The sequence below is a fragment of the Propithecus coquereli genome, unplaced genomic scaffold (assembly GCF_000956105.1).
Source record: "Propithecus coquereli isolate 6110/MARCELLA unplaced genomic scaffold, Pcoq_1.0 Scaffold126, whole genome shotgun sequence".
In the NCBI taxonomy this organism is placed as follows: Eukaryota; Metazoa; Chordata; class Mammalia; order Primates; family Indriidae; genus Propithecus; species Propithecus coquereli.
This window is the reverse complement of record NW_012136747.1, coordinates 5035532-5092580: the sequence shown is the minus strand read 5'-3', so window position 1 is coordinate 5092580 and position 57049 is coordinate 5035532. Positions and strand designations below refer to the sequence as shown.

The following is a 57049-nucleotide window of genomic DNA, read 5'->3' as shown; positions in this document are numbered from 1 at the left end:
CATCCTGTGCCCAACGGGACAATCCCAGAGCCTCCTCTCCCAACAGAACTGCTCAACGGGACAACTCCAGAACTTCTTGTATCCAAAAGAACACCCCCAGATCCTCTTCTACCCAACGAAACAACCCTAAAACCTCTTATACCAAGTGGGATAACCTCAGAACCGCTTGTACCCAATGGGACAACCCACATGCCTCTTCCTTTAAACTAGACAATCCTAGAACCTCCTCCCCTCAATGCCGCACCCAAAAGGACAATCCCAGACCATCATCTCCCCACCGCTCTGCTCAACGAAACAATCCCAGGCCTTCCTCTCCCCACCGTACTAACAAAGACATCCCCTGGGCCTCCTTCCCGCTCCGGCCAACTCAGAGTGATGGCCCTCGAACCTCTTCCCTATCTCGCTCTAAGCAAAGCGAGGTTCCCTGGGCATCCATTGCCCTCCGGCCAACCCAAGGTGACAGGCCTCAGACATCTCCCACTAGACCAGCCTGGTGTGACCCACCCCAGTCCTCTGGCCCCACTCAGCACAACTCGCTGTCCCGGGCCACCTCTTCCTCCCACAACCCAGGCCAGCAGAGTGCCTCCCGGACTTCCTCACCTCTGCACCCTGCTCCCAGGGCTGCTCCCCAGACCTCTCCTGAGCCCTCCCAGCCTCCATGTGCTGTGTGCATTGGGCACCGGGATGCCCCTCGAGCCTCTTCGCCTCCTCGTTATTTGCAACACGACCCCTTCCCCTTCTTCCCAGAACCTCGTGCACCCGAGAGTGAATCACCCCACCATGATGCCCCCTATGTACCACCTGCTGTGTGCATTGGATACCGGGATGCCCCCCGGGCATCCTCACCCCCCCGCCACACCCAGTTTGACCCCTTCCCCTTCCTCCCAGACACGTCAGATGCCTCTGAGAACCATTCCCCCCAGCATGAACCTCCCCAGTTCCCCCCACCTGTGTGCATCGGGTACCGAGATGCACCCCGGGCCTCCTCACCCCCACGCCAGGCCCCAGAGCCCTCCCTTCTGTTCCAGGATCTCCCCAGGGCCAGCACAGAGAGCCTGGTCCCTTCCACGGACTCTCTACACGAGTCCCCCCACATCCCAACCCCTGTGTGCATTGGGCACCGGGATGCACCCTCCTTCTCGTCCCCACCACGCCAGGCTCCTGAGCCCTCCCTCTTCTTCCAGGAACCCCCTGGGAATAGTATGGAGAGCCTGGCCCCCTCCACGGACTCTCTGCATGGCTCCCCGGTGCTGATCCCCCAAGTGTGCATCGGGCACCGGGATGCACCCCGAGCCTCCTCCCCGCCCCGCCACCCGTCCAGCGACCTAGTGCTCCTGGCACCCTCACCTCCACCAGGGAGCTCTGGGGGCTCCCGGAGCTCAGCGCCCCCCTGGGAGACCAGACACAACTTGGAAAGGGAGGAGTACACTGTGCTGGCCGACCTGCCGCCACCCAGGAGGCTGGCCCAGAGGGAGCTGGGGCCCCAGGCGCAGTGCAGCAACGGGGGCCGCACCCGCAGCCCAGGCCGTGCAGAGGTGGAGCGCCTCTTCGGGCAAGAGCGCAGGTGAGCCCAGGGCGGGGTCACCCAGGTGGGCTGGGGAGGAGGCTTGGCTCAGAATTAGGTTGCCAGAAGAAAAGGGTTCAAATTCCCCTGCCCCCTGAGCAAGTCACTACACTTCTCTGTTTCTGCATATTAGCAGTTTTGTTTTTTTTTTTTGAGGATTAAATGATGCTATGTGTAGCTTAGTGGTTAAGAGCCAAGACTGGAGTCTGGCAGGCTGAGTTCAAATCCTGGGTAAAAGCCACTTCCCAACCTGTGTGACCTGGTAAAGTGATTTACCCTAACTGAGCCTCAGTTGCCTCATCTGTAAAATGGGGGAGAACCTTACCACATTAATTTAAATGAAGCTGAACTCTCAAACTCTTTGTTTGATCCAGACTCATAGGTTTATTTTGTTTTTCTTTCTTCCTTGCACGAGGGAGAAGAATATGCCCACGATTCTTTTCTGCATTAGCAAAGAAAACTCATGGGTCCCTGCATGGTTCAGAAAACAGAGATGTTGATTTAAAATGTATGGCCAGAGCCACATATTTTAAATAGAACTCACAGAATTACAGACTTTTTAGAGGTTAAATGTTACTTTCTGGGGACACAATGACAACGCCTGAAGGCCAGTTGTCATATGAGTCTCCTTAGTTAGCAATACACACCACTGAAGGGGAAACGTCTTCTCCTGATCGCCTGAGATTTCTTTCCCCAGCAGTTCCAGCCTGGAGTTTTCAAGGATCAGACCTAGAATTCCATTAATCAGGGTCAAGAGAACAACAAAAAGTGGTCTGGAAGTCTCAAAACTTTCAGTGTATAATGCAATGAATTTTAGTATATTTACCAAGCTGCACAACCATCACCATGATCTCATTTTCCAATATTTCCATCACCCTGAAGGGGTATGTAGTATTTAGTATCTAAAATTCTTCTCTTTGCAACTTTTCTCTTAGATTTGAATCTGCCTGAGAAACTTTATCTCTTTTCTTCAAGTTTCCTTTTCCAGTAAGCTTGATCTATTTAATATTCAGGTGCCAACCATGTAGTTCCAGCGTTAATGTAATTCTTTCTTTGGACTTTATAAAAATACACCTTTTTTTGAGAGCAATCTTATATTCACAGCAAAATTGAGCAGAAAACAGAGTTCCACGCCCACCCTCTGCCACTATCAATATCCCACGCTAGAGTGGTACATCTGTTACAGTGCAGGAACCTACGCTGACAAATCACCCAAACCCAGAGTCCACGGCTGACATTAGGGTTCGTTCTTGGTGTTGTACGTGCTGTGGGTTTGAATGAATGTGTGACAAGTATCCACCGCTGTAGTATCATAGGGAGTAGTGTCACTGTCCTATAAGTCCTCCGTGTCTTTTACTTTTTTTTTTTTTTTTAACAATTTAAAGAGGTTTATTCCGAGCCAAATTTGAGGACCATGGCCAGGAACCACGCCCAAGAGGTCTTGAGCGAGTGGACTCCTCAACATTTTAATGGTTATTCTTTTCAGCCTGATGTCAGTTTGCATACCTTTGTCTAAACTGATCACTCAGCAGGGACACTAAAGTTTTTAAACTAAAGTTAATTGTTTTTCTTTTTATCTCCCCGCCAGGATAACTTTTAGACAAGATTGGGCATGTTCAGGGTGTATGACCGTAGACAATAAGTTTTAGAGAGATAAAGTGTTTATAATAGAAATCAGGAATATGTTTATACTTTTATGAACCATTTAATTGTTTACATCTCTATATTTTATTCTACTGTCTTTGAAGTAGATTATTTACCTTTTAATCGAGGTTTTATAACTCCACTAATTAAATTTTTCCTCTTACATGGCATTTTTCCAAGTAGAAAACCCTTTGTCCTCTAAAGATGAAATGTTTAAAGCTATTAAAATATCTGTATAAGGGACAGACTGGAATTTGCTATCCTTGGGGACTGGTGGGTGGCTTTTCTCCCATTTATTCTTCTGAGATGTATTTATTGAGCATCTACTTTGTCCGAGCATTGTTCTGAACCTGGAAAATTTTTCTTAAAGGGCTATCACATCAAAGCATTAGGAGTTTTAGCTTGATGTCTCAATTTTTTTTCCTTAGATGTCTTTGGAATCTCTTATCTTAGCATCATACAAACCATCCGTGGTCTCTTGAATTCAAAACAAAGCCGTCTTTGGACTTGCTAGACTTGATGGCTTTGGTCCTTTAATTCTCTCTGGAGGTTGAAGAACCCATCTAAGCTTCCATAGGAAACATGTTTCCTTTGTCATCCCCGAGGCAGCCACATCAACCCTCAGGAACAGGTGGCCCGAGGAGACACTGTTGTTTCAGCATCAGAAAAGCGGGGTCTCCGTTGGGGTCTCAGGATGTTCCTGAGTCCCTTGCTCCTATCTCTCAATTCCGCATGGGGGAGAAAAGGAAGGAGGATTCTTAGCAGGCATGCTCACCAAGCAAGCTGGAGTTTGTAAGGAAAACGCTTCCATTCGAAAGAGACGCCCACGTGCCTTGCCGCACTGCACCATTCTCCTCCCACCCTCCCCAGTAGGGAGGAGCTTCCCACCCAGTCATGTCTGGGGCTTCTGCTTCACGAGGCTCCTACACCCCAGTTCTGGGGGAAACTCACTCTAAGGCCTCAGCTCTCACAGAGCAAGGAAACTCCCCCATCTCAAGTTCCGTTAAAAACCGAACCTGCTCAGGGAGCCCTCAAGCTTAGAAACACTCCAGGGAAATTTGGTTCCTCTCTGAATCAGCTGCTAAGAACTGCTAAAAACTCGAATTACCTTACCATTTTATGGATCTGATTCTAGTGACACTGGCAAAAGCCATAAGATGATGCATAGTCATCATAAGATGCATAGTCATCATAAGATGACTTTTTACTCTTCAAAGCCTCTGCGTGGTCCCAACACGGTTCCTTAGCTGCAAGGCAGACCGCAGAGCGCGGGTCCCGCCCGTGGAGGCCTGTGCAGCGCTTCCTCTTACCTCGGCTTTGGCCGGCTCTCTGGGCTCCCCACTGGGTCCGGGGTAGTCTTTTTCAAGCTTCTCCTCCCGATTTGGTTCGGCCACCAGAGACACGGCTCCACTTGCCAATTGAGCTGAAGTCAGACTCGCAAACTCCATGGAAATAAATGCTCAGGAGCAGTTGGGTCTTTTGTTGTGACCCCCTTACTTATGGGAGGGGAGACTCTGTTTAGTCTTCCCACCTTGCAACGGAGATGTCATGCTAAATATTAATTACTGTGGCTCCCAATGGTTAAGCAGGACGACTACCTGGGACTAGAGACTCTACATAGGTTAGAGATCATCTTCGTCAGATGTGGCAACAATGCCTGAAGTCCGGGTGTCTTAGAAATGACATTTGCCTGGACGGCTTGTGTTGGCCTTTCTGGAGTTGTCAGGGAGGAGAGAATGTTTCTTCCTTCTGATCTTGCTGAGAGCTCTTTTGCCAACTGCTAGGATGGCCTGGAGTTTCAAAGGCCAAGTGCTGGAATTCTGTTAGTTAGCACCAAGGGGGAAAAAAGGCAGAGAAATGCAAAACATACAATATGGACAGGAAAAGGGCAGAAAGAATGGATGGTGAGGGCACGTGACATTCTGCCGCTCTCGTCCCCACCGTCTGGGTTGTGTGAGATGGGGTGAGATCATGTACGCAACAGCGTGGCGCCTGGAGCATAGGAAGTGCTCAATAAACATTTGCTGTAATGATGATGTGTGCACTGTGCCTGGTACACAGTAGGTGCTCAATAAATCATAATTCCCACAAGGATCAGTCTAACCTTTTTCTGGGCTGCTTGGGGTGGTGGTAACAGGAAGTACTGAATGAGACAGGAGGCAGCCGTGGCAGCCAAGGCCAGGCCCCCCACCACCACCTTTACTCACCCTTTTTCTCAGACCGTCTTCACAACAGCCTCAGGAGGCAGAGTAGAGCAGTGTTGACCATCCCCCATTTTTCAGAAGGGGAAACTGAGGCCAGCCCTTGCTAAGGGCACTTCAATGAGCTTGCAGTGGGTCCCTGGATCTCCTACATCTCCTGCCGGGGGTGGCAGGAGTGGAGGGGCTCGGGTGCTGGGAGTGGGACAGTCCCAAAGGCCCTCAGAGGAGTGGCTGCATTTGCTCATAGGAAGTCCGAGGCACCGGGGGCCTTCCAGGCCCGGGACGAGGGACGGTTGCAGCGGCCCAGCCAAGGTCAGAGCCAACTTCTCCGAAGACAGTCCAGCCCTGCCCCCAGCAGGCAGGTGAGCACTGCCACACAGCCCCAACATCCCAAGGGGCGGCCACTGCTTCTCCCCTCCCCCTAGGTGCCAGGCAAGGGTCCTGGGCAGGGAGGTCCTCCGTGAATGTGTCAGAGCCCCAGACATGGGTGTCCAGCTCTCCAGCTCACTCCTCTTCCCAAGGGCCAGTAGCTCTTGGCAAAATACAAAGGACCCCAAATTAGTCCTTTGAAGACAGCCCCCCATGCTGTCTACTTCGTTCATTAGGTACCTGCTATTTTGAGAAGATTTGGGGGAAAACCTCAGCTTCATCAATCTGGTCCTAAAGGCTCTCTCTCTGGGGGCGGAGGAGGGGATTTGTGTCTCTAAGGAAACTTAGAGGGCAAGGCCCACCACAGAGGAATGGGGTAGCGGTGGTGGAAATTCTAGCACCTGATACCCCAGGTTGGAATCAATATCTTAGGGGGAGGGGAAAGCCAGGAAAGTGAGCAGTTCTTTGCAGATCTTTCTGGAACTGAGAAAAGCGGGTGAGAAGGAAGAGCTGACCCCCCCAGAGCGAACTCAGGGACACTATGTACTTCCAGCCTGCTTTGATCCAGGCTGCTGTGTGGACAGCCTTGCCTCTCCTGGGCCGGGCTAAGACATGCAGAGGCCACCCAGCTGGCCCGGAGCCTCACCTTACCCCCTCACCTCATCCTCAGGTGACCAAGCCCCCTGCCAAACAGGCAGAACCAGCCCGGCGGAGCCGAGCGGAGCCCCCTCATCCCAGGAGTCCTGAGAGGCAGTCTGAGGGGGACCGGCGGCTCCAGGGGTCCTTGCTGTCCCCCAGGATATCAGCTAGGACCCCTGAGAGGAAGCCGCGGACAGAGAGACCTCCAGAGAGTGGCCGAGCAGGCACAAGACAGCCTCTGGGGGGCTGGCGGAGTCAGGAGGAACTGTCAGGGTCCCAGTGCCCTCACAGGCCCAGGGAAAGGAGCTGGAGTGGCCAGGAGGGCCTGGGCCCTGGAGGCTGGCGAGGATGTGGGGAGCCCAGCCAGGGGGCTGCCAGAGCCTCAGAAGACACATGGAGGGCCCCTCCCAGGGAGTATAGGGAGAGCTGGGGGCAGTCAGAGGCCTGGGGGGAGCCCCCTGAGAAGCCAGCCTGGAGGGCCTGGGGCAGCCTGCAGGAGCTGTCCAGTTCCCACCAGCCTGTGAGCCCCCCAGAGAACTCCTGGGTAGGCCCGGCAGAGTTCTCGCACCCCCGGCAGCCTGAGACAGCCACTGCCATGGGCTGGGGGGCTGAGGGAGCGTGCCCACATGGCCCTGAGACGCAACTCGAGCTCGACTGGACTGACCTGCTGGGCCTTCTCCGGGCACCTGGAGAAGGCGCCTGGGCCCGTCTCCCGAGGCTAGACTGGGAAGGCCTCCTCGAGCTCCTGCAGGCCCGGCTGCCCCACAAGGACCCTGCTGGACGCCAGGGTGACCCGGCCAAGGCTTCAGGGCCAGAGCCAGGTACCCCAGGCACAAAGGGTGCCCTGGAGCAAGACCAACACAGCCAGCCTGAAGATGGGGCCGAGGCCACCACAGTCAATGGACACAGCCCCGGGCAGTGGCCCCAGAGCCCGGCCGAGCCGCCCAGCCCTGCCTACACCTCCACCCAGTGGCCAAAGACCAAAGTGACAAGTGGACCAGAGACCTCAACTGTGGCCAGCCCCAGACACCCCAGCTTGCCCGAGCCGGAGGTAAGTCAGTCTCACCTCCGAGAGGTAGCCAGAAAGTCAGTCCATCCCAGACAAGGCCCCTTCGAAAGGCCTCCCCTTTGAGCAGCCTCGGCTCCCGCACGCCCTTCAGGCCCAGCCCTCATCCTCCCTGCTGACCGAGACCCGCCCCCACCACCAAACTGGCCCCACAGTGGTAATGACCGACATGTGGTAATGACCAAGCATTTACTACATGCCAAGCCCTAGTCTTGTATGTACTGTCCCCATTTGGTCTCCATAGCAACTTTATGAGAAAGACGCCATTTATTTATGTATTAGGACACTGAGACACAGAGGTAAGCCACTTGCCCAAGATCACGCAGCTAGTGCCGGGCGGGGGCATGGAACCCAGGTCTGGTGGGTGTAGACCACCTGAGGCCTCAAGCAAGATGCTCTGGCCAGGGCCTGCTCCCCTCCTGGCCCCACCACACCTGGTTCATGTTGTGTCTGGTGGCTCGGACCTGCCCCTGCCTGGGTAGCCACTGTGGTCATGTCCCCTCTGCTCCCCCGCTGCTGTACCCCAAGTTCCTGAATCCAGGGAAGCCTCCCTGACCCTTCTCTGGCCCCTACAGCTCCTTTCAGACACAGAGAAGAGGCCGCATAAGTGCTTATTGGGTTGAGTTGGCTGCCAAGGCAGGCTGCTTAAATGAGGGCCGTGTGCAAAGCAGGCCGAGTGCTCGACACATAGTAGGCAGGCGCTCACCCTTCCCTGCCTCAGTGGTACTTTGGTGCTGCCTCAAAGCCCAGGGCATTTATCTGAAGATGGGGGAGGGTATGCGGGGAGGGTCCTGGAGCCCAGAGCCCGCAGCCTGGCATCAGCTCAAGAGGATGGCACGTGGTTTTGGACACCAGCCTCTCTTGGCCTCAGTCTCCTTCTGTAAAATGGGACCAACTGCTTCTCTAACAGGCACCACTGGGTGATGCGGAGACTCCTGCTTGTCCCTCCAAACTCTCCCATCTCCTCAATGCACAGTCTGAGGCTGCCTCCTCCCTGGATGTTCAGAGTTTCCAGGCAGCATGGTGTGTCCTGTGTCAGGCCCTGGGCGCTATGTCTCAGGTGGATATGAGGCAGCAGCCACTGTCCCCATGTTATAGTTGAGGAAAATGAGGCTCAGATTCGTCAGGCATTTGCCACGGGTCACACATGCATAAGTCGTGAGAAACAAGATCAGTGTCCACTCCAAAGAATGTGCTTTAACCACCACATTGTGAAGCCCCTGAGCTCATGGGAGGACTGGGGACACCCTACCCCCCGTACTTCCCTGTGGCTTTTATCAGTTGATCGTCTCATCAATTCAGCACACAGACACCAGAAATGCAGGAATGAGCCAGCTTGGTCCTGCCCTCAAGCGGCTGTTAGACCGGCTGGGGAGGCAAGCAGACCACGGGCAGCTCAGGGAGGACAAGCTGCTCTGTCCCGGTGGACACTGGGGTGCTGCAGGCTGGCCTGGTCCGAAGGGAGGCGGGGGTTGGAAAGACTCTTGCGTTGGAGTTTGTCCAGTGAGGCTTGGGTGTTCTGGGAGGCCAGGAGATGTTGACTGGGGAGGTCGGGAGTACCAGGTGCTCCCCTCTACGAAAACCCTTGGCATGGCATTCAAGGCCTTCTTCCCTTCCTTCCAGCCCAGATTTGCCTCTAGTTGTGCTAAGCTGACTGCAGGGCACACACATCCCTGCCTTTGCACATGCCTGTTCTCATTGCCTAGCGTGTTCTTCCCTTCCCTCTCCACCCTCCAAGCGCTTGTTCATTGTTCAAGTCCTAGGTCAGGTGCCCTGACCTGAGAAGCTTTCCTGAATACTCGACCCAGCCCCAGACTGGTGATAGTCCCCCTCTGGGCTTACCAGTTTTGTTTCCCTCCATCTGTCATACTGGTTGTCATTTCCACAAGAAACATGAGCTCCATGGGGGCAGGAGCTGGGCCTACTTTAGCTCTGTACCTCTGGCCCCAGGCCAGGGCCTGACATAAAGGAGGGGCCCAGCTCGGTGGATACACGGATGCTTGAGTGCATGCAAGACAGACGATGGAGGGGTCGGTGGGTAGATGATGGGTGAATGACGGATGATGACCGTGTGGATGGGTGATGGGTAGATGATGTATGTTAGACGAATGATAAATAGACAAGTGTTGGATGGATGACAGATGGATGGATGATGGATGGATAGCTGGGTGATGAATGGATGATGGACAGATGATGGATACTGCTTAGGTGATGCATGGGTACATAGTGATGAATGGATGGATGCGTGTTGGGTGGAACGTGGATTGACGGGTGCTGCGTGGATGGATAAATGTCAGATGTTGGATGGTGAATGAATGTTGGCGGGTAGATGGACGATGGGTGGATGGAGGAAAGATACATGGGTGTTTGGTGGGTGGTTATGATGGATCAATAGAGGATGGATACATGAATGGGTGGCAGACCGTCGATGTTGGATAGATGAGAGGGTGGGCGATGTGAGGGTGGGCACATGGAATGGCTGGTTGGACCGATACATGGATCTACCATTGCTGGATGCTGGGTGGATGCTGGATGGATAGACAATAAATGGATAGATGAAGTGAATAGATGATGGATCCTGGGGAATGAGCCAGTCTAAGCTGTGTCCTTGCCTTTCTCCAGTTCCAGCCAGAGGAGCCCGAGGAGTCAGAACCAAGCAGAAGCCAAGACTCCCTGACTGAGCAGAAGCAGGCAGACTCGGTAGTTGGGTCATGGGCATGGGTACATAGGGAGGGGAGGGGTAGGGAAGGAAAACCTGGTGGTGGTGGTGGGCTGAGTTCCTTGGAAGAGCTCTGGGTCATCCAGACGGAGGCTGGCTCTGCATGCATGGGGGTCCTTGAGAGGGGGTTCTGGAGGAGCTGGTCATGAGTCACCTCTGGCTCAGGGACCTGGGTAGGTGGATGATCCTGGGGTCAGAAGCCCAGGGATGTTCTTCCAACTTGCTGGACTTCCCTGAAAAGGTCACTGCCTTTCCCCAGGAAATTGGTGGTTTGGCCCTGATGGTTTCTGATGACAAGGTCCTCCTGGTTCTAGTGGGCTGGGCCAGGCTGAGAGAACGAGCAGGGCTTCAGGAGCTGGGGTCAGAGGGCTGAGGAGGTACCACAGTCAGCTGGTCCTGGGGGGACCCAGGGTCCAGGAGGCGGGCCAGATGTGTGCAGGGGGCGGGACCCACCAAGGCTGCTCTGAGGCCTGGCTGCAGCTGGCGGCACAGCTCTGCCCCGCCCTCCCCGCGACCTGCCAAACAGACTGTTCTCATCACCCTCAGCCTCCAGAGAGGTGAGGTCAGAGCTGAGGGCCCTGGGAGGCTGGGGACAATGAGACAGACTATTTGGGGCTGTGCTTTCCTGTCCTGCTGTTCCCCGTGCTGCTGCCTGAAAAGCCAGGTGTGACAGGGAGCATTTGTCTGGCAGCCTGGAGCCCCCGATCCTGGCTCTGCTGCTAATCAGAGCTGGGGGGATTCTGCCCAGCCCCTCACTGTGCGGACGAGGAAACAGAGGCAGGGGAGTCGTGCCAGGTCACACAGCCAGCCAGTGGGCGGACTCAAACCCCCAGGGCTCAAGACCCCGTCCTCGCCACACTGCTGCCCGGCTCTGCCCTCATTTCCTGCGTGGCCTCGCTCAGCAGTGCTATGACTGCTAGAGGGACAGGTCTTCCAGTCTGTGACATGGGGAGGGATGGGGACCCTGATCAGTAAAGGTGCTCCCAGCCCTCGTGGAGGCTCTGACCACTTTGCTCTTCCTCTTTCTGGGTTATTTCTTCACACTTCCTGGAAGCAGTTTGTGCACAAAGAAGAAAGGGTAATACCAGGGCCCCCTCTAGTCTCCTGTAATGGGGCTGTCCCAGCAACATGGAAAATCTCTCAACCCTCCTCTCGGCAGCCTCGACTGGACAGCATTGATAGCTGCCTCATTCATTCCCTCACATACACGCACATACACTTAGCACCTTCTGTATGCCTGTGTGCGGGTCAGAGGTGAGTGAGAGTGCCGCCAAGGGGCTCAGTCTGATGAGACAGTTGCATGGTGGTGGTCGGGACTGTGACCAGGGGATGGTAGCAGGGTGGGGCTCTGTTTTCCCAAAGCCCTCCTGGAACTGTGCTTTGATGCTTCAAGTTCCACTTCCAGAGAACCTGCAGATTCTGGAGAGTTGGGACACTTGGGCTCTGTCCTACCTTTGCTACGTGACTCTGGGCAAGTCCTCTGCTTTGCTGGGGCCTCGGTTTCCCCAACGAGGAGGACTCCAAAGGGGGAGTATTTTGGAGCTCTGCCGGGGGTGTCTGTAGAAGTCTGCGACTCATTCCTTTCACTCAAGCTCGGGTCACAACCTAATGCCCCGAAGGCCAGACAGCTAACAAAGGCGAGAAGGTGGGCCTGGGGGCACTTGTGTGGCCCTTGGCTCCAGATGGTTGCTCGAGGAGAAGACGGGCCCAGACTGCCCACATCTTTAGATATTTCAAGAGGAACTGGAAATACATGTTTATACATCAACTCTCTTAATTATTTAACCTTGGAACCTAATGAAAAATAATCTGAAAACACATGTGGGTGGAACACACACCTGTGGTCTGCATTCCCCTCCTGCTAGCAGCCGTGGTTTGACTGTCTGGGGTGTGGTGCACAGCCACGGTGCTGAGCCCGGGAGCCCTGTCAATCAGACGCAGCGTAGTGAGAAGCAGTTAACCAGCTCTTCCTCGGCAGCTCTGGGAGGGGAGAAAGATGAGAACCCTGGGTCTTTGCCCTGGGCATGGCAGAATGGGCAGGGGAGGCTACAGCCAGGGATGCCCCCATCCCGCCAAAGGGACCTGGGGCCAACACTGGACCCTGTTTGACAGGCAGACAAGAGGCCAGCAGAGGGCAAGGCTGGGAGTCCACTCAAGGGTCGACTGGTGACCTCATGGCGGATGCCCGGGGACCGGCCCACGCTGTTCAATCCGTTCCTGCTGTCTCTGGGGGTCCTCAGGTGGCAAAGGGTAGGCTGGCTCCAGCGGGGGCTGGAGGGGCGAGGGTGGATAGAGAGGGCGAGGGGAGGGAGGAGGTTGGCATTAGGCAAAGAAGAGAGAGCGGGGTCCAAGAAGGAGGGATGTGGCGCCCCCACGTGAAAGGAGAGGTGAAGCAGAGCTCTCAAGCTCCCCAGTCTCTGCAAGTGAGCGGGTCCCCACCTCCAGTGCAGGGCTGGGGGTGTTGGCTTTTCGGGTGAGGGGTGATGGAATAATCACACAGCTGAAAGCTTCCAATCAGCAGCCCTGGGCCAAGAGGAGCAGGTGGGGGAGGGGGAAACGGAGGGCGGGCCTTCAGGGGGCTCTGGGATTGAAAAGTGAGTCTCAGACCTGGGCCTGAGCCAGTTGCACAAACATCTGGTGTTACGTAACCCTCCCCTACCCAGAGAGGCTGTAAACACTAAGGCCTCCGGTTGGGGTTTCCTCAAGGGCAGGGCTGGTAGGTGGCTGTGACTGGCTACCCCCCCACCCCCTTCACATCTGCAGGGCCACAGGCTGGCTCGTGGGGTCTTTTCTCTCGGTGACAGGCTGACTCTCTTACTCACTACTGTAGGCTCCAGGTCCAGCACTAGGCCGGAGATGCACAGAGAGTGGGCCCGTTCTACAGATGAAGGGGCTGAGGCTCAGAGAGGTCACCTGACCTGCCTGAGGCTGCACAGCTAGGATGTACAGGAGCTGAATTCTTCATTCCTGGATAAGAGAAGGGTTGCAGCCAAACTCTCACCTGTGAGCCTCGGTTGCCACATTTGTCTGTTGGAGGAGAAAAATCTACAGAGACCCTCAGGGGTGCAGGGAGGGCTCGGGGAGACCAGGATGCACAGAGGTCGGTGAGGGCGGAGGTTGTCCAAACACTAACTTTCCCATCCACTCTATAATTTCCTTTCTGCTGCTCTTTGGGGGTTTAGGCACCCATCTGGTGCCTTCAAGCCATGGGCGGGCATTCCCTTATCAGACTAACTAAAGGTCACCAACACACAGCATGTCTGGCAGGCAGGGCCAGTTAAGTCCTCTCCTCGGCAGAGAGAAGGGAGAGAGAAGTGGGGGAAAGCACTCTGGGATAATAATGGTGATGTAACCAGCAATTATTGTGCACCTACTATATGCCCAGCTCCGAGCTCAGTGCATAGCATGCCTGATTGCGTTTGATCCTTACTACCAGGTGAGGTTAGATTCCTATCATCCATTTTACAGATGAGGAAATGAGGCTCAGAGAGGAAAAGTCACTTGTTCCAAGTCATACAAGGGGCAAGAGGCAATGCTGAGATTCAAACCCTGTTCTGGCTGACCTCAGAGCCAAGTATTTACAGCACCCCTGGCCCATTGTCGTGAGCCCTCCTGCAGCCCCTAGAGTCTATGCAAATCTTCCCCATTACACAGATGTGACAACTGAGGCTTGGTGAGTGCCACTGCAGTTGTTCTCACATATGGAAATGAGGAAAATCAGCAGCTAGGGATGGAACTGCCAGCAGGGCCTCCCAGTGACTTAGAGCAGCTTCAGACATCTCTTGGGCTGAAGTAGTGAAATTAGCCCAAGGCCAAGAGCCAGAAAGCCTGGCCTTGAGTTCTGTCCTGCCTCTAACATGTTGCGTGCTTTAGGCCACTGTCTCCCTTCTCTGAGCCTTACCTCATTATCCTCAACAGAGTAACAGCTGGAGGCTGGATAACCCCAAGGTTTGTGACTCCGGTCTCTGCCAATTTAATAACTCACTCCTGGGGCTGTGCCATCTCTGTCCTGCCAGGATGAATTGTGGTCCCCTCCTTTGTGCATTCATTCATTTGACCCATGTTTACTGAGGATGTACTGTGGGCTGAAGCCCTGGGCTGGCTGCCAAGATACAGACAAAAAACACTCCAGCCCTGCCCACAAAGAGCACAGTCAGGTGAGGACACTGACATGTAACTGGCTAGAACACAGTGTGGTCATCACTTCAGTGGGGAAACGTATGGAAGCAGGGAGCACTGGGCAAGGAGTTTCTAAGTCCGCTGCACACTTCCTTTGGGCTGAGACTTGAAGGGAGAAATTTTCCAGGCAAACAAACATTTAGACGGGGGTTGTGGAGAGAGAGAATGAGCATATGAGTGTGTGTGTGATTGTGTGTGTGCGTGTTGGGGCACAGAAGACAGGAAGGGAAGTGTTCCAGACATGGCAGAGCACGTGTGCAGTCAGCAGGTACAAAGGACCTGGCTCATCCTGGGAATTCCCAGGAGTCCAGTGTCGTTGTCCCTGTCGTGTCAAATGTGCATGTGGAAGGATGGAGGAGGGCAGGCAGGGGACAGATTATAGTGGATGCTGGCTGCCTAGTACAGGAATGTGGAGCGGATCTATCAGCACTGGTGACGTACGGAAGAACTTTGAGCAGGGAGTGGTCTGGGCACTAGGGTACTAAAAGGAAAGTCCCAGAGGCCAGGAAACCAACCAGGAGGCTGGTGCTATTAGGTGCCCAGGCCACTGGGCCAGGACCTTGGTGGTGGGTGAGATCTTCTGTTTGTTCACTCGCTCTCCCAAGGACTGAATACCCGAGGGAGGTGCGGGGGTATCATGGGAAAACTCAGCACGGGTGCCAGAAGGCCGGTTTCTAGAGTTAGATAGACTTACCCATAGCCTCATTCCTAAAGGGGGAAAGCTTCCCAGAAGGAAATGTTAGGAAAGAATTTCAGCTCCTTGGGCCTCCATTTCTTTATCTGCAAAATGGGGTTAGTAATTATAAGAGCAATAATTTCTGAACCCCAAATCAAGATGGCAGAGTAATTGAAATGGCCATTATTGCAAGTGCCCCTGCCCCCTACCTAAGGATAGCTAACTAAGAATAAAGAGATCGTCGTAGGTCCTTTACTAGAATTAACACCTAATTCTTAAGGCAACCTCACAAGGTAACAGCATTACTCCATTTTACAGAGGGTGAAATTGTGAGAGGCATCAAGAAGTTAAGTACCAGCCGGGTGCGGTGGCTCAGGCCTGTAATCCTAGCACTCTGGGAGGCTGAGGCGGGTGGATCGCTCAAGGTCAGGAGTTCGAGACCAGCCTGAGCAAGAGCGAGACCCCCATCTCTACTAACAAATAGAAAGAAATTATCTGGACAACTAAAAAAAAAAAAAATATATATATATATATAAATTAGCCGGGCATGGTGGCGCATGCCTGTAGTCCCAGCTACTTGGGAGGCTGAGGCAGGAGGATTCCTTGAGCCCAGGAGTCTGAGATTGCTGTGAGCTAGGCTGACGCCATGGCACTCTAGCCCTGGCAACAGAGCAAGACTCTGTCTCCAAAAAAAAAAAAGAAGTTAAGTTCCTTGCCTAAGGTAACGGACGGCTTGAACCTCTATCCCACAAAGCTACTTCGTGCATTTTGCAACGCATTCCACCAAGGTCCCTCCTCATCTGCAGGACTAACTCCCGCAGGCAAAGATCCTCAAGCAAGTACTCTGGGAACATGAGCAGTGGGTGTGTGCCCACACCCGAGAACCCAGAACGAAGCCCTTAACCCAAAAGGACCCGCTTGTCAGGAGTAGGCTTTGCGGGAGGTCCTACCATTCAAAACCTCGCTTTGTGTCCAGCTTACTTGCTAGGAAGTTCCTCTCTTCTTACTGTGTGACTTTGGGCAAGCGGGGTGACCTCCCTGAAAGTCCGTTTTCCCTTAGTAAAATGGGGACAAGGAGACTTCCTTCTCAGGTCTGTGATGAGGCCAAATGTCGATTACACAGGTAACTAGCGGGGTTCGGCGAGTGGGACCTGCTGAGTCCTTAGTACTGGGTGCTCTGCCCACGTCCCCGTCGGGCGGCTCGGGGCTGGAGCGGGGAGCGTCGTCGGGGCGACGAGGGGCCACTCCCTGTCCCCCTCCACCCCCGCACCGTGGCCGGACGGAGTCACCTGCGCGCCGGGCCCTCCCTTCCTCCCAAGGCGCCCGTGGCCGAGCCGGCCCGCCCTCCGGCCGCCACCGCCCGCCGCTACACTCCCCGCCCCTCCCTCTGGCCCCATCCGCCCGCAGTGGCCGCCCTCGCGCGCCCGTCCCGTCGCGGCAGGCCCGCCCCGGCCCGGCCCGGCCCGCGCTCTGGTTGGCCCGCCCGCCGCCCCGCCGCTGTTTGTCCCGGCTTCCCCGCCGCCCATTGGCCCGCCCGGGTCCTCCCAGGAAGTTTGAAAAAAAAAAAAAAGTTTTATGGGCGGATGGAAGGGGCCGGGGCAGCGCCGGGGAAGGGAAGGGCCGGAGGAGCGGCGGCGGGCGGCCGAGAGGGGCGGCGGCGGCGGGGTGGCCGCGCCGCGGAGCCCGGCTCGAGAGCCCCTCGCACCTCGCTGCCTCCTGCTCCCGCCGCCCCGGGGCGCCGCCATGACGGTGAGTGCCCCCGGCAGCCCTCCGCGCCCCGCCGAGGCAGGGCCGAGCCGCCCCCTCCCGGCAGCCCCCTCCTCACTTCCCGATGCCGAGGGTGGTCTTGGCCGGAAGACGGGGCGACCTCAGAGGCTCGGGCCGGCCAGACCTGCCTCACCTTCCCCGCGGCCGCCACCTCACCTTCCCTCACCGACTTGCCCCTAGGAACCCAGGCGACCCCCAAGAGATGAGAACTGCCCGTCCTGGGCACCACCCCCTCCTTCTGGCCCCCGTCCTGGGTGGATTCGGGCCGACCCTTTCCCACCTCCCCTCCAGTCCTCTAGGGAAGACCTGATCCCCTCAAACTGCCAGGAGCTCCTGGGGCTCCCAGGGCTCCGCGGCGCGGGAGGAGCGGACATGGGCCTGGCCTGGGGCTGAGGTCTCGCCTGGGGCTGGGAACAGGCGCTCCGTGGCTCCGATGGGTCTCGCAGACCCGGGCCTGGGAAGGGTGGCCGCCTGTGTGGGCGCTGGCCCGAGGTTGGGTGAATGAGAAAGGGCGGGACCGCCCCACCCCGTGATCTGGGAGCCCATCCTGGGACGTCTGAAGCGCGGGATACCATGTCCGCCCGGGCTTACCCCCTCTCAGCAGCGCTGGGGCCTTGGGTGGGGCAGGCCTGCGATGTCAGGGGTTTGCCTTTCTTATGGGGGTGAGCTTTGCCCAAGTTCTATCAATTCCTGTGCCTTAATTATCATATTGAGCCTCTCAGCTGAGTTCGCTGTACTCCCCATTTCACAGCAGGATAAACTGAGGTGTGGGGAGAGGCATTGGTGAGTTCCCTGAGGTCACCCCAAGTGTAAGGGAAGGAGTAGCCCCTTTCTAGGTCAGTCCGGCCCCCTGACCATGATGTTCTGGAAGGGAGGGGAGGGGTGGGGCTGCTTTTGATTTCTGGCCAGAGCCTTAGGGAGGCTCTGACAGCCTTGTGGCCCTCCTGGGGGGAGGATGAGCTGGCTGTGTGTGCACATGTGCGTCCTACTTCAAGTAGAGACCCTGATGAGGAGTGGGCTGGGCTGCTGGGGGGCGTGGCCCTCAGGGCCCCTGCCCTGTGAGTGTGATGGCCTGGCCTCTGCGCTGGACTTCCTCAGCCTCCGCACATCCTGCCACCTCCCTGCTGGCCCTTCCTGTCGTCAGCAGCCTCCCCTTCCCTGTCAGGAGCAAGAGGGATGTGGGGGGGGAGGAGCTGAGTCAGTGTCCTGAGGCCAGGAGGAGGGTGTTTGCTTTGCCCACTGGGTGCCTGCCAGGCCCTGAACTGGGTGCTTCACGTTACCACATTTGATCCTTTAAGGTTGGTGGTAACATCCCCATCAAACAGATGAGGAAACCAAGGTGCAGAGAAGTGAAGTAACATGCCGCAGGTGATGTAGTTCGTCCCTAGCTGAGCCAGAATTTATATCCAGGTCTGTCCCAGTTCTCATTCCTGGGAGAGATAAGACATGTACGCAGTTGCCTCTCCTGGTGCAGTGTGTGCAGTAGGGTAAGGCTGCTGGAAGCAGCGTGTGGGGTGCTTGGAGGAGGGACAACACATCCCTGCTGGTGGGAAGAGGGCTTCCCAAGGAAGGTCCCCCTGTGATTGTAGGACCTCATCAGGTGGAGGTGGCCTGGGGAGGAGCCAGCAGTGTGGACCGAGGCTGGTGGTTATGTTTGGGGAATGGTGACAGCATAGAGAGGGGGCAGGGAAGGAGGGGCTCAAAGCTCGGGAAAGCAGCATGGGCTTTGGTCAGGGGCAGTGGGGAGCCTCGAAAGGTTTTGGAGCAGAAGAGGCTCATGATCACCACTAACAGTCTTCACTGGGGCTGGGCACAGTGGCTCACGCCTGTAATGCTAGCACTTCGGTGGGCCAAGACCGGAGGATCACTTGAGGTCAGAAGTTTGAGACCAGCCTAAGCAAAAGCGAGACTTCGTCTGTATAAAAAATGGAAAAATCAGCTGGGTGTGGCGGCGCGTCCTGTAGTCCCAGATACTCAGGAGGCAGGAGGATCACTTGAGCTCAAGAGTTTGAGGTTGCAGTGAGCTGTGATGACACCACTGCACTCTAGGCCAGGTGATAGAGCGAGACCCTGTCTCAAAAAACCAAAAACCAAAAAAACAATAAGGCTCACTGGATTCACTTTGGCCTCCATTCAGACCTGAGCCTGCTCCAAGCTGGTGTTCCTCCTATACACCCTCTTCCTCTCCCCGGCCCTCTCCATGACCCCATGCCCTGGGCTCAGGGGTCTGTACAGAGCAGTGGCACAGGTGTGTGAGTGGGTGACTGGTGATGCTGGGGCTGGGCCTGGAGTCAGGATCCTCTTCCCCACTTTGCCTTAGCCTGGGTGCAGCTTTGCCCCGGAGCCGCGTTCCCCAGCCACTGCCTGGCGTCAAATTATATACCTGCTCACTTGTTTACTGTCTGTCTCTCCTAAGATCCACCAGGAAGGGGCCACAGCTCTCATTTGCAGCTGATTTCCTGGCCTAGAATAGTGCCTGTTGCTTTTTTTAAAAGTTCTTTTTTTCCACAAAGACTCCTTGAGCCCCCTGTCTGTTCCTGGTCCTGGGGGGTGAACAGCGCATGTTCTCGACTTTGCGTGGCGACTAGTCTAGCCTGCGAGGGATAAATAAACGGCCTCCAGATAATCAGGGATGTTGCAGAGGCCTCCCCAGGGGGCTGTGGGAGAGCATCACAGGGGCAGCTAGTGGTGTGGTGTGTGGTACACACTGGGAAGGGGACCTCAGAGGTGGCAATTAAGCTGGTCTTAAGGCCTGCGCAGGGTTTCAGGCAGAGGACATGGGCATGTGTGAAGGGCTGGGAGTCCTGGCGTACTGGGGATCCGCAAGGCCTGTACGGTGGTACAAATGGGGGGCCCCTCAGCAAGGAGAGGCCAGGCTGGAAGAGTGCTTTGCAGCTGTTGTGCCACCCCGAAGCAGCTGGACTTTGTTTTGAAGCCACCTGGAGCCATCCCTAGAGATTTTAAGCAGGCTTGCGATGCTAGGCCTTTTTGAGTGAGTCCCCTTGGCAGAATGTGCTTAGCAGGGCTGTGTCTGTGGTCCAGGCAGGAGGCAGGACTGGCCTTGGCCAAGGTGGGGGCGCCGGGCTGTGAGAAGCTGTCAGTGCTCCTGACAGGAAGGAGGATAAGCTGAGGCTCCTGCAGCTGGCAGAGAGGCCGGCGGAGCAGCCATGTGTGAGGTTACCAGACCTTTCCACCCTGGGGCAGGTTTCCCTGCGGTGGGGAGGGGGACAGGGGGTTTTAAAAACTCAATGGCGGGCCTCCTCTCCCCAAGGTTGCTGTGCCATGTTGTGCCTGACATGGCATGTGGTACCTGTACTTGCCTCTGGAGGGTCACCAGGCTTCTCCGTGTATAGGCACATTCAGTCCTCTCAGAAAGCTTGGGGGAGAGCAGGACACCCCCCTCATTTGCCACATCAGGCAGCCAGGGCTTAGAAAGGGGCTGTGTGACTTAGGAAGGTCACGGCGACTCCACTTCCCAGGCAGCCCCTAGGGTCCCAGCCTGTCAGTCGGGTGGGGAGTCCTTGGCTAGCCTCTTGGAGCCTGTGGCTGCTGTCCCAGCACTGGCCCAGTCTGACTGGCCTGCCCTGCTTGGCCCCCCCAGTGATGCCAGCTTCATGGGCCCAGGAAGCTGGGGTGGGGGGACTGCCCCCAAAATACAGGAGTTTAGATCAGGGAGGTAAAAGAGGGTAGCTATTTATTCAGCAAGTTTTCCCTGATGCCTGCTGTGCTAGGCCCCATTCTAGGCCCTGGGGCCACGGGAGGTCCCAGACTGAAGAGAAGTGGAGCAAGGTGTGGTCATCAGTCTTCTGTCTTAGCTTGGGACCACTCTGGGCAGCTTCTGTCCCAGGCAGGAGACTGGGTGGGTAGGACATAGAGCAGCCAGGATGAGTACAGCCCCAGGTTTCCCAGCTCTGAGCAGAGCCTGTGTCCCCTCCCTCAGACAGGTATGCAGAGAGGGGTTGAGATGCAGTGGGTAGGGGTGAGGCTGCCAGCCTGCTGACATCCCCCGACCATGGCTGTGGATGGTTCTGGATCCACAGCAGCCCAAGCCCCTCTTGGTCCACTTCCTCCACCTGAGAAAGGACTCCCCGGGAGGAGGGCGGGTCAGGAGAGGTGGCTAGGTCAGGTGGCTCTGGTTTCCAGCTGCCGCTGTCACTGCCCACCCCACTGAGCCATGCCACCGGCTCCCTCCATGCAACCAGACACCTTGGCCTGGTGAGGCCGTGATGTAGGTGCTGATAGGTGGGCTCAGAGCCATGGCAACAGGTGGCCGCCTCTTCCTTGCCCGTCAGCCTGGCCCGCCCTGCTCTCCTCCTTACCACTGGGCAGGAGCTGACACCACAGAGGAACCAGGACCTAGATGAGAGAGGTCTCCCCAGCAGGCAGGGATGGTGGCTGGCACCCACCAGATGGACATGGTCAGGAAAATGCCAAGATGAGCAGCTTCTTCATCTAGGCCTGGGCGGGGGTGCCTGGCACAGGCCCCCGTGGAACATGCTGCAGCTGGGACCCCCCAGGCCCCAGCGCTGTGTTCCCCCGGGCAGCACCCGGAAGGTAGGGCTTGCTGTGACTGAGGTGCCATTGCCCTGGCCTTCCCAAAGTGATCTAGGGTGGTCCAAGGGCTTCTGACCCCAGCCTGGGACTGGCTCTACCTTCCAGGGTCTCCAGGAGATGAGAGAAGGGTGGGACTGGTTGGACCACAGGCGGGTAAGTGGGTCGGGGTGGGCAGGAGCAGTAGGCACGTTCCTAGCAGGCTGCCTGGGCTGCGTCAGAGAGAGGAGCTGGATGGTTTGCTCAGTCCTGCTGGGCTGGGCTGTTCTCTGGGCTTTCTGGGGCTCTCTTTGTAGGCAGAATTCCCCCAGCCGCCTGTCTCCCACTCTCGGATGAGTGGGTGGGCTGGTGGGGAAGCTTGGCTATCTGTGGTGTATATGTCAGCCACCCAGCGCTCACGGCTCCCAGAGAATGCTGGATTTTGGGGAAAGGGGCCCAGGCTGCCTCAGTGGCTAGGTAGCCTGCTTGGTTTGGGGGGGGTCACCTGGGTCCCCCGCCCTCAGGACTGGCTTCCCAGGACCTCAGTCCTGCAGGACTTGGGGGCAGGATGGGTACAGCATGCCTTCCTCTCCAGCCCCAGTTGGCTTCCTGCTGGGCCTGACTCATCTGCCTCCTCATCTCCCTGCAGCCCGATCTGCTCAACTTCAAGAAGGGATGGATGTCGATCTTGGACGAGCCTGGAGAGGTAGGAGGGCCGAGGAGGAAGTGGGAGGAGACTGGTTTGTGCCGCTGTGGGGCCCTCAAGGACAGCCCAGGAGGCTGAGCTGTCCCCTGGCATGACCAGCCTGCTAGAGACCCTGGCCTCTGGCTGTGGGGGTGGGTCCAAGGTGGGGGCAGAGGCTGCCGGCCATCTCTGTGCCTCCTGGAGCAGTCTGCTGTGTGTGAAAGTGACACACACCGCAGGAGTGGAGGCCACCTGGCACCTAGCCCCTCACGCCCTGTGCCCCACCCCCTGCTCTCACCAAAGACCTTTTGGCCATCGCACCTCAGGGTGACCTTGGCTGGGAGTCGAGGGTCTGGGCAGAAGGGCTCACGGAGATTGGCTGTCACACGCAGATTCCCAAACACTCAGCCACAGGGCTGGGGCTCAGCAACTCAGGGCCCTGCTGGCTGAGTCAGAGCCTCCTCTAGGCCTCAGTGGCCACGTCTGTGACATGGGCACAATGGGTAGTGATGACTGTTTCCAAAGTGGATAACAAGGTCACAGAGATCAAGCATAGAAAAGGTCCCACACAGCCCTTGGCACCTACTGACCTTCCCCTTCCTCTGATATATCTGCCCTTGGAACCAGAAGGGACAGTGGCTGTTTCACTAGCTCTGCTCTTTCGGCGGCCAGGCTGGAGCCTGGAAGCTGGAGCTGGCTCCTTGCCCACCCTGCCTGGGAGGGGACGTCTCCCCACCCCAGCCCTGCATGCGCCTGTGGCTCGGGTCTGCATGCGGCCCGCATGCCGGGGAGGGCTCAGAGCCAAAGGGAATCTCATTGTGTTTCCGGCCCACATGTTTGATTCCCTGCAGCCCACAGCCTTCCATACCCGCTGGCTGCCACCCGTCCGCCGGTGGCTGCTGTCCAGGCTCACACAAGGCCTGGCACCCTGCCAGTGACCCCTTCCCGGCCTCCCCACCCAGGGTCCCCAGAGGGCAGAGGGATTATGGGCCCCACCCAGAACTGGCCGCTACTCAGCCTCTCTCACAGGGTTTTGGAATGTCCAAGCTGGAAGGGCCTTGGGAGTTCAGCCAGTCCCCCCACTTGGTGCACAGGCGGGAGACAGGCCCACGAGGTGTCCGTGTCTTCCAGGCTCAGCAGCACCTTGGGCAGACCCAGGTCTAGAACTCAGGGTGCCTGAGGCCCATGGAGCTCCATCCACCTCCATCCCAGGTAGTCATAGACTAGGCCTGGAAGGGCCAAAGAAATGATTTGGCATAGAAGCCCTGCCCTGCTTTACAGTGGAGGTCCCCAGCAGCACGCCGTCCACTCGGCGAGAGCAGAATGGTGCTAAGAGGACCAGCCTCCTAGAAAAGACCCCAAAACCTGGCATCCCTCCCTATGCCAAGTGCCATGAGAGACACACAAGGGGGGGTTAGGCACTTCTAACCTCAGCAGAAGGTTTAGGGACTTCTTAGTAGCCCTACTTTCTAGGTCAAAAGACTGAAGCTCAGAGAAGTGGAGACACTTGCCTAAAGGCACACAGTAACAAGGGAGCCGCTGAAACCCAGGCCTCTTGGGTGCTAAAACCTTGTTTCTCAGGGGAAGCGGTGTGGAAAGAAGTAGAAAGTGTCATCCTTGTACACCCTTGAGATCTTACCATCTTCTTGAGGAAAGAAAGCTGAGTACTTGAAGCAACAAACATTGTGGACAGGGCTTGGTGTGGGGAACCCCGGGAGGGCAGGAAACTGGGTGACATGCACAGACCCTGGCATTGGGCGGACCTCGACTTGTGTTCCAGTGGAGTGACCAGAGCCCAGAGGTGGGGTGAGCTTGGGGTAATATCAGGCTCTTCTGGTGCCCCCACCCCTTTCCTACGTGTCCCGCCAACCCAACCCCAGCTGGAGCAGAGAGAGGCACTGCAGAAAGGTGCCCAAATCGCAGATCGTAAGGGTGCGCATTAGCGCGTCCTCACCTGCTGCGTGTGTGGGTGACTACGCAGATGAGGAAACAGAAACAGACCGTGCCCAGCACACAGACGCCTACTCCGGGCCTCCTTCCAGTCCTGCTCTCTGGGAGCCCTTCATTCTTGACCATTGTGGAGATCCAGGGGGCATATGGAAAAAGACTTGCGATGTTCTGGTCCCACTCAGTCCCTGACTTGCTAGGCAGGTGGCCTTACGCAGGTCACGACCCCTCCCTGATCTGTGCTGCGCAGGGTGGCCTGAGGAGCCGTGGCGATCTTCAGGAAGGGTGGGGAGCATCAGTAAATCAGAGAAGGGCTCCAAGAAGGAAAGGGAGTTGTGGTTATGGAGGAGAAGCCTACCCATTTCACAGATGCTGCCCCTGAGGCTCAGAGAGGAAATGGAGGGGCCAGGCCTCAGATTTGGGTTTTCTGACCCTAAACTGCCGCCCCGCCCCTACTATGTGCAGAATGGTCAGCCTGGCAGTGCCCAGGACACCTGCAGAAGTGCACACACGGGCTCTTTCATTCTTCCCTCCCTGCAGCCTCCCTCCCCCTCGCTCACCAGCACCTCTGCTTCGCAGTGGAAGAAGCATTGGTTTGTGCTGACGGATTCGAGCCTTAAGTATTACAGAGACTCCACCGCTGAGGAGGTGAGACGTCGGGGACCTCTCCCCATAAGGTGCTGATGGAGCCCGAGAAGGGGCTGGGGTGGCCTGGCTGGGGTCTGTGGAGTGGGTCTTCCAGGGCCCACACAGACCACAGTGGGTGCTCCTGCTCTAGGCCGATGAGCTGGATGGCGAGATCGACCTGCGTTCCTGCACGGACGTCACTGAGTATGCGGTGCAGCGCAACTATGGCTTCCAGATCCACGTGAGGCTGGGTGCAGGGGGCATGGAGGGCGATGGTGGGGGACAGCATATCTGGAGGCCCCCGAGGGGGTTTTGGTGTTGAATGGGGCTCACCATTGAGACTGGCACCCTGTTGCTCATTTACCAGAGACTCTGTGCTCAGAGCCAGTCAGAAGCTCCAGTGCCAACATTAGCTTATCCGGGGAGCTGTTGGGGCTTTCCCCAGGCTGATGGAAGGGAGTTTTGTGCCCCCTGCCTGCTCTAGACTCAAGACCTTAGATAACTTCCTGGGAAGGAAGGGCCACCCTCCCTGGGGTCCACGGTGGGGAGAGAGCCATGCGGCTGGTCATGTGGCAACCTACCCATGGGGTGGACTTACAGACCAAGGACGCTGTCTATACCTTGTCGGCCATGACCTCAGGCATCCGGCGGAACTGGATCGAGGCTCTGAGGAAGACTGTGCGTCCAGCTTCAGCCCCAGATGTCACCAAGTATGTGCTGAGCTGGACCAGGGCTTTGGGGGAGGCACTTACCTATGCATCCCTGGGTGGGGTTCTGGGCACTCACCTGAGGGCCCTGTGGCTATAACTTCTGGGCCTCAGTTTCTCTATCAACAAAATGGGAAGAGGGCAATGAGCATTCTTGGCATTCATGCAGAAATACATCGAGAATTTGAGGTTTGATCTGCCATGCCTCTATATCCCCCCACATCCTAGAAGACTGGGAAGGGGCCTTGGCTCCTTGGGCAAGATGCTCGTGGGTCAAAAGCCCCTGCTGGGTGGCTAGTCTGTCTCCGTGCCGTGGGGGCCACGCTAGTGTCAGGGAGAGGGCTTCCTAAGTAGTCTGGCCTTGGTAAACACTCCTCCTGGGGTGGGGAGCTCACTCCCTCTGGAGGCTGCCCTGGGTAGGGGGAGCAGGAGGGCTGAGTTACCTGTTGGCAGAGCCCCCACACGTGGAAACCCCAAGACGCCCGTGGGGACCTGGGACTCGTAGCTGCTGGACGGCAGACACAGAGCATGGTGTTGAAGTGGGTGAGCCAGAGGCCCCCAACCCAGCCACACCCTGGCTGTTCAGCCTTAGGCCAGTGGCTTGCCCGCCTGGGTTTCAGATTCCTCCTTTGTCACGTTGGCGTGTCATGTCTGTGCTTGTGCGAGGATGTGCCTGGAGCCCTTTGCAAACCCTGAAGTCCTGTGCAGTGGGACTTATTTAGTATATAGGCTCGGCTGCTTTAACAAAGAAGCCCCAGACACGATGGCTTAAACGAGACAGTTGTTTATTTCTTCCTCCAGGAAACAGTCCAGAGGTGTGCAGTCCAGGCCTGGTGGGGCAGCTCTGTGGCCCTCAGCTCACAGTGTGGCCAGAGGGGACTGCTTAGGTTCTCATGGAGTCCCAGCCCTTTAAAGGGAGCTGCCTGCCACGCCCACTGGGCAGAATGTAGTCATGTGGCCACACGTAGCTGCAGGGGATGCTGGGGAGTGTAGTTCTTGGCTAGGTGACCATGTACCCAGCAATGGCTGAGGAAGGAGAGGAGAACCGTCATAGTTGTTCATTCTTAGCAACTTGTGTTCTGTGCACCCAGAGGTCCCTGTCTTCACCTCCTCAGCAGTGACCGTGGGCATCCCCGCTATTCCACTGTGAGCCCCCTGAACCCAGGGCGCCGTCTCTGACACGTTTAACCCATTGATCACCTTTTGTAAAGGGCCTCCTGGTTGCTTTCCACATCCACCCACCTAGTTCTCATATCCACCCTGTGAGGTGTTCTTCCATATTACAGATGAGGAAACTGAGGCTCAGAGAGGGCAGGGGAAGCCAGATGCCCTGGTCCCTGTGCTGGTAGGTAGTGAAGCTGATATGTTCCCAGGGTCTACTAACGATGGAGCTTGAGTTCTCAACCTCTAGGTTGGGCTGCTTCCTTCCCGGGGTCTGTCCCCAGCCCCTGGTACCTGGACGGTGCTCCGGAAGTGCCCACTGTGGGGCTGATCAGGCAAGGTCCTGCCTGATGTGACTCTGCCGGTGCCCTAGGCTCTCGGACTGTAATAAGGAGAACACGCTGCACAGCTACGGCACCCAGAAGGGGCCCCTGAAGGCGGGGGAGCAGCGGGCGTGCTCTGAGATCATCGGCCGGGGCGGCCCTCGGAAGGCAGATGGGCAGCGGCAGTCCTTGGACTACGTGGAGCTCTCCCCGCTGACCCAGGGCTCCCCGCAGCGGGCCCGCACCCCGGCCCGCGCTCCTGACCGCCCTGCCAAGCAGGAGGAGCTGGAGCGGGACCTGGCCCAGCGCTCTGAGGAGCGGCGCAAGTGGTTTGAGGCCACAGACAGCAGGGCCTCCGAGGTTCCCGCTGGCGAGGGGCCACGCCGAGGCCTGGGCGCCCCCCTCACCGAGGACCAGCAGAGCCGGCTCAGCGAGGAGATCGAGAAGAAGTGGCAGGAGCTGGAGAAGCTGCCCCTGCGGGAGAACAAGCGGGTGCCACTCACTGCCCTGCTCAACCAAAGCCGCGGGGAGCGCCGGGGGCCCTCGAGTGACAGCCACGAGGCACTGGAAAAGGAGGTAGGTACAACAGCTGGCCTCTCTGGGAGCCCCTTTGCCCACCAGCACCCCTCCAATCCCTGCATTCATGCTCTGGCATTTGTCTTGTACACCTACAGTGATGGGGAGCTCAGCCCTGAGCCACTGTCTGGCACCTCAGACTCCTTTTTTTTTTTTTTATTTCAGCATATTATGGGGGTACAGATGTTTAGGTTATGTATGTTGCCCTTGCCCCCCACCTCAGACTCCTTTTGAACTTGAATCTTCTTCCCTGGACCTTGGTGTTTTGTTTTGTTCTTCCTAGTTCTGCCCTCAGCAGCCTCAGAGAAGGGAAAAGGGGAAGAGAAGGGAGAGACCATTTACTGTGCATCTCCTACATGCCAAGCCTTGTCCTAGGCCCTCTTTAGCTACGTTGACTCACGTACTCCTCACAGCAGTCCCGTGATCCTATAGGGTAGACCTCGTCACAGTTCTCCCAATGGGAAAACTGAGGCTCTAAGCTGTTTCCCCGGCCACCTACATAATGTGGTAAATACCTCTGACCGTGTTGTCTGTTCCCAGCCCTGTCTGTTCTTCTCTGGGCTGGGGCTCTCCCAGATCATTGACCTGGCCATCCGGGAAACAGCCAGCTCTGCACCAGGGCTGCTTGCCCTTCTCCAACCTGGGGCTGCTCCTAAGCATCCCGGGGAAGCTGGGCTTGCATCTGTGTGGCACTGGAAACCTGTGGGCCCTCACTGCCTGCCACCAGCCCCCTCCCCGCTTCCAGGCCCCCCCTGACCTGGCCTCCTCCCCTCACAGGTGCAGTCTCTTCGGGCCCAGTTGGAGGCATGGCGTCTCCGAGGGGAGGCTCCTCAGAACGCACCTAGATCCCTGGAGGATGGCCACATTCCCCCGGGCTACATCTCCCAGGTAAGGCTGAGGAGCTGTTTTGTGGGGAATGGGGGCAGGTTTCTGGTTGCTGTGTTACCATAAAACAGCTAAGTTTTTGGGAGCCCTTCCTGTGTGCTGGAACCTGTGTGAGGCATTGACATGCATCGTTTCATTTAATCTCCCCACAGCTGGTGGGCATGATCACTGTGCCCATTTTACAGGCAAGGCCACTGAGCTCTGAGAGGTTATGTGATTTGCCCGAGGTCACCCAGCCTGCAGGTGTCAGAGGTGGGATTTGAGCATGGGTCCAGCTGACTGCAGAGCCTGTGTGTGAGTCCCCGTGTGACACTCTGCACTTGGACCCTTTCCCCTGCACCACCCTGGGGAATTGGGGAGCCAGTGGTCCTGGGAGTTGCTCCCTAAACACAGGGAAATTCTGCTTATACCTGCCAGGGGCCCCAAACAAGGAGGTCTGCAGGACACGGGAGCTTCCAGTGGCCCTCAGGGAGCTCACCGCCTGCCTAGGACAGCGGTTCTCAACTGGGGTGATTTTGTCCCCCTGGGGACATTTGGCTATGTCTGGAAACACTTGGTTGTCACAACTGAGACAACTAGCTCTCTAGAAAAAATGTGTGTGTGTGTGTGTACACATATACTTAAATAAATTTATTATAAGTTTTGCTGATATAAAGGATGTTTAATACACAATTTATAACTTACAAATAAAAAATAATACTTTTTATTGTGAATTCGTATAGCAAATGGATCTTTCTGAGAATGCTTTCAATGGTTTTTCCATATTCCTGTATCCATAACTAGTTAAGAAACAGCTATAGCGCTAACACGTATACTGGTTGAGGTTTTTGTTTATGCCTATGAGTAAGATGAGAAGATGTGTGTTGAAACTTGGTCATTGTTGTGAGCAACTTCTTTGCTGAATCAAATAACAGTTTTCTATTGAGAAATTCCTGCAATTTTTTGTTCTATTTACAATGTAATGGTTATAGATATGACACACTTTTAAGTTTAATCTGCATTATTAGCATTTTTTCATCACTTGCTTAAGTCCAGGCAGTGAACAGAACAATAAATCAAGCTCTGATCTGTAACATTTACCAATTTCCATGGTGTAAATACTCCCAATTGCGTGGGTGTTGAGCTGTCAGCATGAAGTCCCCGAGCACGGACGTGGGAAGAAATGGCACATGATTCTATGGCATTTCCACCACACAGACACCATAGATGTGAATCACCTCAAGAACACATAGCATATAAAATTCAGTGAAATAATTAGGAAGTGAAACATTTTGAAATCTATTACTTTGGTTTTTTTTTTTTCCTCTCAAACTGCTGGCTCAAGCGATCCTCCTGCCTCAGCCTCCCAAGTAGCTGGGACTACAGGCATGAGCCACCATGGCCGGCTAATTTTTCTATATATTTTTAGTTGTCCAGCTAATTTCTTTCTGTTTTTAGTAGAGACGGGGTCTCGCTCTTGCTCAGGCTGGTCTCAAACTCCTGAGCTCAAAGGATCCTCCTACCTCGGCCTCCCAGAGTGCTAGGATTACAGGCGTGAGCCACCACGCCCAGCCTAAATTTAATTCTTAATATTGGCTGTGCATAACAACTGCTTCAAAAAGTTTATAAAAATTTAACAATCAGCTGTCTGCAGTCAGCAGCCTGAATGAGAAAAGAATGCTGGGATCTAGGCCCTGGGCAGGTGGAGCCTTCTAGAAGCTTCCAGGGGGAGATCACAGGAGGGGCTTTTGGGAAGGCTTCCTGAAAGATGGGTGCTGAGCTGAGCAGGGCATGTGTGTAGGGTGTTGGCTGGGGCGTGAGGTGGAAGGCCCAGGGCCTCCAATGCCAAGCTGAGTTAGAATCTCATTCCACAGACTTTAGGGGGTTTGGGATCTGACAGTGACATCAGGAAAGTGTTTAGGAGTGGAGGGGGGTGCTTAGGGCAAGGCCCAGGCAGAAGGAGCCAGGACAATAGTTGAAGGACAGTGGAACGTCATGGGGTCTGGAGGGAGAATTTAGGACTCCATCACTGGGACTGCAGGAGGCAGAGGGGTGCCCGCTGGGGCCCTGCAGCTGGGGCCGCCACACAAGGCCAGGGCCGGCTAGGGCTGAGGCAGATGGAGAGTTCAGCTGGAGGGAGATAGGGCAGGGGGGTTAAGGCCTGATGCTGGGGGTGAAGGAGGGGCCCAGTTGTCAACGCCTCCCCCGAGGCAGAGAGGGGGTTGGGCCCAATACCACAGCCTGAGGTGATGGGGAGATGTCAGAGGCCCCCAGCCAGGGGGCTTCCAGCTGTGCTGCCTCTGGGAAGCTCCCAGGGCTGCTTTCTGGGTGGTGGGGCTGGGTGGACCAGTCACACCCACCCGAGACCTGAGCAGCTCCCTCCTTGTCCACTTTACTCTCAGAACCCGCTTTAGATTTTCTCTGGGAAAGGTTTCTGCCGCTAAAGTGAGGTTTGCAAAGCACTGCTCTGGCTTCTCGGCTTACAGGTGGGGAGACTGAGGCCCAGAGAGGGGTGTGGTGTTTGAGCTGTAGGCAGGCCTGTGTCTGGAATCCAGGCTGCCTGGTGCCTAGGGGCCCCATGGGACGCTCCAAAGGCTGTCATTTCTCTGTTAGGTTGGGGGGCAGGGCAGGGGCAGCTGGGGGGTGGGAGGTGAGAAGGGAATAATCGGGAAGCAGAGCCGAAGACTGGGGTGTGGGAGTGACCCCAGATGCAGAGAGCGTCAGAGAAGAGGAGCTGAGTCATCTGTGTCCCCTCAGGCACAGGAGGAGGCAGCTGGAAACTCAGAGGACCTGGACAGGTGACAGCTGGGAGAGATTGCCCAGCAGCTATCTCAGGCTGGGTGGGCTCTTCTCTTTCAGGGTGGGGCGGGGGCTTGCCACTGCAGGACAGCTGTCGGGGGCTCTGGGGCTTTGCCTACTGGACTTCAGCGCCTCCTCCTTCACTCCTGTTGTAGTGGGGGCCATGTCAGAGGTGGCAGCCAGTATCAGGACACCTGGGGCACTCAGGAGGGTAGGTCAGAGAGCAGCGCCTGGCCTTCTAGGGGCCCTGCCTCGTGAGCTGGTTCCCCCTCCTGACATCAGCCCTGCACCTCTGTTAGGTACTGGGTCTGCCAGCCGGCCAGGCCCTTTGAAGAGCAGTAGCTCCTCCAAACCCCCCAATATTGCCAGGCTTAGCACAGGTACGTGGTGGCTGCCCTTCTCCCTCCCTGCGCACTTCAGGGACTGCCCGTGCCCAGGGGGCCTCAGGGGCTGCTCTTGTGAGGCCTGTTTCACAGATGCTGAGACGGAGCTCACAAAAGGCAGGAGCTTGTTCAGATTCACTCCCGAGGTGCAGCCTGGACTAGGACCTAGTCTGTGCGACTCCAAAGCCAAGTGTTTTGTCCTAAGTAGGGGGATATACAGAGGGCAGGTGCAGAGGCGCAGTGGGACAGACACCTTCGCTGGGAACTCCTGGCCCTTGCCCTCCCCCCAGGCTGGCCTGCTGGAGCTGTGGGGGACACAGGATCCCTCCTCTGGCCCTCTGTGCCTCAGTGTCTTCCCTGCCTCTCCCCCTTCCCTTTTTAATGACCTTAAGCAGTTTTTTTTTTTTTTGAGACAGAGTCTGGCTCTTTTGCCCTGGGTAGAGTGCTGTGGCGTCAGCCTAGCTCACAGCAACCTCAAACTCCTGGGCTCAAGCGATCCTCCTGCCTCAGCCTCCCAAGTAGCTGGGACTACAGGCATGCGCCACCATGCCCGGCTGATCTTTTCTATATATTTTTAGTTGTCCAGATAATTTCTTTCTATTTTTAGTAGAGACGGGGTCTCGCTCTTGCTCAGGCTGGTCTCGACTCCTAACCTTGACCGATCCACCCGCCTCAGCCTCCCAGAGTGCTAGGATTACAGGTGTGAGCCACCACGCCTGGCAGCAGTTTTTTAATTACATAAAAATATGTTTACATTTTCACAAATAATTCATACAAATTAAAAGGTTGGAAATGAACACATGCCCACTCCCTCTGCTGCAGGCTCCGCCCCAGGGGTCACCTTGGTGACCATGGCCACTTGTCTGTGTTTGTTTCCTGTGGCAGCTGCAACAAATTACCACAGCTGCATAAATAACACAGATCTATTACCTTACGATTTCGCAGGCTGGAAGCCTAACATGGCCCTGTCAGGCTATAGTCGAGGCATCGGCAGGGCCGCGTCCCTCTGCAGGCTGTGCCTGGGCTCCGCTTCCTTGCCTTCTGGTGGCCGCCCGCGTTCCTTGGCTCGTGGCCCCTTCCTTCATCTTGAGAGCCTGCAAAGGGGAAGTCCAGTCCTCCCTTCACACATCTCTCACCTTTCTTTCCTGGCCACACCTCCCTCAGACCCTTCCCTTCTGCCCTCTTCACCCACCTTTAAGGACCCTTGTGATGACCTTGGGCTCACTGGATAATCCAGGATAATCTCCTGCTTTTAAGGTCAGCTGATCAGCAAACTAATTCCCTCTGCAGCCAGAATTTCCCTTGGCCACACCGTGACACAGTGGCAGATTCCGGGGAGAAGGTGGCGTGGACGCCTGTGCGTTCACAGTCACACACTCGGATGTACAGCTCTGTGCGGTGTTCCCACGTTGGGGTCGCTCCGTATGTGTTGTCGGAAGCCAGTCATCACCTACCTTTCGGGCCTTTCCACAGCAGTCACACGGGCAGCTCTGTCTTTCAACAGCTGCCTGGGGCCTCTGTGAGGCCGCATCATTTATTTAAAGGTTCCCCGATAGGCATTTAGGTTGTTTCCAGTTTTCATCTGTTGCCATAGGGAATCCCCTTGTCCAGGAGTCTTTGTATACATGTGGCTTTCTGTGGCATCATTCCTAGGAGTGGAACTTCTAGGTCAAGGATGGGGTCATTAAAAATGCGATGATGCCGCCAAACTGCCCCCCACTCCACACACAGTCATGGTGGGCGCTCCCAGCAGTGGGTATTATCGGTCTTTTATATACTCGCCCATCTAGTCTTCTCTGCCCCATTTCCTATTGAGTCATCCATTCCAGCTCATTTACTGAGCACCTGCCCGAGTCGGGCCCTCACTGGGCTGGGTCAGATATTCCCTGTCCTCGGGGAACTTACGGTTTGGCGGAAGCAGAACCTTCGGAGGCAGGGAGGAGGCTGCCCAGAGACAGAGCTAAGAGAGGCATTGAAACTGGGCTGCAGGTGAAGCGAATAACCTGGGAAGGGAGAGTTGCCAAAGGAACATTCCAGGTAGTGGGAATAGCATGAGCTGACGCTCAGAGATGTGAACATGCTGTGAGTTGGTTTTTGTAACTATGAGGTTGCTTGGCAGACAAGGGCCGGGGATGGGTCCACAGGGTGGGCCGTGGGAGCAGGAACTTGACCCGACGGGATGGGGAGTCCCCCGAGGGCTTGAGGCCTGAGTCTCGGTGAGGTTTGTGGATGGGGAGCAGTGGGGGTGGGAGCGGGGGTGGGCCAGAGGTGCTGGGGTCCAGGGAGAGGTAAGGCGCCTGCCCCTGAGGCTTCTCGCCTGGAGGCTGGGAAGGGCCACTGTCCCAGGCAGCGGGGGCAGCCTGTGATTTCCTGGCCTCCGGCCCACAGGAGGCGTGTGAGCGCAGCCTGGCAGAGATGGAGTCCTCGCACCAGCAGGTGATGGAGGAGCTGCAGCGGCACCATGAGCGGGAGCTGCAGCGGCTGCAGCAGGAGAAGGAGTGGCTCCTGGCCGAGGAGACGGCGGCCACGGCCTCAGGTGTGGACCCTGCGGGTGCGGCACAGCGGGCTGGGCCACGAGCCTTCGTGCCGAGGCTCCTCCTTGCCGACCAGGGGAGGATTTTCAATAAGGGGCAGAGGTCTCAGTGCCGCATTTGGGGCAAGGGGTCAGGAGGAGGTTGGAAGCCCCCAGAACTGGCCTCTGGCCCTACTTAAAAAAGGGAAAACTGAGGCCTTAAAAGACTTCCTGCCACCATGGGTTGTGACTCCTCTCCTCAGGAGCCTGCAGCCACTGGGGAGCCTGCCTCAAGCCACACACTGGCCATGTGCTGGGGGAGAGCTACTGACCAGCAGCAGACCTGCCCTCCTGGGAGTACCGTCTCCCTGGCACACGGCCAGACCCTCGGGACAGTGGGGGGAAGGTGTGAGCACTGCCCAAGCCCACTGTGTGCCAGGTGCTGGGCCCACACGTTCCCCCGGGGGCACCCTTAGTCCTCGCAGCGCCCCAGGGAGTGGCCCCATTTTACAAATAAGGAAACAGGTGCTCGGAGAGGTTAGTGACTTGTCCCAGATGGCGCAGCTTAGAGGTGGTAGAGCTGGACTTGGAGCCCAAACATTGACTGCAAAGCCGTGCTTGGACCCCACCCTCTGCTCTCCCAAGCCAGCAACAGGAAATGCCTGAGATGGCAGACTGTTCCCACCCACCCTCTGTCCACTGCGCTGTGTGCCGGGAGCATCCTAGGCACCACCAGGGGGCTTGCAGAGTAACAGGAGTGGCAGACGGGGGTCACCTGATGTGGAGCTCACAGCCTGCTGGTGCTTTTGCCAAGTGCTCCACACACTCAAGCTGAGCCTTGGGGCCATGGGTTTTGCGTTTTAGGAAGACTGCCCAGCGCAGGCACCGTTTATTAGACACTCCATGGCCCGCAGCAGGGTCTGGGCTTTGCCCTGAAATCTAGCAGTGAAATTGATGAAGGTCACATTAGGGGGCAGAATAAAGCTCACAAGTAGCCTCATGTCCACTCAGGTCGGGGATTGCCTCCAAAAGAGTGATGAGAAACTTTCAGTGTTCGGAGCTTTGGGATTTTGAAATTGTGGATAAAACTCTGGATGAAGCTTGTTTAATCCTCACAACAACCTGTGTGGGTGTGAAGAAAGCCTCGGTTTTGGGGGGCTCACAGTCTGAGAAATAAGCCTGGCAGGAGCTAACGTTTGGGCATGTACTCTGAGCCACACCTTGTTCTAAGTGCTCCACGCACATCTTCCGATAACCCCGTGGAGGAAGGTGCTGTTGTTATCCCCATTTTCCACATAAGGGTCCTGAGGCACAAAGGGTTAACTCACCTGTGCAGAGTCACATAGATCTGTACTGACTGCAGAGCTCTTGACCACGAGGCTGGGTGAGGCAGATGGGCTTTGTCGAGAGCGCTCCAGGTCCTGCAGGGATGGTGCACTGTGAGGGTCTTACCCAGAGATCACTAGCAACCAGAGGTACCAGTGCTCACTGAGGTGTCTCCCCAGCAGGGTTCAGTAGACAAGATTATCCTCCCTCGATTGATAGGCTCAGAGAGGTTGAGCAACTTACCCAGAGCCACTCAGTTCATGACACAGCCTGGGCTGCTCTGGCTTCCTGGTCCAGTGCTCTTTGCACACCACTCCCTGGTCCTGTCCCCACTGGTACATGGGGAGTCTCAGAGGGGGTGCATCTTGGTGCTGCTGACCGCTCTCCAGTTTCTCTGCCTCTCTGCCCTGCTTCCAGCCATCGAAGCCATGAAGAAGGCCTACCAGGAAGAGCTGAGCCGGGAGCTGAGCAAAACACGGAGCCTCCAGCAGGGCCCGGATGGCCTCCGGAAGCAGCACCAGTAAGATGGCGCCTGGGCCCCACTGCCTATAATGAGTTGGGGAGCTTTCTTGAGGCCCCTTGGCAGAGGACTCATCACTTTGCCCTCAGCTGAGACCCCTCCTCCACTCTCATGGACAGCGAGGAGGGGTCTCAGAAACAGCGAGGCCTCAGCCAGACCCCCATAACAGTCCTCACAGATAGTTTTTCAGGCCCTTTCTTGTCCCGGCTAGTCCTGGCCTGTGCCCTGCTCTTCACCCCGCTAGGGTCCCCTAGAGCTGGGCTGCAGTGTCACTCTTGACCAGTAGGTGTCTCCCTGCCACTGAGCAGAGTTCTGGAATGTTGGCGCTGCAGGGGCTTTAGAGATGGCTCCTCCAAGCCACCCTCTCAGAGAGGAGGCACCTGCAGGCTAGAGAGACTCATTGATTCGCAGCCCCACAGCAGGCTGAAGGCAAAACTAGGGAAGGAACCCGAGCGTCCCGAGCGGCCTTGAGTCTGCCGTGACCCGACTCCAGGCTTGGCACGAGCAAGGGAGCCCATGCCGTCCTTCCCTCCTCCTCCGGGGCAGGTCAGATGTGGAGGCGCTGAAGCGGGAGCTGCAGGTACTGTCGGAGCAGTACTCCCAGAAGTGCCTGGAGATCGGCGCCCTGACGCGGCAGGCTGAGGAGCGTGAGCACACGCTGCGGCGCTGCCAGCAGGAGGGCCAGGAGCTGCTGCGCCACAACCAGGTGGGCCTGGCCCCGGGGAGGCCGGGGGCATGGGTGGGTCCCAGCATCCCTGCCTGACCATCTCACCGTCCCAGGAGCTGCATGTCCGCCTGTCGGAGGAGATCGACCGGCTGCGCAGCTTCATCGCTTCCCAGGGCAACGGCTGTGGGCGCAGCAACGAACGGAGCTCCTGCGAGCTGGAGGTGAGCACCCGCCCCTGTGCCAGGCAGCCCGGGGGTACTCGGGGCCTGGGGCTGTGGGCGAGCCCCTAACGGGCTGCATGTCACCTACAGCGGGAAGCACCCAGGTGCTGGGCCACCCAGCTAAGCCAGAACACCTGCCATGCGCCCAGCAACCAGAGTCCCACCCTCCCATCCGGGTCCTGTCACCTACCTTCTATGTGACTCGGGCATGTCACCCCCACTTTCTGAACCCTGGTAGCTCATCTGTAAAATGGCATTAGCACCTCCCTTACTGGGAGAAGTTGGACTGAGAAAATGGCGGAGGGGACGCCAGGATCACCCTAGTATTTTCTTTTATTTATTTATTTATTTATTTTTTTTGAGACAGAATCTCACTGTTGCCCGGGCTAGAGTGAGTGCTGTGGCGTCAGCCTAGCTCACAGCAACCTCAAACTCCTGGGCTCAAGCGATCCTCCTGCCTCAGCCTCCCGAGTAGCTGGGACTACAGGCATGCGCCACCATGCCCAACTAATTTTTTTTTCCTATAATATTTTTAGTTGTCCGATTAATTTCTTTCTAATTTTAGTAGAGACGGGGTCTCGCTCTTGCTCAGGCTGGTCTCGAACTCCTGAGCTCAAACAATCCACCAGCCTCGGCCTCCCAGAGTGCTAGGATTACAGGCGTGAGCCACCGCGCCCGGCCTCTTTTATTTTTTTAACAGACACTCACATCAGGCTTCGCTCGGTATCTAGAGCTTCTACAAGCCCTTTCTGTCTGTGCACCCACCAAATCTTCCTAACACCCCCACGCATTAGATGCTGTTACTATCCCCATTTCACAGTTGAGGAAACTTAAGACACAGGGTGGTCAGTACCTTACTGAGGGTCGCACAGCCGAGCTGGGATTTGAACCAGGCAGGCTGGCCCCAGTCCCAGCAAATCTGTCTCCCTTTCAGTCAAGTCAGCAACACCTGCCCCGCAGGGGGGGAGGCCCCTCCCGCTCTGGGTTAAGCAGGGCCACACACAGCCTCCTCTCAACCCCACTGTCCCCCGCCAAGGGCCTGGCACTGTGCGGGAGCTGCAGCAGCGCTGGCCGTAGGTGCCCGCTCGCGTGGTCTGCACGGGGGGTGGGGGAGGGAGGGAGGGCAAGGGAGAGGATCAGAAGGGCCTGCTGGAGGAGTCTGGCTCGGGAGGTAGGGGGTCTTGGTGCAGGCTGGGGGCTGCTTTCTAGGGGCTCGCGGTAGGAAGAAGCCAGGCCACGGGGCGCTGTGGGCCTCTGGCCCTGGGTCAGCCTGCCGCCGTGACCCCAGGTGCTGCTGCGAGTGAAGGAGAATGAACTTCAGTACCTGAAGAAGGAGGTGCAGTGCCTCCGGGACGAGCTGCAGACAATGCAGAAGGTAGGTCCCGGCTGCCAGGGCGGGGTGTCAGCAGGGCAGGGGCCTCCGGAGCCACCTGGATGTCCATCTTGTGAGCGTCTGTTCTGTGCAGGCACCCTCCTCGCCTCCGTACTTCTCAGGCTCTCTGGTGCCTCTCCCGTGAGGTGTCATCATCCGCCTTTACCGACCGGGAAACTGAGGCTAAGAAAGGGGAAGTGACTTGCCCAGGGCCACACTTGCTTTTATTTATGCAGCATTACTTAATTAATTTATTATTACTGAGCACCTACAGTGTGCCAGGCATGGTGCTAGGTGCTGGGGACATAGCCGTGAACAAAATAGACCAAAATCCCTGCCGTGCGGAGCTTGCATCCCAGGGAGGAATAAGCCATGTTGCCAGTAGTTGGAAGGGCCAGATTCAGGCCCCGGGCTGAGTCCGTGGGCTGCCCGGGCCACCCTTGGCTGCTGCGTTCCTGCACTGGCGCCCTCTGCCAGTTTGGGCCGGAAATGGGTGTGTCGGTAGCTCTGTGAGTGTGTGCGAGCTGGCACTGTGCACGCTGCGCTTGAAGAACGGGCAGCAGGAACTCACTGAAAGGTTGAGCACCGGGCCAGGCCGGCCTGCTTCTCATCCCGGCCACTCGCTGCCCTATGAACTTGGGCACGAGCTTCACCTCCGCTCTCAGCTCTCGAACGGGATGAAAGTGGCAGTGCAGCCTGTGTCCCTGGGTAGTACCAGGAGGGGTGTGCCAGTGCCGGGGCCACCTGGGGGCCACCTGAGGGGATGAAATGTGGGGGCTGCTCAGCTGGCTGGCCAGGAGCAGAGGAGGCATGTGCCAGGAGGGCAGGTGGGGAGGGGGTGTCATTGTGCCCTCATAGCCCCCTCCCCGCCCCTCAGGATAAGCGCTTCGCCTCGGGAAAGTACCAGGATGTCTACGTGGAGCTGAACCATATCAAGACGCGATCAGAGCGGGAGATCGAGCAGCTGAAGGAGCACCTGCGCCTCGCCATGGCTGCCCTGCAAGAGAAGGAGTCGATGCGCAACAGCCTGGCTGAGTAGAGGTGGGTGCCGGGGCGCGAGCCCGCCAGGGTGCTCGGGGTGAAGCCGAGGGGACCCCAGGCCTGGAGGTGTGAGCTCACAGCTCACCCACACCTGACTCAGTGGGCCACCTGGACCATGGCACTTCCTTCTCCTGGCCTCCATTTCCCTTCCTGTGAGTGGGACGATGGCACCAGCAACACGGGGTTGTCGGGGAGACCCAGCCAGACTGGGGCAGAGGCTGCCGATCAGCTTGAGCACGTTCCCTCGGAGGTGGGAGCGCAGCGCGGAGCGCAGCGCAGATCGCCAGCCTGACTCCGAATAGTTCCCGCCCCTCCTGGTGGCAGATCCAGGGGCACGTGGCTGAGCTCCCAGCGTTCCTCCCTCCGAGTGTCGCCCCTTAGACATCGCTCCTCAGGGCCGAGACTGTGCAATGGCGTCTCGCAGTTGTTCTTGATGTAGCAGGGCCTAAAGCGTTTGTCTTATGCCTCTCCTAATGCCACGTCCACCCAGAGTGTCCTTTTTCTGACAAGTCCTTGTGACTCCCTAAGGCGCATGAGCGAGGCCACCCTGTGGGCCAGGCTGTCTGGGGAGAAACCCAGAGGAGCAGACGTGGCTCCGCCGTCGGGGCTGGGAGGAGGTTAAGGACCCACTTGCCGGCTTGGCCACAGCCCGGCCCACCCTTGCCTTCCAGGTCCTCGTGGTCCACCCAGCTGCACACCCTCCAGCGCGAGAGGACCAGCGCCCTCCTTCCCTGCTGGATGGACGTCAGAAGCCAAGCTTTCCCCTACCCTCTGTGGGCCACACGTTCACTCACACCCACCACACACACACACACACACACAGACACACACACACACACGTATGTACACACGCACACACACACTCTGCGTATCTGAGCGCGCCCCTCGCACTGGGTCTTACCTTGCACCTTCTTCAGGATTTTATATGTGAAGAGATTTTTATATAGATTTTTTCCTTTTTTTTCCCCAAAACACTTTATACTTTAAAAAAAAAAGCAATTCCCAGTGGCCGTGTGCCTCCAACCCTGGCTCCCGCTCTGTCTCCAGCCACCTCCTGCTTGGGCTTCGGGGCTGGTGGCCTGTCCCCAAGGCTCTAGCAGGGGCCCAGGCAGCGGCCATGGTGGGTTGTCTCCGGTGGGGAGAGGCAGGGAGCCAGCCACCCTCTTCCTACCCTACCTCCTACTAACACTTCCGCCCTGAATGGACTCATACCCTGGGACTCTGGACAGAGGGACAGATGGACAGAGGGAGCCAGCAGCTGTACCGATGGCCCCACCTCTGAGGAAGGGGTGCTGGGCATGGAACTCCTGGAGCCACCCATGAAGGCACTTCTCTCCTGTCCCATGAACCTTCTTAACTTAATAAAATGTTGCAACAGCCCTGGTGTCCTGGATGGCTGGGCAGAACGAGCATGGAGATTGGGGTTTCTTAAAGTGGCTTCCACCCCCCACCAGCACCCCACCCTTCCTGAAGCAGTGGCATCAGGAGGGCGGGGTTGAGAATCTGGTTACCCCATGAGGCGAGGATGTTGATGGTGCAAGTGTGGCTTGCAGGCCGGCAGCAGCAGCAGGGAATGTGTTAGAAATATCAACGCCCCCCACCCGCCTACTGAATCAGAGTCTGCATTTGAACAGGGCCCCCAGTGATTCACATAAACCGGCTAATATTTTGTAGAGATGGAGTCTCTCTGTGTTGCCTTGAACTCCTGGCATCAAGCAATCCTCCCGATTCAGCCTCCTAAAGTGCTTGGATTACACGTGTGAGCCACCGCACCCAGCCGTCAGCCCTTTTCATTTGAGCCATTCTAATAGTGGGGAGGGTCACGTGGGGCTGGGAAGCGGCCGCATCCCACTGCTCCCAGAAGGCTGTGAGAACTGAGGAGACCCCGACCCAGCCTGCGGGCTGAAGAGTGCTTTGGGAAGCGGTGTTGAAATACGACTTTTCCAGATGGAAAGATCAGGAAGGGCGCTCAGCAGAGGCAGCAGCAGGAGCAAACGTCCTGTGACTATCCCTGGCGTATTTAGGGAAAACCCACAGGAGAGGGACCTCACGGAGAATGGGGAAGTGAATCCCATTCCCTTGCCAGTGATTGGTTCCGGAACGGAGGCGGGATGCCTTCCAGCCAGTGAGATGCGAGGGGAAGTCCTGGCTGGGGGCGGAAGGGGTCACTGGGGAAGGTCTTGCTTTTAAAAAGGGGCGGGAGGCGGGGAGGCCTCCCCTGGCCTTATTTCCATCTTGCCTCACGGGTATGCTGTGACTGGCAGAGCAGAAGGGAGGAAGAGCCAGGAACCCATCCAGTCACCCGGCCTTGGCGCTGCCCTGCTCGGGACTGCTTTTAGGAGGTTAGGAGCAGCTCGAAGCCACTCAGAGGTGGTGTCTTGCAGCTCTGGCGTCCAGAGAGTTGAGTCCAGAGCCTGCGCCCACCCTCACCATCTGTCAGTCCTCCTGGGCAGCCCTCGATCCCAGCCTCTGCCTCCATCCTGGCTCAGCCTGACGCGGGGTTCCCCATCTCACACCCGGGCTGTGGCAACATCCTTCTCGTTGGCCTCCCTCCCACCCCACGCCCTGCTCAGGGCTGCCTGGGGGAGCCGACAGCAACACCAGGCCAGCTATGGAAAGGGGCTCCAATGATGAGATCTCATCACCACTATTACAACAGCTCCAATTAAAAGGACTGACAGTACCAAGTGTTGGCGAGGATACGGAGAACTGGAATTCTCACGCACTGCCGGTGGGAGTGTACTTTGCACAACCACGTGGGAAACTGTTTGGCAGATTCTTACAATGTTAAACATCCATCTACCCCACGGCCTAGCATTTCCACTCCTGCGAACACACCCAAAAGAAATGAGTGCTTAAGTCCACAATGACTAGTACGATAATACTCACATCAACCTTATTCACAGTAGCCCAAATCTGGAAACAGTACAATTGACCATCAATAGTAGACTGAATAAATAAATCGTGGTATATTCATACATTATAGCAATTTAAAAAATTACTGCTACACATGAAAATACAGATGAATCTTCCAGACATAACATCGAACAAAAGAAGTCAGCCACAAAAGAACACATGCTGTACGATTCCACTTACGTGAATTCAAAAATAGGCAAAACTCACTACAGTAATAGTCGTGGGTTCCTCTGGGCTGGTGGGGCGCTGACTGGCAGTGGGAAAAAGGGAACTTTCTGGTGCCAGAAATGTTTTGTATCTTGATCTGGGTGGTGGTCACATGGGTATGTACACATGTAAAAATTCACCATGCTGGACACTTAGGATTTGTGCATTTTACTGTGTGCAAATCATGTCTCAATAGGAAAAAAAACCTGCTTTACAAAAGAATAAGCGTTCTAGCAGGTGCTCAGACAAGCCACCTGGGGAACATCCCAGTTACTTAAGTCATGCAGGGAATTTGGCCAAAAATACAAGATTTGGCTGCAAAGTCTGGTCAACGCCCTCCCTCGGGCAGCCAGGCATGCGCTCTGGAAAGAGCATACACTGAGTATCAGGCAAACCTGCCGAGTCAGACCCCCACTGCTGCCTCCAGCTGCCCATGTGAACCTTGCTGAGTCACCTCTCTCTGGGCTTTATTTCCCATCTGTTAAATGGGAACAACAATGTCATGTCGACTCCAGATAGCTGTGTGGTTATTAAATTACCAACCGTTTCAGTTGTCTATTGCTGTGTAACCAACTACCTACCACAAATGTAATGGCCTGCAATGTCGGTATTTTATAATCACTCATAGTTTGCGGGTTGACCTGGCTCAGCTGGGCAGTTCTCTTCGTGTCTGCTTTGCAGTTGCAGTCAGATGGCAGTCGGGGCTGGGTTATCTGAAGGCTCCACTGGGCAGGACGTCCAGGATGGTTTTTCACTCATGTCTGGTGCTTCAGATGGGATGGAATGGGATGCCTGCAAAACTGGGGGCCAGCTGGATGCCTCTCTCCCTTTCTCCATGTGGCCACTGCGTGTAACTAGCTTGGGCTTCCTGCCAGCATGGCAGACTCAGGATAGTCTGTAGTCTGACTTCCTCCATGGTGGTTGACTTCCCCTAGAAAGGGAGCTCAAGAGACCCAGGTGGAATCTCCAAACTTCTTCCGAGTTAGGCTTGGAAATGCTGGAGCATCACTTCCATCACGTTAGTCAATAACGAGTCACAGAGCCAGCCCAGATTCAGTGGGAGGAGACAGCAGCAGGGCGTGAGTGTCAGGTGTGGTTCATTGGGAGCCATCTTTCTTCTCTGTTCCTGCTTCTCCACCTACTCTCCAGCTCCTCCCCTGTCTCCTTTGTGGAATTCTCTTTCTTTCTAACCCTCTAATGTTGTGCTTCCCCAGGATCTGTCCTCAGCCCTCCTGTCTTCTTCTGTGTACCCTCTCGCAATGACCTTGATCTCTCGACCTTGCCTTTTGTTACCATCTGTGCTAACCACCCACATCTGTCTCTAGCCCAGACTTTACTGAGGAACTCCAGACCCGGACAGCCTCAGTCTCAAGGCCACCATCAAGGCCTTGTCTTCCCTCCAACCTGTTGCTCTTCAGTGTGTGCTTGCCCCGTGAGTCAGCCTCTGGAGTAGGCCCTGGGGACACAACATGGCACCAAGCATCCTGGCTTCAGGATGTCTCAGTCTGGGAGGGAGGTGAAATTGGAATTAGACAGTTAATTATAAGACACCACAATCGACACAGAGAATGTAGCCAACCCAGCCTGGAAGATCAGGGGAGGCTTCTTGGAAGAGCAGGCTGGAATTGAGCAGGCATTAGCCAGGCTGGGAGGGTGGAGAGAGTATCAGTTGAATGCGCATCAAAGGTTTAGCAGAGGCTGGGCGTGGTGGCTCACGCCTGTAACCCTAGCACTCTGGGAGGCTGAGGCAGGAGGATTGCTTGAGCTCAGGAGTTGGAGATCAGCCTGAGCAAGAGCAAGACCCTGTCTCTACAAAAGATGATAGAAAAATTAGCCAGGCATCATGGCACCTGCCTGTAGTCCCAGCTACTTGGGAGGCTGAGGCAAGAGGATTGCTTGAGTCCAGGAGTTTGAGGTTTCTATGAGCTATGATGACACCACTGCATTCTACCCAAGGCGACAGAGCAAGACTGTTCAAAAAGAAAAAAGAAAAGGCTCAGCAGAGCCCAGAGTCTCTGAAAGGGCAGGAGTTTGGTGTGCACACAGGGGTTGGCAGGCTGTAACTGGAATCTGATTTTGCAAGGATGGGGCGGGGGGTGGGGGGTGCCACATGTCCAGGCTCTGGCTTTGTGCTTAACCCAGTGGGGAGAGACTATGGCGTTTTAGGTGAGGATGGGGAAAGCTGAGACAGGCAGGTCCGCAGCAGCCAGCAGAGCAAATGCCTCCGCATGATGATGGGCAAGAGCCCAGGCCAGTGCCTGGCAGCCCTATGTCTGTACCCTGCACCCAGCTGTGCAACCTTGGGCAGATTGCATAACCTCTCTGTGCCTCAGTTTCCTCATCTGTGAAGGGAGGATAGTAGCACCTACCTCACAGAAGTGTTGTGAAGATTAAACATGAGCTAATGGGCCAGGCAGTAATCACACCTGTAATCCCAGCACTCCGGAAGGCCGAGGCAGGAGGATCGTTGAGGCCAGGAGTTCGAGGCCAGCCTGGGCAACGTAGTGAGACCTCATCTCTAAAAAAAAAAAGAAAACGAAAAACTGAGCTAGTGCATGTTAAGTGTTGAGAAGAGTGCTGGGACCTAGCTACGTGCAACGCAAATGTTAGTTATTGTTATTGTTGTGATGTTGTTATTGTTATGGGGTGTTGTGAGGATTAAACAAAGTGGTATATATAAAATTCATGGCACAGGGCCCAGAGTACAGTAAATATTTCAACAAACAGGAGCTATTGTTTTGTTATTAGTCAGAAGTCAGCTGATGCCCCTGCCCCCTGCCATCCCCGGGAGATCCGGTTCAACCTGGTCCCAATCCCATGGCCTGTGAGAACTGAGACCCCTTCCTTCCATTCTGGCACGTTCCCACATGTCACTTTTCAGGGCTTCCTGGGACTTCCTTTCTCCTGGGGTAGGACGTGCTGCCGGGCATAAAGCCAGGCCCTTCGGTGGTTCCACACAAATCCCCTTTAAGAATGTCCTTGTCAGGGCTCCCAGCACCTTGCCCCTGCCCCATCTCGACCCCTGGCGGGTGGGGGTACCTGGGGGGCTGGGAGGATCTGACCTGGCCACGGGGTGCTGCCCGGCTCCTCCCACCACCCCCAGCCCTGGCCACTGACCCCTGCCGTCTCTTGGATGCAGCTGCTTATCCTGGTCCCCGTGGCCATGACCTGCTTCAGCCCCTTCCCTGGTTTCCAGACTCTGGTTTTCCCTCTTGTCCCATCCGCACACCCCTAGCAGGGGCTCTTTAAAACAGGGAGCCCACCCTGACGCCCTGTTGCTCTTAGGACTAAGGCCTGGCATGGGAGCCCCTCCTCCTGCCCCAGCCTCCTCTCCCTGTCCCTTTGGGGCCCTGGGCTCCAGGCTTCCACCGCGTGAAGCTCCTCGCAGGTCCCAAAGGGCCCAGCCCCATCTGACCTCGAGGCTCTCCTCCCACGTGCATTTCCCACTCCCTACCTCCTCCCCGAGTAGGCCCCCTAAGACTCAGGACTCAGACCAGTCATCATCTGCCACCTCCAGGAAGCCCTCTGAGATCCCCCAGGTGGGGCTACATGCCTACTCTGGCTCCCGAAACACTTGGAACCTGACATGTTCTTTCCATTTGAAGCCCTAAGACTATGAGCCCCCTGAGACCAGGGACCATCTCTGATTCACTTCTTTGTCCCCAGTACCGAGCACACAGAGCTCACTGAGGCTCAGCTGGATGAGTGTTTGTTGATTGACTGACTAACTGGAAGTGAATGACCACTGAGCCAGGCACCCTAGAGGCAGGGCACAGCCACAGCCTCAGCCTCACGCCAAATGGCAAGGGGCTGGGTCTCCCCGGAAACCCACCAAAGGGCTGGAGGCTAATGGCAGTTTTTGGTACATGAAAGGGCCAGGCTGTAACTCTGAGTCACCCCTGTCACCCCAGCGTCCCGTCTAGACTTTATGAGGGCCCTGCAGGCTCTGAGGCCCCTGGAGGGAGGAGCCGACTTTGATGGAGCTTCTGTGAGAGCGAACTTTGTAGACAGCATCCCTTCTGATGCTCACAGCAACCCTTTGAAGTACCCATTGCTCTCCCCATTTTATAGAGGAGGAAACTGAGGCTCAGAGAGGCACATGACTCACCCAAGGTCAATAAGTTAGTGACTCCCATTGTAGCAGCTCTGGCTCCGGAGCCCAAATTTCCTCTTACTCAGGCCGCCCCCAACAGCAATAATGTCTGCCTTTGCCGGACGCCTGCTGTGGGCCAGAGCCTGGAGCACACGTTTCGTCTCATTATCTCCTCCGGTCCCCAAACAGCCAGTGAGGGAGGCACATGATTAGCCCTGGTCTACAGGTGAGGGGCCAGGACTCAGAGCAGCACAATGAGTCGCCTGTCACAGGGCTGGGTCCAGGTCTGTCGGTCTCACAGCCCAGGTGGCCTCCTGAGCTGACCAAGGTCTTCTCATTGGAGACTGCATGGGGACCAGGCACCTTGGGATCCCCTGAGTCGGGAGAGGTCTGCGTGCACCTCTGTGGGGCTGACTTGGATGAGTCACCTCCACACTCCTGCCTCAGTTTCCCTAGTGAAGGAGGGCAAGAGGTTCCTCCAAAGGGCACAGGAAGGCTGGAGGTCCCTGGAGACAGCAGGAGGGGGTCTCAGGGGTATCTGCGTTGTTGGTGGCACTCGCCCCTTCGCCATCCCAGGTCTCCAGCCTCGCCATGTGCGTTGTGGGGGGTGCCGAGCACACGTTCTTCCCAGAGCACCTGAGCTCTCACACCTGTTCTCCCTGTCTGGAACCCCGCCCCCTCCCTGGGCTCCCAGGCCAGCCCGTCCCCAGCTCTGGCCACTCTGGCCCCAGTCCGGCCGCTCTGTAAGCTTCCCCTGCACGTCCTCAAGGCCAGGCCAGCGGAGGGGGAAGAGCCTGCATCTTGAAGTTGGCCACCTGGGCTGAGTCCTGGCGTGGCCACCACTGGCCCTGTGACCTTAACTGAGGCATCTCGAGTCATGTCCCAGCTGCCCCCACGTGGCTGTGTCCTCTCTCAGGAGCGGGGCAGCTGGCCGCTCTGGCCAAGTGTGTCTGAAAGGTGACTCACGGCGGACTTGCCCCACCAGCAGCGTGGCATGGCTCCATCAGTGAGGGGACGGGAGTGCTGCTGGGAGACCTTCGTGTGGGCCTGGCGGGCCCTGACCCTCTGGACACAGCAGATTCTCACGCTCTCCTTGGGAAGACAGGTTCATAGGTGTCCCTGGCCCCACACCCAGGGTAACCCCCGCCCAAGTCCCAAACTCCCGCATTCTCTCACCACCTCATTCATTCACTGATCCATTCATTCGCCGAAAGTCCGCATCTATGCAAGACAGTCATTCCAGCACCAGAAGAAGGGAGTGGTTAGAAAAGTTCGCCACCACGCGTGCCAGGCGTCAGGAGAGCAGTGAGGCAGCTGTCCGTGTGCCGGTGCAGAGGCACCTCCGAGATGCACTTGGAGAACAAATGAATAAAGCCAGGAGCAGGTGTGCGCGGGGAGCCATACTCGTGTAAAAGAAGGAAAATACGTCATGTACAGACTTGCATGTGTTCAGATACGCTGAAAACTTCTCTGGAAGGATTCACACACACAAACGCACATGCCTGTGCACACACCCACACGTGCGCATACACACACCCAGAGTGAGGGACCCAGCTGTGACGGGGCCCTGGACATGCCAGACTCTGGGAACAGCAGTTGCCTCCTCGGGGAGGGGGCCGGGAGACGGGACAGGCACGGTGGGACAGCAATGTTAGATGCTTTCATACATTTTGAGTCATTTCGCATGTGCATGTGATATCTATTCCAAAATAAATTCTGAAAAATAATAAAACAGCCCTGAATGGAGCAGAGTATGGGGGTGGCGGGGTTCCCCGCGTACCTGCTCCAGTCAATTACCCTCCCTGAGAACTCGCTTCCTCACCTGAGCTGAGATTAAGACGTGGGACTGAGGGCAGGAGCGTGGCCAGGCCCTTGAGTAGCAGCTGTTACCGTTCCTGCTAATGTGCTGGTCAGGCCTGTTTCAGGCATCCAGCTGACAGGGACATGAAGGACATGCCCCACCCCGGCCCTCACCCAAAGGCATGGAGAGAGGCAACAACACCAGGGAGAGCTGATGACACAACTGACCCGGCCAGAGGAACAAGGGCAGGCTGCATGGCAGAGGTGACGCCTGCGCTGAGCCTCTAAAGATAAACAGGAGTGACGAGCAGACCAAAGGGAGAGGGGGTGCTCCAGGCTGGGAGTCGAGCTGGCCAAGACTCGTGTAAAAACCCATGCTGGGCCGGGCGCGGTGGCTCACGCCTGTAATCCTAGCACTCTGGGAGGCTGAGGCGGGCGGATCGTTTGAGCTCAGGAGTTCGAAACCAGCCTGAGCAAGAGCGAGACCCCGTCTCTACTAAAATTAGAAAGAAATTAATCGGACAACTAAAAATATATAGAAAAAATTAGCCGGGCATGGTGGCGCATGCCTGTAGTCCCAGCTACTCGGGAGGCTGAGGCAGGAGGATCGCCTGAGCCCAGGAGTTTGAGGTTGCTGTGAGCTAGGCTGACGCCACGGCACTCTAGCCCGGGCAACACAGTGAGACTCTGTCTCAAAAAAAAAAAAACAAAAACCCATGCTGGACACACTCATATCCACACCACATAAACAGACGTGTAGACGCTGTCGGTCACGGACACCCATGCACACGCCTGCCCATCCTGTACACGCCCTCTGCTGACCTAGTGAGCCCACGAGCATGCCCGCGTGTGCTGGCGACCTGTGTGACTCCGGGCAATCCACCCAAACTCTCTGGGCCTCAGTTCCCTCACTTCTAACATGGGGATAACAACAGTCTCACACTCATGGGGACGTGGCGAGGATTACACGAGACAGCACCTGTAGGGTACTGAGAACAATGCTCAACAGACGTTCACTGTTAATTTTGAATACGCATATTAATAATATATCTAACATATAGTAATATCATTATACTATGTTCATATTTCATAGTATATGTTAATATTTTAATAAATGCAGGCTTAATGTGCATATATATTATGTATCATATATACACACAGATACACACACAAAGCCTATGTGCACCCATTCACATGTCTGTGCACATTTAGGTGCATGATGTGTGCACAAGATATGCATACACACAGGCATGCTCACTGCAACACCCACATTTATACATATATACACTCAGGCACATGCATGGGCCGACATGCACATGCACCCCAGCCACACGCCCACCCGCCTCTGCCCTCTCCTCCCAAACTGAATGCCCACACAGGGCAGTGAGGAGGTCGCCTGAAATGGTGCCCTAATCTGAGCTAGGCCAGTCCCCCGTGCCCCAGACTGCCTGCAGCGCAGAGCCAGACTGGCAGGGGACCAGGAACCACATCCTGGGGCTTCTGGGTCAGAGGCCGGCTGCTCTGGATGGAGAGAAGGCTTCAGGATCATGGGTGGAGTTCTTAGCCTGGGAGCGACTTGAAGGCCAGCCCCGTCAGTGTCCCTGCACCCGGTGCAGCAGCTGGGTTGAGCAGGAGGCCCAGTTCCCAGACAGAGTTGGCTGACTGCGTGAACAAACGGATGCTCATTGTATGACATCAAAAATAGACTTATCCTGGGCCGGGCGCGGTGGCTCACGCCTGTAATCCTAGCTCTCTGGGAGGCCGAGGCGGGCGGATTGTTTGAGCTCAGGAGTTCGAGACCAGCCTGAGCAAGAGCGAGACCCCGTCTCTACTAAAAATAGAAAGAAATTATCTGGACAACTAAAAATATATAGAAAAAATTAGCCGGGCATGGTGGCGCATGCCTGTAGTCCCAGCTACTCGGGAGGCTGAGGCAGGAGGATCGCCTGAGCCCAGGAGTTTGAGGTTGCTGTGAGCTAGGCTGACGCCACGGCACTCTAGCCCGGGCAACACAGTGAGACTCTGTCTCAAAAAAAAAAAAAAAAAAATAACTTATCCTGAGATTACCTGTTTCATCTTTGTCTCCCCTCAGGGCTATGAGTTTCATGAAGATAGGACTCATGTCCGATTTGTCTTTTTTTGTTATAATTTTCAGAGGCAAAGTCTCACTCTGTTGCCCACGCTGGGGAGCAGTGGCATGATCATAGCACGCAATGCGGCCTTGAACTCCTGGGCTCAAGTGATCCTTCCGCCTCACTCTTGTGAGCAGCTGGGACTACAGGGATGCGCCACCACGCCTGGCTAATGATTTGTCTTTCCAGAACCCAGCCCAGGCTCAGTCATCACTGAGAGAATTAGTTAGGATTTGTTTGGCTATGACAGTAACAGTAGCTTAAACAAGGAAGATGTTTATTTATATTACCCAGAAAGGTGTGAAGGGGAACAGCCGAGGCTGAGCTGGTGTCTAGAATCCAGACTCCTTATAGCTTTAGATCTAGGACCTGAACTTCATTGTGCACAGCCTCCATTCACAAATACACCTCATGGTCCGAGATGGCTGCTCTAGTTCCAGTTATCACGTCTGCATCCCAGACAGCAGGAAGGAGATATGGAATGAAAAAGAAGGGGCAAAGGGCCTATGCCAGGAAACTATAGTACAAGGCTTTCATTTATATCCTTTTGGCCAGAACGTGATCACATTGCCACTCCTAGTTGCAAAAGAGGCTGGGAAAGGCAGTCTCCGCTTGGGTGGCCATGTGCCCAGGCCAAACACCAGAGGCTGTATCACTGTGCTCCAAGGAGTACACGGATATTGGCTCCATCACTATAAACATTTGCTGAACTCAGCAGCCTAAGTTTTAGAGACTGTCTCGGGGGTTCTTTGTTGAGCTGGGAACACATACGCTGTACGGAGGAAAGAAAGACTCCAGCTCTGCCCCGCACTGTACAGCCCGTCCAGGGAGGTTCTGGCAGTAACTGCTTTTAGCCGGAGCCCAGAGAAGCGAGGCAGCACTGCCTAATGGTCAAGGGCGTGCCCTTTAGCGTCCAACATGTTCGGATTCTGGTTCTAACACCCTTCACCTGTGTGACCTCAGGCACATCACTTAACTTCCCTAAGTCTCAGCTTCCTCGTCTATAAAATCCCTGCCTTAGAGGAAGGTCATAAAGGTGCAACGATGTCATGAACTCCAGGCACTTAGCACAGTGCTGGGCACAGGCAGAGACCTCTGGAAACTGCCTCCTTAGGAGGAGAGGGACACAGCCACCCAGTCCAGCCACACTTGAGGGAATCGTGCTGGGCTCGGGTTCAGCCATGAAGGGTCCTGTGTTCTCCAAATACAGCAGGAACCAACCGGTTTGCCACCTCTGTTACACCCCCTTTCAGTGTAAAAAGATTGTTATTTATCATACAAGTGAGAGCTATGTTCATCGTTGAAAACGAGAAAAAGCAGATGAGCTAAAAGAAAAAAGAATCATCAGCCAGGCGCGGTGGCTCATGCCTGTAATCCTAGCACTCTGGGAGGCCGAGGTGGGAGGATTGCTTGAGCTCAGGAGTTTGAGATCAGCCTGAGCAAGAGCGAGATCCCGTCTCTACTAAAAACAGAAAGAAATTAATTGGACAACTAAAAATATATAGAAAAAATTAGCCGGGCATGGTGGTGCATGCCTGTAGTCCCAGCTACTCAGGAGGCTGAGGCAGGAGGATCGCTTGAGCCCAGGAGTTTGAGGTTGCTGTGAGCTAGGCTGACGCCACGGCACTCTAGCCCGGGCAACAGAGTGAGACTCTGTCTCAAAAAAAAAAGAAAAAAGAATCATCAATAAATCCACATAAATCTCAGCCAACAATAACGACATTAACACGGTCATGGGTCGCTGCTGCCTCGTTGTGGGTAAACACACTGTTTCTGTCCAGGTGTCTGAAATACCAATGATGACAACAGCCGACACTTAATCCACACTTACTGTGTGTCAGGAGTGGTGAGCTGGATAATGACACGTGTCATTTATTACATACGGATCACACACATATTTGTGCACACACGCACATAGTCAGTGCTCATGAAAACTCTATCAGGCAAGTGCCATTAGTATCCCCAATCACTATAATGCCCAAGAGAGGAAACTCAGGCACAGAAGGGCCAACTTGCCAAGAGCCTCGTACCTCTCACTGGTATTCGGGATTTGAACCCAGATAACATGGACCTCTAGGCCTTGGGTCACCACTGTGCTAGACTCTGTGGACTTCTAAGGGACTTCAGTTTACAGGAGAGACCACACGGGCCTGGAGAGCGTGGTGAGCAAACTACCTCGGGTCACACACAGCAGGTTGGGTGCTTCTCCCTCCACCCCACGTTGCCTTCTAAGGTGCATTTAACACCTTCAATGCCCATGGGGGAAGGGCCCTAAACATTCCCAAAGAATCCCACCCCTCCCTTTGAGCCGTGCATGGCTGTCCAGCTAGCCGCCCCCAAAGCGTGTTGGACACCTGCAGGAAACGATACCAGCTGTGTTCGGGCCCCAGCTGGGCATGGCCCTCGCCAGACAGCAGTCAGGTCCTGTGCGTGGGCATCTCAGCCTCCGCTCCAGGTCCCTTTGGCCCTCGGTACCAGTCCGGGCGCCAGTTAGTGTACGTGAGAGTGCGGTACATGGAGTAGAAACAGAGTGTTTGCCCAGCTGCCTGGCCGCTTTCCAGCTACCAGAGACTGTGGGCTCTAATATTTTATATTTTAGAATTCTAACATAAGTGACAACAGATTTCCCAGCTTCTGTAATTCTGTTATTCTGAATTCTTTGATTCTGTCAGTCTTTGTCCTTCACTCCTGAAAGCTGGTGCCCCTGGGCCGGGACTCCGGCTGTCTGGAGGAGATCAGAACCTTGGGGCAGCTGGCTTAGGTCACTCAGAGGGAAGGGACCACAACCTGCGTACCTCACCATCTTTCCCTGGAGCTTCTCGTTTTGTTCTGTGTTGCGTGTTGTTCCTGGGTGCCTCAGTCCCCTGCCAGGGACCCCTCCTTATCTCCTCCCCCAGGCAGCTCTTGCTCACGTGAGGGGGCCAAGGTCAAGCTCGGGTGACTGTTTCGATAGCAGAGCACATGTCCTAAAGTCAGGAAAACAGCTAGTGCTGACGTTGGGTGTTACTGGTTTTTGTAAAAAACAAAAAACAAATAGCCCCCCACCATGTGTCCCAGGCTTCTCTGGGCATTCAACAGGAGGGCCTCCCCTGAGGGACAGGGCAGGGCCTTGGGTTTGGGGTGGGGCACTCCGGGTGCTCTCCTGGGAGACCCTCACCTCCTGGGGCTTCTGTGACCTCCCTGGCCCATCCAGGTGTGTGGTGGCCCATCCACACACCTGCCCATGGCTGGAAAAGACACAAACCGAGAGTGTTAGGGAGAATGGACAGGCACCCCAGAGAGGGAACCGGCCCAGAGCAGGGCAAGGGGTCAGGCAAGATCACAGGCGTAGCTGGGACCAGGACCCTGTCTCCTGTCACAACCCGGGTGTGCGTGCCAGGCTCTGGCATAGAGGTCTGGGTTTGGCCTTATCCTCCCTGATGTGGGATGAGGGGTTGAGCGGAAGGGACTGGCTAAAGCAGTGATCCGCAGCCTCTTTGGCATCAGGGACCGGTTTCGTGAAGGACAATGTTTCCACAGACCAGGGTGGGGGGAGGCGGAGCTCAGGTGGTGGTGCGAGCGATGGGGAGCAGCGGTAAATACAGATGAAGCTTCACTCGCTCACCCACTGCTCACCTCCTGCTGTGCGGCCCCCTGCCCACCCCTGGTTCCTAAGTTTCATGGAAGACAATTTTTCCATGGACAATGAGGGGGCAGGCCGGGGGCGCAGCAGAGCTCTGCAACCCGGTCCCTAACAGGTCACGGACTGGTGCCGGTCCTTGGCCCAGGGGTTGGGGACTGCAGCTTTAGTGTACGTCTCTCGAGTGAAAGGACATTCGCCTACATGACCCTAATCCAGTGAGCACACTCAGGAAATGGAACCTAGACACACTGTCATCTGCTGTACAATCCATATGCAGATTTCCTCAGTGGTTCCAGTAGTGTCCTTGTAGAGCTTTTTTCTTTTTTAAATCAAAGATCCAATCAAAGATTCCCATACTGCATGTAGTTGGCAGGTCTGTTTTGTCTCCTTATACCTGGAATCAATCCCCCTGCCTTTTGTAGTTTTTCATGATTTTCACATGTTTTGGAGGGTTCAGGCCAATCATCTTGCAAAATGTCCCTACGTTTGGGTTTGTCCAGTTGTTTTCTCATGGTTAGACCCAGACCGAGTTTGAATTTCAGGCTCATGATTCCTAGTGGCAAACTGTTATCCAAGTACGATGATCTGCAGTCGCTCCCATGGGCAGGGTGCGGGGTACTTGTCTCACAACACTCTCGTTGGCACTATTATCCTTTCTAAAAATCTTAGTTAATATGAATGGTGAAAAATATGACATTGCTGTTGTTTAAAGCCACGCGCCTTTGCTTACTAATGAGATCAAACTGGCAATTGGTATTTACTTGTCTATAGATGATCTTTTTATGAACTTTCTCCTATTGGGGAATTACCATTTTTCTTTTAAGGATTTGTTACAGCATCCTATATGCTAAGAATATTTTACATTCATCATATTTACTCTGAAGGTGTTTCCAAATGATATTTTGCCTTTTCTTCATATGTATGTTTCCAACATTATGAAATTTCTTTCATTAATACAAAAGTAGTATGTGCTTATTGTTTATTAAATTAAAACAATAAAGAAGTGTACAGAGTAAAAGCCCACCATGATCCAGCTTCGTTTCTCAGAGAAAATCATCACTAATAATGTGGAATGTACACATACATACACACACACACACACACACACGCACACACGCATGTTCATGGCCCACTTGACCAGCTTAGAGAATGTTAATTTGGTTGCTTTTTAACCAATCTCTCCTGCACCCTCATGCATCTATTGGTAAGAAGCCCAGCATCTCCCTCTTGAGGTCTCTTCCAGAATAGTCTAAGAATCCCAGGGGCTCACTTGGTTCAAAGGAAGGCAGTCCTACTTTCCAAGGCCCGGTGCTGCGATACGTGGGCCCCAAGGTTTCAGCCATCTCAGTCCATTCTGCAAGCTCAGCCCTTGCCCTGAAGTGGGAATGGTGCCAAAGTGGGCGGGTCCAGCAGGGCTCCCAGCCCAAACCACACATGGCATCTGCATCCCTCGCCAATGCCTGGCTGCTGGCACTGAGCCTGCGTCACCTGTCCACACCCCCCTCCCCACAGAGTGGGTTATCTCCTTTGCGGTACAGGTGTCCTCTCTGCCAGCTGACCTTCGTCCGGCTTGTCCTGATGGGTCAGAGGGCAGCTAATCCCACCCACTCAGCCTCTCAAGGGAGGGACTGGGGCCCAATCTCATTCCTCCTGGGGCTGCCCAGGTTGGCCATAAATTTGCTCACCTCCTCCCCAGGTTAAGGGAGAGGCAGTTTTGAGAGTTGGTTAAGAGCACGGAGTTAGACTGCTTTAGGTAAATTCCTTCCCTATCTGTCAAAGTAAGTGATAGTAATAGCAAAAAATTAAATGCATTAGTACCGACCGATAGATCACTTAGCACAGTGCTGGGCACAAAGCGCTCAATAAATGTGAACTATCTTTTTACTTCATTTTATTTTTTTAGAGACAGTGTCTCACTATGTTGCCCAGGCTGGTCTCCAACTCCTGGGCTCAAGTGATCCTCCCGCCTCAGCCTCCCAAGTAGCCGGGACTATAGACACACACCACCACACCTGGCTCCCATTCACATTTTTCTTAACTTCCTTTCTCACTTAATATACCGTAGACATTTTCCTTGTGTGCACACGCTACCTCCTCTCTGTGTGAGAGCCGAGTGGCCTTCCAAACGATGGTGTCCATGCAGGAGATTAAACTATCCCTGTAGGGTCAAAACCCTCAGCCTTTGCCTTGGCGATGTCTTCTGTTGCCTTAAAACTTGGAAATTAGTTAGGGTTCAGTTCAGTTAGATCAGTTAAAGTTTAACTGTCAGCCGCATTTTCACTTCTTTTTCTGGAAGCATGTGTTTGCCTTTCTGTTCATTTGACTCTCAGCCCACACAGGATTGCGATTGTTTTCCTGACTTGGGAGAAGCGGGTGGAAGGTCAGACCCCGCAGGCCGAGGCTGCGAAGGATGAGGAGAGCCCAGCGGTTAGGGCAGGAAAGGAGGAGGTGAGCCAAAGAAAGGGTCCTGGTGTCAGACCAGGGTGGCCGTCACCATCTCTGGACGACTCATCTTGGCTACTGCCCCAGAAACCCAGGAGTCCGTCCGGTTGCTCTCTCACCCGCTACAGCCAACCGGTCCTGCGGGCTTGTCCTCCATGTTTCTCCCATCGGCCTCTTCGGTTCCGCCCCGGCACCACTCTGGTTCAGCCCTTGACCACTGGGGCGGCGGCCCCTGCCGGTCTTGCCTTCTGCTCTTCTCTGGTCCGCTGTCCGTGTGGCGGCCGGGACAGGCGGCCAGCTTTGGAAAGCAGTTGGCACTCCTGGTAAAGCTAAAGTGGGTATTCTCATGGCTCCTTCCCCTTTGCACCGGACGTTTGCAGTCGAGAAGTCACACAGCAACAATGTTTGGAAAGCAAGAAACTGGCCACGACCCCAAGTACCCACCAATAGTAGTGGATTCGTTTCCTGTTGCTGCTGCTGCAACCAACTACCCCAAAGTCGGTGGCTGCAAACAGGCGGCATCGATCACTTTACAGATCCGGGAGGCAGAGTCCACAGTGGGTCTCTCTGGACTAAGAGCAACGAGTCCGCGCTTTGCGTTCCTTCTGGAGGCTCTAGGCGAGAATCCCTTTTTTCCCTTTTCCAGTTTCCGAAAGCTTCCCACATTCCTTGGCTCACGGGATCCTTCCATCTGAAAAGTCAGCAGTAGTCGGGCAGGTCTTTCTCTGGATGCCATCTCCCCGGTTCTGACT

General features: G+C 55.7%; 2 protein-coding genes across 4 annotated transcripts in view; both read left to right on the top strand.

Annotated features, from left to right (window-relative positions):
* Positions 1-1568, top strand: part of LOC105805167 (TRIO and F-actin-binding protein-like) — a 17748-nt gene extending 16180 nt beyond the window's left edge. The window contains exon 6 of the mRNA XM_012637985.1: positions 1-1568. This exon is cut by the window's left edge and continues 41 nt beyond it. Coding sequence (XP_012493439.1) covers positions 1-1568 — 1568 coding nt within the window.
* Positions 1569-16628: 15060 nt separating this feature from the next.
* Positions 16629-40069, top strand: TRIOBP (TRIO and F-actin binding protein). Of its 3 annotated transcripts, XM_012638019.1 has the most exons (14): positions 16633-16806; positions 22004-22060; positions 24527-24634; positions 24765-24854; positions 25214-25323; positions 26855-27380; positions 28158-28268; positions 33815-33962; positions 35682-35784; positions 36331-36490; positions 36565-36672; positions 37961-38047; positions 38922-39085; positions 39757-40069. In XM_012638019.1, the coding sequence occupies exons 1-13, from the start codon at positions 16633-16635 to the stop codon at positions 39081-39083; spliced, it is 1944 nt and encodes a 647-aa protein (XP_012493473.1). In that variant the 3' UTR covers positions 39084-39085; positions 39757-40069. The 3 variants fall into 3 exon arrangements, with proteins under 3 accessions (XP_012493474.1, XP_012493473.1, XP_012493475.1); XM_012638021.1 differs by lacking the exons at positions 33815-33962; positions 35682-35784; positions 36331-36490; ... (2 more) ...; positions 38922-39085; positions 39757-40069 and adding exons at positions 28418-28559; positions 28683-28714; XM_012638020.1 differs by lacking the exons at positions 33815-33962; positions 35682-35784; positions 36331-36490; ... (2 more) ...; positions 38922-39085; positions 39757-40069 and adding an exon at positions 28418-28978 and having other exon boundaries at positions 16629-16806.
* Positions 40070-57049: the final 16980 nt, after the last annotated feature.

Excerpts from the sequence above, each read along its gene's own strand:
- TRIOBP (XM_012638019.1), top strand. The coding sequence starts at position 16,633 with ATGGGCGGATGGAAGGGGCCGGGGCAGCGCCGGGGAAGGGAAGGGCCG. Across the intron at positions 24,855-25,213 it reads ACTATGGCTTCCAGATCCAC|ACCAAGGACGCTGTCTATAC; the intron begins GTGAGGCTGGGT and ends GTGGACTTACAG. Across the intron at positions 25,324-26,854 it reads TCAGCCCCAGATGTCACCAA|GCTCTCGGACTGTAATAAGG; the intron begins GTATGTGCTGAG and ends CCGGTGCCCTAG.